This window comes from Anolis sagrei, chromosome 4 (genome assembly GCF_037176765.1).
Source record: "Anolis sagrei isolate rAnoSag1 chromosome 4, rAnoSag1.mat, whole genome shotgun sequence".
Taxonomy (NCBI): Eukaryota; Metazoa; Chordata; class Lepidosauria; order Squamata; family Dactyloidae; genus Anolis; species Anolis sagrei.
The window spans coordinates 54,962,814-55,034,902 of NC_090024.1; the positions used below are offsets into that span (position 1 = coordinate 54,962,814).

Consider the following 72,089-nt stretch of genomic DNA (forward strand, 5'->3'; position numbering starts at 1 on the left):
TTTGAACTGGATTAGATGTGTCTACACACCGTTTCCTATATATGTTTGTTTATTTATTATTTATTTAAAAGTTTTGTATACCGACCTTCTCACCTCTCTTGAGGGACTCAGACCGGTTTCCAACCATAAAATCACATACAGTCAATAAAACATCATAATTCATATTACAATAAAACATTAAAACAGCAATTACATTCAATAACTACAATAGTCAGTCGTCCTACTAAAAGCATTGATCATCATCTTCCATCCATATCTCAGGGTGTTGGCTCACTCATTGAATGCCTGTCTCCATAACCACGTCTTCACCTGTTTCCTGAATGTCAGGATAGAAGGGGCAGTTCTGATCTCCAGTGGGAGAGAGTTCCAGAGTCGCGGGGCCACCACTGCGAAGGCCCTGTCCCTCGTCCCCAGCAGATGCGCTTGTGAGGCCGGTGGGACCAAGAGCAGGGCCTCTCCAGACGATCTTAATAATCTTGATGGTTCATAGGGGAGAATATGTTCGGAGAGGTAAACAGTAAAATATGTGAGCCTATATATGTGAGAAGGGCGGGGTATAAATATGGTAAATAAATAAATAAATAGACTGGCATATAATGGATTCAAGAAACTGGATTACATAGCAGTGTAGATGGGGCCCTAGAGCAGCGTTTCTCAACCTGGGGGGTCAGGACCCCTAGGGGGATTGCAAGGGGGTTTCAGAACCAACCCCCATGGCCAAGAGAAAATACTGTTTTCTGATGGTCTTTGGCCTCCCTCTGCCATCCCTGCCCCCCCCCCCCCCCCCCGCGGAATCTGCCAAAGTTTATGCTTCCAAAGTTTATGCTTCCAAAGTTTATGCTTCCAAACTCATTCTCTTTGTTAGTCTTAAAGGAGCAAGAAGAGTTGCAAAGTGATATTGCAGACAAAGTCTTTAACAAAGGGAGAAGTTTGGCACCATAAATGCCAGCCTCCTCCTTGAGATAACTAGGGAGTGTTCCCCAGCCAGGGAAGGCGCAAGGGTGCCTTAAGGCCAGGAGGCAAGGAATGTGTCCAGGGCAGGGCAGGGCGAGGCTGCAGCCCGAGCGGCAAGGCCAGGCTCCTCCTGGGCGGGAGGGACCCGGCGGGGAAGGCGGTCCGAGGGCGGCAGGCAGGAGGCCGTGGTCCACTTTCGCTTTGGCCCCGATGCCTCGGCCTTCTCTGCCTGCGCGGCGGGGCCAGGTCCCGGGCGGGCCCGGCGAGGCTCCTCCGAAGGCGCTGCGGGCCAAGATCGTGATGGCCGGCGAGTCCTGCGTGGGCAAGACCTCCATCCTCCAGCGCTACACCGAGCGCGGCCCCACCGCCTCCTACATCGCCACCGTCGGTGAGTCCACTTTCACTTCCTTGGCTCAGTCCTATGCAAAGCCTTTGCTGGCCATATACCTAACTCCCAACTCCCAGGATTACTTTACTTACTGCTGTCCAATTGAAGTCCAATTGAAGTCCATCGACAGTCCATCGACAGTCCATCCCAGGATTACAGTTACAGTGGGGCCAAGCTGCATCGCCAAATTACCTAGCAGGGTCATTATCCACAATTACAATGAATGCAGTTTGACCCCACTTTGATCTCCCAAGGCTCAATGCTATGCAACCCTGGGCTTTGGAGTTTTCCACGTTCTTTGCCCTTCTCTGCCAAAGGGTGCTGGTGCCTGACCCAACTACAAATCCCATGATTCCATAGCATTGATGGGGTTGAACTGCATTCATTCTGCAATGTAAAAATTCTCCCCCAAACCATCACTTAGCAATTAATTTGCATCAAAGGGCGACACAAGGCCCTGTTACTTTATTTAATTATGTGAGATGGAGCTCCTGGTGACACAGTGGGATAAACCCCTGTGCCGGTAGGATTGAAGACCAACAGGTCGCAGGTTCGAATCCGGGGAGAGTGCAGATAAGCTCCCTCTATCAGCTCCAGCTCCTCATGTGGGGACATGAGAGAAGCCTACCTCAAGGATGATAAAATATCAAAAATATTCAGGTGTCCCCTGGGCAACATCCTTGCAGATGGCCAATTCTCTCACACCAGAAGCGACTTGCAGTTTCTCAAGTCACTCCTGACATGACAAAAAAAATTATGTGAGATACTGGGATTTGTAGTTTGGGGAAGCCCAAGCACTCTCTTTTGAGAATTTTTGGTGTTGCCATGCCAGTTAAAGATTCCTGCAGACACAGACAGCAGCCAGGAAATCAGAAGATGTTTACTTCTTGGGAGGAGAGCAATGACCAAGCTTGCTAAAATAGTGAAGAGTAGAGACATCACACTGGCAACAAAGATCTGCATAGTTAAAGCAACCTGTAGTAACCAGTGAATGTGTGAGCTGGACCACAAGGAAGGCTGAGCGAAGGAAGATAGACACGTTTGAACTATAGTGCTGGAAGAAACTTCTGAGAGTGCCGTAGACCACAAGAAGATCGAACCAGTCCATCCTCCAGGAATTAAAGCTCAACTGCTCACTGGAAGGAAGGATATTAGAGGCAAAGACAAAGTACTTTGGCCACAGAATGAGAAGACAGGAAAGCTTAGAGAAGAGAATGATGTTGGGGGAAAAGGAAGGAAAAAGGAAGAGTGGCAGACCAAGGGCAAGATGGATGGATGGTATCTTTGAAGTGACTGGCTTGACTTTGAAGGAACTGGGATGGTCACAGCTGGCCGATAGGAAGCTCTGCGTGGGCTGGTCCATGAGGTTACGAAGAGTCAGAAGTGACTGAACAAATAAACAATAGCACAATGGCATTTTAAGTGGAAGAAGAGTGCTATAACAATGTTGTGTGATGGGTCGCTTAGAAGTTGGTGGTTCACAGAGTTGGGTTTTCTTGATGTTTTGGGCTTGAACTCCCAGAAGGCCCAAACAACTTAACAAACAGGAATTCTGGAAATTGTAGTCCAAAACTCCTAGAGTTTGGAAATCACTGTCCTAAGACATACACCCCATCTCTTCCCTTCTTTCATGCTTTTCATGCAAACTAAGGGTGCATTTACACTGTGGAATGAATGCAGTTTGACCACTGAGTCCTAGGTTAAAGCCTTGTGCCAGCAGGACTGCTGACCAAAAGGTCAGTGGTTCAAATCCAGGGAGTGGGGTAAGCTCCCGTCTTCCTATGCAGGGGCATGAGAGAAGCCTCCCACGGGATGGTAAAATATCCAGGTGTCCCCTGGGCAACGTCCTTCAGATGGCCAATTCTCTCACACCAGAAGCAACTTGCCATTTTTCAAGTCACTCCTGACATGAAAAAAAGTTTGACCATATTTTAACTGCCATGGCTCAATGCTATAGATTCTTGAGAGTTATAGTTGTATAAAGTATTTTGCTTTCTCTGCCAAAGAGTGCCAGTGCCGCACTAAACTCCAGCTCCCATGATTCCATAGCATTGAGTCATAGCAGTTAAAGTGATGTTGAACTGCATTAGTCTAGATGTACCCCTGGTTTCTGTACTCTATATGAAACTGAGGCAACAGTACTATAGCACTACTTGGGAGTGAGCTCATTGAATGCAGTGAGCTTTATGCCTGAGCAAATATTCATAGACGTTACCTTGGCAGCCACCTCTCCACAAAAGTCAACATTAATACTGAAATACAACATCGCCTGAGCTCTGCGAATGCAGTATTTTTCTGAATGAAGCACGGAGTGTTTGAGGACCAGGACATCCGTAGGGATACCAAGGTGCTTGTTTATAAAGCTATTGTCCTGCCAACCCTGCTATATGCCTGCGAAACGTGGACTATCTACAGACGTCACATGCAACTCCTGGAACGATTCCATCAGCGTTGCCTCCGAAAAATCCTGCAAATCTCTTGAGAAGACAGGCAGACAAATGTTAGTGTGCTGGAAGAAGCCTAAACGACTCCAGCCCAGTTTACCTGTCCGAACGGATTCTCCCCTATGAACCATCAAGGTTATTAAGATCTTCTGGAGGGGCCCCATCATCTTCGCAATCGCGTTTGGTGGGGACAGGGCCTTCTCGGTGGTAGCCCCTCGGCTCTGGAACTCTCTCCCATTGGAGATTAGAACTGCCCCTTCCCTCCTGACCTTTAGAAAGTTGGTGAAAACCTGGCTTTGGAATATGACATTTGATGAGTGAGGCAATGGCTTTTGACCACACAGACAGATGGGGATGAATAGTGATTTTTATGCTAACGACTTGGCTTTATATAATTATATGATAGTACTTTAATGTGTTTATATTAGTGTATTATTGATGTGATGTTTTTAAACTATTGTGTATGAACCCCCTTGTTGTAAACGGGCCTGAGTCCCTTGTTGGAGGTGAGAAGACCGGTATATAAAAGTTCTAAATAAATAAATAAAGACCACCAGCAGCACTGAAGTGATGGTCCTCCACCATCAACTCTACTGGACTGGCCACATTGTCCAAATGCCCAGCCACCATCTTCCAAAGCAGTAGCTCTACTCTGAACTCAAGAACGGAAAACAGAATGTTGGAGGACAGGAAAAGAGATTTAAAGATGGGCTCAAAGCCAACCTTAAAAACTGTGGCATTGACACCGAGAACTGGGAAGCCCTGGCCCTTGAGCGCTCTAGCTGAAGGTCAGCTGTGACCAGCAATGCTGTAGAATTCAAAGAGGCATGAATTGAGGGCAAAAGAGAGAAATGTGCCAAGAGGAAGGCGCGTCAAGCCAACCCCAACCGGGACCGCCTTCCACCCAGAAACCGATGGCCTCACTGCTGGAGAACATGCAAGTCAAGAATAGGGCTCCACAGCCACCTACGGACCCACCACCAGGACACCACACTTGGAGGCCAATCTTACTCGGACAACGAGGGATTGCCTAAGAAGAAGAATTCGTAGAAGTGTTTTTTAACAGCTGCCATGTACCCTTCCCTATTTATTATGTTACAACACACCCCTACCCCCATCTTCCTGCATTTAAAGTGTTGGCTGTAAATGTTTTTAGTGATCAGCTGAAGATCTTGTCCACATATTTTGTGGAACCAATTAGGGGTCAAAATAGGGCATTCTGTGAAATTGTTTAGAAAGGCTTTCTGAGAATGGATTTCCCAGAACTTAGCTATACAGTCATCCCTCTGTTTCCTTGGATTCTGCATTGGTGGATTTAACATCTACAGCTTGTAAACATTTTTTAGAAGAATAAATAAATATATAAGCAAGCATTGATTTTACCATTTTATATAAAGGAAACCATTTTAATATATTTTAATATATTTCATTGTATATCATGGGTCTTGAGCATCCACAGGTTTTCGTATCCAGTCCTGGAGGCAAAATGCCTGTGGATACAGAGGGCTCACTTTATATCAATCATAGAATCCTCGAATTGGAAGAAACCTCGTGGGCCGCCCAGTCCAACCCCCTGCCAAGAAGCAAGAAAAATGCATTCAAAACACCCCTGACAGATGGCCATCCAGCCTCTGCTTAAAAGCCTCCAAAGAAGGCCTCCAACGTAGAAAGCTCTTTTGTACCTTTCAGTGTGCAAAGTCGTCTCCTTATTTATAAATTAATGATACAGTGTTGTCTTTATTTGTAAAAATAACCAAGTTCTGTGACACCTCTACACAAATTTATTGTAGCATAAGCTTTCAATGACTAGGCTATTTTACTGGAGTACTGTGAGTTTTCCGGAGTGTATGGCCATGTTCCAGAAGCATTATCTCCTGACGTTTCACCCACATCTATGGCAAGTATCCTCAGAGGTTGCGAGGTCTGTTGGAAACTAGGCAAGTGAGGTTTATATATCTGTGGAATGTCCAGGGTGGGAGAAAGAACTCTTGTCTGTTGGAGGTAGGTGTGAATTTTAAAATTGTCCACCTTTTCACAACCTCTGAAGATGCCTGCTATAGATGTGGGCAAAATGTCAGGAGGACATGCTTCTGGAACATGGTCAAACAGCCCGGAAAACTCATAGCAACCCAGTGATTCCAGCCATGAATGCCTTCGACAATACATAAGCTATTGTAGACTGTCCCTTTGTAGCACTCTGGGGCAATGTTACCTGCCATGATTCAATCCAAGGGAATCCTAGGATTTGCGATTTAGGGAGGCCCATTTAGAGAGGTCTAGTGTCTCATCATACTACAGGTACCAGGATTTCACAGGATGCTGTCATGATAGTTGAAGTGGAATCATAACACTATAATTGTGTGATGTGAAAGGTCTCATGTATCTTCATAAAGAGGAAAGATGTGGAGAGAAGGAATCGCTGAGTGTGTCTACACCAGGCATAGGCAAATTTTGACCTTCCAGGTGTCTTGGACTTCTACTCCAACAATTCCTAACAGCCTGGAGGGCTAAAGTTTGCCCATGCCAGGTCTACTCTGTAGAATTAATGTAGTTTGAAACCACTTTCACAGCCGTGGCTCAATGTTATAGAATACTGGGAATTCTAGTTTTACAAAGTCTTTAGTCTTGATTGCCAAAGAAGGCTAATTGCTCACTTAACTACAAACCCTATAATTCTACAGCATTGAGTCAACACACTGTCTCAACCTCAGAAGAAGGTAATGGCAGACTTCTGTTTTCTTTCAGCATCTCTGCTGTTTCTGATGAGTACATTACATTTAACAGAGTTTTTGTAAGCTAAAAAGACTAATCTTCCAAAGAGTTTACAATCTGAATGCTCATAAAGACAACTAAGGAAAGGAATGATAAAGTTAGCTATTGATGGACATGAGGAAATGCAAGTAAATATGTTTATATTTGAGTTAAATTTGGTATACACCGGGCCCTTAGTATCTGCTGAAGTTTGGTTGCAGGATCTTCCTCGATGGTTTCCCCAAATCTGTGGATACTCAAGTCCCATTATTTGCAATGGCATAATAAAGTTATGTCATTATACGCAATGCAATAATAAAGCTCCCAGCTGACAGTCCTAGCTTCTACCTACCTAGCAGTTCAAAATCATGTAATGTGAGTAGATGAATAGGTACCACCTCGGCAGGGAGGTAAAAGGGTGCCCCATGAAGACATGCTGACAATGATCAGAGAAAATCTATGGACAACAGGCTCCTTGGCATAGAAAAAAAATGAAACAAGAGCACCTCCATGTGGCTGGAGTTAAGCATCGCCTCCAAACATCAGAGATGGAAAGGGGAAGGCCTTTACCTCTGTCTATGTATTGTACGTCTTTGTTACTGTGTCAAAAGGCATTTAATATTTGCCATATATATGTAAACTGTCATCCGCTCTGATTCCTTCTGGGGAGACAAAGCGAAAAATAAATAATTGTTATTATTATTATTATTACTAATATTATAGAAAATGGCAAATTCAAGGTTTACTTTTTGGATTTTTTAAGCTATAGATGCAGAATTGGTGGATACAGAGGATAACCTGTAGTTATTTTCAGTTAAATCCATACTTAAAAATACTTTTAATCAACAAAAACATTTAGAATATATTTAAAAGAAGGGATAGAAGGGGTTCGGAAATGGAAAGAGGGTAAAATAAGGGGGAAAAACACACACAAGGATATTGGGGAGTGGGAGTGGAAAGTGATTTCATAAGAAAATGACTTCTATCTATTTCATGAGGATCTTTTTGGTTATTTTCCCATAGTCTTAATTTGTCATCTCTACTTCCCCTTTCCATCCTTATGTCTCTAGGATCAATTGTTTCCTTGTATTCTTTCTTTAGTTATCTCATTATTCTCATCTTTCTTTGCTTCAAATAGCCTATCACGGGTAGCCAATCCATTTGCTTCTTTGGTTTTCCTTGCTGGTATGTTAATAACTGGGTTAGCCTATCCATATTCATAATTTCAGTTACTTTTATTAAATAATACATGATAATATTAATAAAATTAAATCCATACTGTTTATTGTAAGGTAAAGGTTTTCCCCTGATATTAAGTCCAGCCATGTCCAACTCTGTGGGTTGGTGCTCATCTCCATTTCTAAGCTGAAGAGTCAGCATTGTCTGCAGACACCTCCAAGATCATGTGGCCGGCATGACTGCATGGAGTGCTGTTATCTTCCTGCCAGAGTGGTACCTATTGATCTACTCACATTTGCATGTTTTCAAACTGCTAGGCTAGCAGAAGCTGGGGCTAACAGCAGGAGCTCACGCCCCTCCCTAGATTCAAACCTGTGACCTTTCAATAAGTTCAGCAACTGAGCGGTTTAACCATCAGGGGCTTCACTGTTTATTGTAATAGTAAGCTAACGATCATCTGGAACATATGTGATTGTGGCTATTGGTTTCACTTGGCAAAATGTGCTTAATAGTGTGGTGGATTCTGACTGAAACTTTGCTTATTGTTTGTGCTATTGGCCATTAAAAAAAAGATCTTAAGAAAAATTCTGGTTTCTTTAAAAATACATAACACATAATGTGGCATAAATCTAGAAATCTTCGCTAAGACAGCACTGAAAATACCACTTACATACTTAGTATAGCAGTTTTTTTGGACATCCTTAAAGACCTACTGATTTCCATTTGATTCATCAAATTGAATAAAAGCGTCAGAATTTTTATGAGAGGTAGATGAGTTAAGGCTAAGATTCTGTCAATCTAATGCAAATATGCTAACTAAGCTCTGCTCTTTATAGCCAACCCCATCTGGAAGTTTACCGCTTAAAACAACTGCCACAAGACCATTGATTCCAAGAAGGAAAGTGGTCTCTCCCTCGGGGAGCAAGCAAAGGGGGAAGAGACCCATTCTCTGTGAAAAAGGGTAATCGGAAAGAATTGGCAGTCAGTGCTGCAATGGGAGAAAGAGCAGGAGAAATATTGAAAACCAATCAGTGCCTTTGTAAAGATAATAAATAACTTGGTGTAAAAGTTGCAGTAAAGGGAACCAGAAACAGAAGTCATTATAACTAATTGTGAAGAATGAAGTTGATTTGTATGGTTGACTGAGGTTGCTTAATTGTCTACTCAGACATATTTCCATGCTGCCCTTCCAATGTGGGCATTATGTCTCAACTGCATACAAGGTAATGCACAGCTGAATAACACAGCCATTTGGGGCTTGGTCGTCTAGTTATTTTTCTCACTTACTAGGCTGGTAACAGCACTCCATTTAGTCATGCTGGCCACATGACCTTGGAGGCGTCTACATACAATGCCGGCTCTTCAGCTTAGAAATGGAGATGAGCACCAACCCCCAGAGTCAGACATGACTGGACTTAATGTCAGGGGAAAACCTTTACTTTGGCTGGCTTAGGTTACATCTACACTATAGAATTAATACAGTTTGAAACCACCTTAAATTGCACGGTTCAATGCTGTGGAATCATTAGTGTTATAGTCTTTAATTTCCTCTGCCAAAGAGTTCTGGTGCCTCACCAAGCTAAAAATCCCAAGATACCATAGCTTTGAACGATGGCAGTTAAAGTGATCTCAAACTGCATTAAATCTACAGCGTAGATCAGGCATGGGTGAACTTCAGACCTCCAGTTGTTTTGGACTTCAACTCCCACAATTCCTAACAGCCTACTGGAGAGCCAAAAACACCTGGAGAGCCCAAGTTTGCCCATGCCTGGTGTAGATGCATCTTTAAAGTAATTTGTGCCGAACACAGATCACACGTCTACATGCCACTGTTTGTCCAACACAAAACCATAGATGTGTGCAATACAAACTATGCAGAATTCATCTCTTTCTCAGGGCAGGTTACAATTCTGTTATTAGAATAAAACAAACCACCTGGGTTGTTGTAAGTTTTTCAGGCTGTATGGCCATGTTCATGGTCTGACCTCACAACCTCTGAGGATGCCTGCCATAGATGCAGGTGAAACGTCAGGAGAGAATACTTCTAGAACATGGCCAAAAAACCTACAACAACTGAGTGATTCTGGCCATGAAAGCCTTTGACAATACAAACAACCAGGGCTTTACATATAATGTCCATGCATTTTGATTTTACATTTTTCCTTGTTGGTGTCTGTTTGGTCTATATCACTTTCTCACGATTGCAGACGGAGCAACAAGAAACGTTCTGTCACATGACTGACCACCTCAGCAATTTTTTGTTAACATTTTATTATTCATTTACAGAGAAAATGTCAATAATGCAGTTTTGATAAGTTTGAGTTGACAAGTCCCCTGGTTCCATTGCATGGTCAGTGTTCCCCAAATAGAAAAGTTTGATAGGGAACTTTTTTACATAGTGGGAAAATAACAAATCAAAGGGGGTGGACAGAGATTTTTATGCATTGAGAATATTCCAATAGAAAATCAAAAAGTTAACTCCTAGAAATGTTTGCCAAATTTATTCATTTTCTCTTAATTATCCTTCCTGTTGGCTTTGTGACTCGGAAAGTTTTATCCCTCAGCATCTCTGTTGCTCCTCAGTACCTGGCACTTGAGATGACTCCTTCAGCCTACCTGATAGTAGTGTTCTAGTGATGAACCAGTGCAGGGCCTGAGTGCTAAGGCCCAGAGTGGAAAAGGGTTCCAGAGAAAAGGGAGGCTGAGGGGATTGTTTCATCCTAAGAAGCCTCTTCTGGAAGATCTGGAGGATACATGAAGCTGAGACAAGGATGGCTAAGGAGACTGGGACTTGGATGTGATATTTCACACAAAGTCTAGCCTCTAGACCATAGTTTTCCATGTTGGTGACACACATTTTAGATATGCATCATTTAGTGACTTATTTATTTATTTATTTATTTGACTTGTATACCGCCACTCCCAATTTGGCTCAGAGCAGTTTACAGCAGTAGATTAAAACAATACAACCAACTTTAAAATATAATAAAAACAAGAACCGACATAGTCCCGAGTTATTCACCCATCAAAAGCTTGTCGGAAAAGAAAGATTTTACAGGCTTTCCGAAAAGCAAGTAGCTCTCGGATGGTTCGGGTTTCAACTGGCAAGGCATTCCATAAATAAGGGGGCACAGTCAAGAAGGCTCTCTGCCTAGTAGAGGACAGATGATAAGTCCGGATGTTGGGGACTTAGTCATTCAGTTTTATTAGCAAACCAAAGGTTAAACCAAACCAAGAGATAAGGACACATACATAAATTGTAATAATGAAATGTATGAGGACATAGCATATCTCATTTATATTTTTAAATAAATGATTTTTTTTACACTTTATTTATATTCCACTCTTTTCCCCATAGGGACCCAGAGCGGATTACAGTATAAACAGATACCGACAAACATTTGATGCCTTGTTATAATACAATGAGACACACAAACACAAACCAAGGCAAAGGCTTCTCCTTTCGTTTCCAACTTCGGAGGCTATGCTTATCTCTGTCTCTGAGGGAGGTGTTGTTCTCCATTTCCAAGCTGAGGAGCCTGCATTGTCACCTCCTGGTCATGTGACTGGCATGACTGTTTGGAGTGTCTTATGCCTTTCCCACCAAAGCGGTACCTATTTATCTATTCACGTTTGCATGTTTTCAAACTGCTCGGTTGACAGGACCTAGGGCTAACAGCGGGAGCTCATCTCATCCCACAGTTTCAAACTCCTAACCTTCAGGTCAGCAGCACAAGAGTTTAACCCATTACGCCAATGTGGCCCCAATGATTTCTAATAATAATATACATTTCCAATACTTGTATCACTTATGACTAACAATATATTACTAATACTTACTGACCCATCGCCAAGACTCTACTTCTGGAAAACATTCATACTCGACAACGAGGGATCACCCTTGATGATATGATGAATACTAATATTAATAATGCTGTTAATAATAATCAGCACTTTGTTGCAGAACAATGCATGCAAATTGGTATTGCTTATTTCACATAGACTCAGAGATTTCTTGTTATGTTTGCATGACACACCTGCACATTGCAGCTGGCACATTACTACATCACAACACACAGTTTGGAAAGCTCTTCTCTAGGCAGAACTGTGTGTATATATGCAAATAATGGTACTATGAATCACATGAGGAATAGGAACAAAGAGTGTGGTGGAAACACGGAATGGCTTATATGGGTTCAGTATATAGATAGCCCTCCATATTTGCTGGAGTCAGGGGAACATAACCCCCATGAAAGTGAAAAACTGAGAATTTAAAAAAAATCTCTTTTTTTTTTTACCTGAGAGAACACCTCTGTATGAGTGTTAGGTCCAGGACAACTCTATGGTCAACTTCAGGTGGAAGCGCACTATAGAATCCCACTGGAGGACCTAGAGATTTCCAGAGATAATATTTTCATCATATCTATGATCTAGCAAATCTTCAGTAGTCAAACCCACAAATGGAGGGCTAACTGTATTTGACAAATCTTCAGTTCCAGATTAACAGTGGGACTGAATTGTAATCTATCAAATATGCTAAGATATGGAGTGTATTCATATCTTAAACACTGGACAAAAGTGAATACTTCTGCTTAAAGATCTAATTAAAATTGTGGTAAGGGATTATGCCTAAATCCTTATATGAATCTCCCTAGGAGATGCAGATTGTTTTCTAGAAGTTGCTTTACTGAGTATCTTTGAGCCAATTTACACATTACTTGTATCTATTTATATGAGCAGCGTAGCATGTGAGTAGGACACGGATCTCAGCCACAGCGACTCCCATGATCTCATGGGGAAATGTTGCAGCTTCAAAGAGCATGAAAGTTCCTGTGGCTGAAATCCATGAATTCCTGGCACTCACGTTACACTGCTCACACAGGTAGACCACGCGAGGAGGCAAAGCAGGAAACAGAATAATATAAACAGACTTTTATTCTGCTGCTATTTCAAATCAACCTTTTTAAAATTGGTATACTTTGATCATCACAAACCGTGGTTCAGGTGCTAAAACATTTTTAAAAGCTTATGTCTATAACATAATGAGTCAGCCTGGTAGAAACAAATACTCTCAGTGTCTAAACTGAATGTCATGTGAACATCAAAGTTATTGCAAACAACATAATTTAACTCCATACAGATACTGCATGAGTGGGTGAGAAAATGTTCAGAGCACAGAAGGAAGTCTCTAAATCACAATTTGCCACATCCCTTAAGTTAATATGTATCAGCAGCCAACTGACCACATATAGCTAGCTGTTCCTTTTGCAACTCAAACAGAAAAGGAAGAGGAAGCCAGCACAAAGTTTGCCAAGCCTTGGGTATTGTGTTTGCCTTGGGCAAAGACCTCCCTCTGCCCAAAATGAATGGCCTAAGTTGCTGTTGCTAAAGCCTCTTGTGATAAGCATGTGCCATAAAGCAATGTTGCAGTCAAGGCTGAGCTCTTATTCTATGGTGAAATAAAGAAGAACCTCTCCATTTGTACAAAGTCCAAGGAAGATTAGTCCCACCTGGACCATTCACAATGGAGAAGAAGCTGTCCTTCTTTTAGCACACCTGCAATCTTAGTGGAAAAAACTGCAGAGGTGCTGGCAGTATTGAGGGTCTTTCACACTATGCAGTTATAACACCATGAATCCACCTTAATTTCTCCAGGAATACACAGGATGGGACCAGTTGAAGTGGAATCAGCTGGATATTTATGAAGAGTAAAGAAAGACCCTGAAGAATTTGACTTTTCATAGAATCAGAATTGGAAGAGACCACAAGGACCATCCACTCCAACCCAACTCTGCCATGCAGGAACACACAATCAAAGTACCCCTAGAGATGACCACCCAGCCACTGCTTAAAATCCTGCAGAGAAGGAGAATCCATGACACTCCAAGGCAGCATCTCACCATCACTAAGTCCCTCTTAATGTTTTCAGTCAGTAATATAGTTAGATGTTGGCTTAATAGTCTTACCATTGCCATTTGTAGTATTTCTTTTGATACTGGCCTGGGACCACATTTAGTTGTGTGCAGCTGGATTTACAAAAGCAAATTTTCCTGCCTTCTTCGAGAAATTCCTTCACTGCCCTGAAAATATACAGAGAGTTTAGGATGCTGATTAATAGGGTGAGCTGTGTAGTTGGAAGGGAAGATTGTTGCTTCACTCTAAAATGACAGAGGAGCCATTCTACTAATCAAAGGTAAATCCTGAATCCTGCATGATATATATTACAGTCATTCCTGTGCATTCACTGGGATTAGATATGCAGAATCCCCATGAAAGTGGCAAAACCACATATTTAAAAACTTTTTTTTACCTGTGAGGACACCTTTTGGTTTCTCAATGACCTCCAGCATGACTATGGTCCACTTTTGCAGACAATTCTGGAGAACCTTGAGATTCCTATAGAGCAGTGGTTCCCAACCTTTTTTGGAACAGGGACCACTCTCCAACATTAGTGCCAAAAGAGTTACAAATCAGTTTTTGGTCAACTTTTGATTTGGTATAGTTATTTGAGGTGCTGATTCATAAAAAATGGCATTAGATAGACCACATCAGCTCCAGTTTCTGATACAGAACATATGCCATCTAGTAGTCACCATCTCCTTGCCCACAGAAAACCATATTTAATAATCTAGTAGTTATCTTTTTTGGGAAGTCAGCCTCTTCCCTCCTAACATCCCCATTTCCTCAGCATTATAAGAGGGTTTTGTGAGGCCAGTCACTCTTGTTGCCATGTGGTTTTGAGGCAACTGTGTAGTATTGGTGAGGCCGTAGACCATGTTTTCATTTTTGGGGACCACTGGTGGTCCACAGACCACAGGTTGGGAACCACTACTATAGAGAATATTGTAATCAAATCTGTGAATAATCAAATCTGCAAAATCCAAACACGCAAATGTGAAAGACTAGATGTATTTCAAAAGGTGGTAAACCTGCCCTGCTGCTTATGTTTGGGGTCTTCTCTGCCTATTTTGCTAACTGGGTTTTTGCCCCAAAGTCATGCCTTAGTGGTGCCACTGATTCCACTTACCATTCCTTTTCTCTCATTTGCATAGCCCCTAACTTTTCTTTTAGTTATGCTGGAGCATGACCATACTCTTTTTTGTGAGATATGTAATATATAAAGTATAATAAAAAGGAGTTCATTTAGATTTGAAGGGAGGGGATGCAAACAAGCAACATTTTCATTAAATGCAGCTGGAATGTTTATAACTGAGCAAGCATTTCAATGTCAAAATAGATAAACATCAGACTGTTTCATACTCTAAAGTAATCATATTGGCAATATCATCCAAAGCTAATTCTTTAAGGTTTTAGACACAGCAGCTTTGTGCATGCTTTGGACTGAGCTAGGCTTTTCAGCTAGGCTTCATGTTTAAAAGCTCTATTATGTGACTAGCTTTAAAATCCTCTTTTGCAAATTGTTTTCCAGCTAAGGCATAGCTAAGACTGGGTGTGCGCGGGTGAAAATCTGCAGATTGGTTGTGCATTGCCGTGCAGCCACTGTGAAAGTAATCTGCATCAGGTACATCTGTTGTATGTCAGCTACAGAGTCGTGCACAACCAAGTTGCAGGATCTACACTATGGACTGGAACCGTTGCTGGTGTGATTGCTGTGCTCACATCAGCATGCTGTCAGGATCAGTGCCCGTGTTATGTTGTCCTGTGTAATGCTGTCTTTGATTTTAAAAGTATAATGTACTTGGTGCTTCCTTCATTCTTCTTTTTGTCATAAGGGAGAGAGCAATGGGAGAGTCTGTTACAACTCGTGGTAGTAGCAGCCCAAGCTTAGATTCCTTTGTTAAGGGGGACGTAGGGTGCATCTACACTGTAGAATTAATTCAGGTTGACACCACTTTAACTTCCATGGCTGAATGCTATGGAATTGTGGAAGGTGTAGTTTTACAAGGTTTTTTATATTCATTCCTTAAGCCAAACACATTGATATGTTCATACAAAACGTTCATGTGAATTCCTTTTTACATGAAAATAACCACACCATTCAATGTTTATGCCCATTTCATACAGCACTTGAAAGGGGTATGATATATGGTAGGATACAGGCGCTTTCACAACACGGAGCTGGAAAAGCTTAAGAAATAATAGCTCAGTTGGGGATTTCCAGTCCTGTAGGAAAACATTTTATATTTGACATAAATTTTAATAACAAATTGACATAAGCATTTTTATTTATTTTTTTAAAAACAAGAAAGAGTGCTGAATCAGGCAAAATTTTAATCTAAATTAAAATAAGGCATATTGACTTCTTAAATCAACTTTACATTTATTGACCTAAAAGGTCAATGACTGTTAGTGAAAAACAGAAGTCAATAAGAACTGCATGCATGAGTTGTTCATAGCTTTATATAAAATTTCAAATTTTGCAAGTTGACAAGGCAAAGGAGGGAAAGACTAAAAAGAGACGAAGGCCTAAAAGCCTTGCACTGTTTTGTGATCCGAATAAGAAGGCAACATTGATTAGTAGCAAGATCAATGTATCAAATTGTGTTTGCAGATTAACCTGGTTTCTTTATACAGTATAATTAATAATAAGAATGTTACAGAATAATCCAAACTCAATTGTAAGAAACATTTTCAGACTTCAGCAAACCTTTCATGTTTCTTTTGTTATGAACACATAGTGCTGTGATTGGTTCCAACCCAAGCTGTGTAATTTATTAAATAAAGTATAAACCCTATATCCATGGAGACTATATTTCTGAATACTGTAGAAACAGGAAACAATGGATAATAGCTCATCCTATTGAAATAAATGACCACCGCCAGAAGCTGCCATAGAATCATCCAGGAGGACCTATAAAATTTCTAGCATTGAAGTGATGGTCCTCCGCCATCAACTCTGCTGGACCAGCCATGTTTTCCGAATGCCTGATCACCATCTCCCAAAGCAGTTACTCTACTCTGAACTCATGAACGGAAAATGGAATGTTGGAGGACAGGAAAAGAGATTAAAAGATGGGCTCAAAGCCAACCTTAAAAACTGTGGCATTGAGACTGAGAACTGGGAAGCCCTGGCCCTTGAGCACTCTAGCTGAAGGTCAGCTGTGACCAGCAGTGCTGTAGAATTTGAAGAGGCATGAAGGGAGGGCGAAAGAGAAATGTGCCAAGAGGAAGGCACATCAAGCCAACCCTGATTGGGACCACCTTCCACCTGGAAACCGATGCTCTCACTGCAAGAGAAAATACAGGTCAAGAATAGGGCTCCACAGTCACCTTCATACCCACCACCAGTACACTGAACTTGGAGGCCAATCTTACTTGGACAACAAGGGATCACCTAAGTAAGTTAGTAAACAGAGGTATTTTCAATCTTATTGGAACAGGAATTCATTTTTATGCTCCTAGACTAATTAGGATCATGCGACAAAATGTATTTTTTCGGGGCTTGTATGTTTGTATGTTATAGTATGGTCTCTTTAGAATCTAAAGTTTAGATGCTGCTCAAAACACCAGAATAATAGTTGCATTTCACTGGTTTGCTAGAGCTACTGGGAGGGTTACAGCTGTAGATGGTAGTAGCATTTAGTTGTTCAAGATTTTCTTTTCTTAAAAAAATAAAAAATGCATTCACAGTAAATTTTCATTGAAAGCACTTTATTCAGCATTTAAGCTCTCAGGGATGGTTGCCCTTCTTCCTCTTCAATTATGCAGTTTTTGTGAATTATAAGCAGCTATAGTTTTCTAATTAAACTTATACGGATCATAAGGCAGACTCATCACATTGAGAATAGCAGACTATAAAGAATAACTGTTTTTGTTTAAACAATGGCACCTCATTGAACACCAGGGGAAAAGTTTATTGGGGGAAAAGATTTGCATGTCCAAGTGAACATGGAGATGCTTCACCAAAAAAAATTCTGAAATAGTTCCATGACATATTTTCTTGAATTCCACAGAAATGCTATGGTTATTGCAAACAAAACATGCACAGTGATCTCAGAACTCCTCAGAAGCAAAGTGTCACATTTTGTTTGGTAAGAAATGGCCCATAGGAGAATTCCTTATCCCTCGGTATCCCTTAAGTTATGCATAACTTCCTCTGTGTTCCTAGCCACTTCCCAATGAAGACCTACCAAACTGCATTATGAAATATGATAAACATTTCAAGGAAACATTTCAAGATCTAGAAATGCAGTTTTGAGCATAGTGTGTAACATCCTATTGGAACTACTATATAGAAATATTACTTGCTGGTTAGGAAAAGGTAGCAATTAGTATGAACTGAAACATTCTTCTTTACTATTGTGTGTGCAATTACACCATATATTTAATGCAGTTTGACACCACTTTAATTTGCATGGTTCAATGCTATGGGATTCTAGGATATGTATCTTAGTGAAGTACCAGTGCTTCTTGGCAGAGAAGGCGAAAAACCTAGTGTTTCCTTTCCTTTTCATTTTTGTTATTGAGTAAGAATTAACAGGAACAGATCACTTTTCAAAAAAGCAGTGGTAATGCTGATATGTGAATTTTATCAATAATGTTTCCTTGGTCTGATATATATGTATGTTATGTCTGAAGCATAGAAGAGTTATGGATCCAGGAGAGTTCTAGATCCTTGTCCAACCATGATATGCCTCCTACTATCCCTTTTTGTGTCTATTGACTATATTTCATTTTTAAGATGTCATCAGTTATAAGATGCACGCTCACTTCAGTACCACCAATGGGGTGGGGGGGGGGGGGAGGGAGGAAGCTATATATGCACCTTCAATTTTAAGCAACACCACATTTTAAGAAATATTTATATCAGATGAAATATGCATCTTAGAATTGAAGAAATACTGTATTTACTTTATTTCTATTCCACTTTCTCCTGATTTAGGGACTCTAACATGGAGTGGGGAAAAGTAAGCAGTGCTGCCTCTCTCTCCCACTTCTTTCTCTGCCACAAGAGAAAGGGAGTTCAGCTTATCCTAGGGCTCTTCCAGTTTCCTCTCAGAAACAATATTAAAGTCTAAGTTTTGCAATGCCTCCTGAGTTTTAAATTATCATTTTTAAATGCTATATGCTTTACTTTGTTGCATTGCATTGCATTGTGTGTTTATTTATGCTCTGTTTTAGGCACTTTGTGCCATATATAAGCTGCCCCAAGTCCCTTTGGGGAGATGGGGGTGGGGCACAAGAATAAAATTGTTATTATTACTCCTTCAAAAAGCTTGAAAGTCATTGAACACTTTCATGGCTGGAATCACTGGGTTGCTGTGGGTTTTCCGGTCTGCCTAGTTACCAACTAGCCTAGTTACTAACATACAACCTCTAAAGATGCCTACTATAGATATAGGTGAAACATCAGGAGAGAACATGGCCATACAGCCCGGAAAATGCACAGCAAACCAGCTTGAAAGCCTCTTGGAGAGGAGAAAGACTGTGAGTAATTAACATAATGGAGAAATACAGTTAGTTGGGATTCCCCTTGAATGAAAATTACCCATTTACTGAAGACTCTGGGGGCATCAAGAATGCTGGATTGATGCAGTTTGGTACCATTTTAACTGTTGTGGCTCAGTGCTATGTGATTGTGGGCCTTGTAATTTGATGAGGCCCCAGCACTCTTTGGCAGAGAAATCTATGATCCCATAGTATTGAGGCATTGCTGTTAAAGTCATGTTAAAGTGTAGATGCACCCTTTTCTTCAAACTCCAAATACAGGTTGCGTATCCATTATCCAAAATGCTTGGGACCACAAGTGTGGGATTTCAGGTTGTTTGGGCTTTTAGAGTACCTGTGTTTGCATAGATGTAAGATAATGCACTGTCTTGGAAATGGGACCCAAATCGAAACACAACATTCATCTATTTTTCATATACACCTTATACACATAGCCTAAAGATACTTTTATGTATAATATTTTAATAAGGTTGTGTGTGAAACAAGGTTCATGTACATTGAACTATCTGAAAGCAGATGTATCACTATCTCAGCGCCCCATGTGTACAATTATGGATTTTGGAGTATTTCGGAATTTCACATAAGGGATGATCAATCTGTAGTCCTATAATTTTTCAGTTTTTGCAATTGTTTTAACATTTATTTTGTTTTTATTGCTAATATATGGGCACACTGAGAGTATTCTTTTATGTTTAGGCATTGATTTCAAAGTGAAAACTATTTCATTGAATGATACAACTATTCAACTTCAAATATGGTAAGCTGCTCTCTTCACCTTTTGTCCTTTTAACTTGATTTACCTCTTCTTGGTTTTATTTTCTTTGGGTGGTTAAATTAAATATAGCAAAACAAATATTAAGTCACCATAGCTAAGGGTACTGCTGAATAGGGGCAATAAGAAATGTATGGAGATGCCATTGCTTAGGGATATAGGTAAATGTTATTTCACAGTATTTAAAAGCTCAAAATTAAAAACTGGATTAATTTGTTTGCTTTCGATATCCAAAGGGATGCTGTTTGCATGCCTTCCAGTTGTCTCAGACTCATAGTAACCCAGGAGCAAATCTTTCACGGTGTCCTTTATGGCAGAAGTTGTTCAGAGGAAGGTTGGCCTGGCCTTCCTCTGAGGCTGAAAGAGTGTGACCTGCCTAGGTTTTCTTTTCTATTTCATCATTCTTAGGGTCATGCTGGTAATCTATGGCAAGTGTTCTATTCATGGAACTCAAAGAGAATAATCAATCACTAAATGTTGTGCCTGTTGTCCTTTACAGACAACTGGGAGCAGATAAACTATTAAGGCAGACATGCTGGGATATACTTCTTGTTAACTAAGCTTCCCACTAGTTTTCACTGTTCTTTTACAATTCATGGAAAATGTTTTTTGGGGATATTTATCCCAGAAATTGCCATGTCAGAAGCCCCAAGTGACTCCTTACCATTTATTTTAGGGACACTGCTGGTCAGGAACGATTCCATACTTTTACTACTAGTTTTTTCCGTGGAGCTCATGGATTTGTTCTTGTCTATGATGTCACTAGTACAGAGAGTTTTCAAGGAATTGCACATTGGATGAAAGATATATATGAGGTAAGTTTATCCCATCCCATCTCTGTATTATATATGTAATACTCTTAATATATTCATAGAATGTTATTGTAAACCAGTGGATCACTGCTTTTGTCATTCAGATGAGCTCAGAGCAAAATTACATTTTATTTGGATGAGAACTCTGCTCTTTCTATGATCTGTCACTCTTCCTATTTTTTGTTTTTTGGTGCAAAGCGTTATACTTTATTAAAGACTGAAAAACATTGGCATGAATTGTCTGAACAAGGGCCCTTTGTGTCTCTGTTTTTTTATCATTCCTGAAGTAAGTGGTTAGCATATATTTCTTTCTCTTCCAGTTTCATCTCTGGGTGCTTCTCAGTAACACCTGTGACTTTACCATGTACATTACACTGTTGCTAAATTATGGTAGCTGGAAATCTCTGTGCCTCATCCTGGCTTGATGCTTTTTCAAGTTCTAACTCAGGGCCCTTCTACACAGCCCTATATCCCAGAATATCAAGGCAGAAAATCCCACAATATCTACTTTGAACTGGGTTATCTGAGTCCACACTTGGATAATGTGGGATTTTCTGCCTTGATATTCTGGGATATAGGGCTGTGTAGAAGGGTCCTCTGAAGGCCTGGACTGAAGCTTGTTATTCTCAGGACAGTATATCGCAGCCCTTTCCCCCTTTAGCTTTTGTAGTATCATAGAGTTAGAAGAGGCTGCAAAGACCTAATCCAACCTCTCGCAATGCAGGAATACATAAAAGCATTCCTTTAAAATAACCATCAACCTCAATTTGAAGACCTCCAAAGTACAAAAATCCGTCACCTTTTGAGGCAATCTATTTCAATGTCAAACAACTCTTCCAGTCAATACATTCTTTCTAATGTGTAGGTAATAATGTGAAATAATGTAAAACCAAGTTTGAATTCAGATTTCTGAGACTGTGAATTGCTCCCTGAGTCCATCAGCGGGTTGGATGAGGCTATAGGATTCTTTGTTGATAGGAGTGGTAGGAGATGTCAAGTGTGAGTCCTACATATCACCAGGATGCTGCTTGGCAGTTCTGACCTATCAAGCAGTATAGGTGGGGTATTGTAATTATATGTATTGAAACAAAGGGGGATGGATCAAAAGCCTGGCAAATTCAGACAGGATTTCTTCCGTTTGATTCAGATATGTCAGAATAGGTGAGGAAGTCCTTCACATAAAATTGTAGTGTAAAACACCCTGGGCATGCTCTTGCATAGTCTTATACTTTTGGATGAAGCTGTGGGGAGAGGAATGTCCCACAATATATGTGCTCTCTGCTGCTCTGAGTGGTTAGCATAGCCTTGCCAAAGCAGGCTTCATTTAGATGTTTTCAGGTTCTCCCACCATCTGAGAAAGCTGTTTGGGGGCTGTAAATCTGTACAGCTACTTTTGGATTTCGAAAGTGAGTCAGCTACATAGGAAATATATCTTCCTTTATCCAGGGTCTATTATTATTATTATTGTTGTTGTTGTTGTTGTTGTTGTTGTTGTTGTTGTTATTGAAACACAACAAGATTAGTAGACAGCAAACAAGATCACTATGCTGGCTGTTGTATTGGATTACACGTCGGATACTTCTCAAGTGTCTAGGACTCTGTGATGTATCGGTGAATAATGTGTGCAGAGCCGAGTAGGGTAGCCTTTTGCAGCTCATAGATGGTAATTTTGTCAGCACCTATTGTGTTTAAGTGCAGGCCAAGATCTTTAGGCACTGCACCCAGTGTGCCAATCACCACTGGGACCACCTTGACTGGCTTGTGCCAGGGTTCTTGCAGTTCGACCTTTAAATCCTCATATAGTGTCAGCTTTTCCAGTTGTTTCTCTTCAATCCTGCTGTTGTTGGATTTCAACATCGATTATTATTATTATTATTATTATTATTATTATTATTATTATTATTATTATTATTACTATGTTTGTTTATACCCTACTTTTTCTCTCCATGAAGGAGGCTTAAAGCAGCTTAACTGTTATGCACTGCAGGGACAACACAGGAGGGGCAACCTCCCAGTGCACCAGATTCATGTAATGTGGTTTTAAAGTGCTCATTGAGGTAGAGCATAGTGGAAGAAGCAGCTCACTTAGGGAAATAGAGTCAAAACTTATATGGTGATAACTTGGCCTTGTTGCTATTCTTACCTGTCCGTGAGAGAAAAATACCTCCCATTTTCCCACTTCAGTGTTTTTCAGTGTTATGTGTGGAATGACTTATTCCATATACAAATTCATTTTCCTTGGCATACATACATACAATGGCACACTCGTTCTCTTTGCTCATATATAGAAGGTAGTTTTGCAAATACATATGCATTGATTTCTACCGCCAGGAAGTTTTGGGCTAAAACTTCCATCATGCACACCCAGAGTGGTTCTTCCATAACCATCAGATGCAGCTGGTTTTCTCCAGATCATGTTTATGATTTACATAATTCAATCATGTATTTCCTCTTATCAGTCCCAAATTTACAGTTGATTGTTTTTACAAAGTGACCTCGAGTTCTAGCATAGATGGTTTACCATTCCAGTTCTAAGAATGCATTCTACCAGTTTGCCTGGACTTTACTCCCTGCTACAGGACTGCATCTGTTACTTGCCCAATTACATGCTAACCTAACTGAGACAAATAATTATATACTCATGGAATTATAATCCACATGTGGCAACAGATGGTGTAGGAAGTACTTTATTCATTCTGGGGAGTCCTCTTAAGGGCATTTTAAATGTTACATTTTGGTATGCAATGATTAATCTCCATGCCAAGCAACTGGCTGAAGTTTGTTGGTAAAAATCCTATCATGTAAACATGAAGAAATGTAGAGTGAGCGAAAGACCAATCCCTGCTCAGCCATGTAAATTCACTTTGTGACCTTGAGTAAGTCATACTCTCTCAGAGGAAGCCAAAGGCAAACTTCTTGTGAACAATCTTGCCAAGAAAACCTCATGGTAGGATTGCCTCAGGGTCATTCTTCACAGGCCCTAAAATGCAGAAGTTACCAGATTAAAAGGGGGGTGGCTAAATGATATTAGCGGTAAATCCACACTGATTCACTGCAACAGATGAAAAACATTTATTTATTTATTTATTTATTTCACAGTTTTGTATACCGAGCTTCTCAACCTCGTCGAGGGATTCAGCCCGGTTTACAGCCATAAAAACATATACATTCATTAAAATATCATATATCACAAATTACAAAACAACTTTAAAAACACTAAATATAAAACTACAGTGGTCAGTCGTCCTAATAAGATGGATCTATATCCACTTCCATCCAGAGTCCTATGGTGTTGTCTCATTCCTCAAAGGCCTGACTCCACTTGTTAAAAAGGTCCACTTATATCTTGATTCTGGTTGGAAATTTTGCATATTCGCATTGGAATTGCTATGGTGTTGGATCATGTGATTTTAATATTTAAACTAGGATGATTTTAATGCTTTCAGTGAATGTTAAAAAAATGTTATGTCTTATGTTGAATGGTTTTAATTATTTTAAACCATAGTTATATGTAGTAATTATTTATTATGATTTCTTTGTTTTACTGTATGTTGGCATTGGATTTTTTCCATTAATATGTTGTAAACAGCCTTGAGTCCCCTCCAGGGGTGAGAAATATGGTATATAAATACTGTAAATGAATAAATAATCAATGTATATCCCTGCACTCATGAAAAATGTGTGATTTCCTTCCCTCTCCCCTGTATAGACTGCTTCAGTGCACGTGCATTTTTAAAAAGCCTGAAACAGCTGATCAGGCTGTGAAATGGTCACACAGTTAGTTTAAAGGAAGCACAAATGGAGAGTAATTAGAACTCTCTGAAACTATTTTAAACTGTATAATATTAAACAGAGCTTGAATAAACAATTGGGAGAAGAGAGAAATATGGTGGAAGTTTTCTTTAAAAATTAACTCTTTTTTAAAAAAAAACCCTTCTGCTGGATGTCCCCCATTTGCCCTTCGTCTTGTTCCAATACAGAGGAAGTCTGTGAGGACAGCGGGGGACCCAATCCCAGGACTAACAGGTCTATGTGGGGACCAGCAGTCACATCCCAAGATTTTTACACCCCACCCCACCCCCCACCCCCAATTTAAAACACAGATTTTGGTTCTGTCTGGATGTGCCCTTAGAATCACCATAAGTCATAAGCAACTTGAAGGGTACATAACAAAGCAGAAGTGACCTATGGATAGTAAAGGATTACATGGATTGAAATGTGCTTTGTGTCCTGTTCTTGTAGTATGTGTATCTTTGTGCATTACATGAGCATTGTCTTGTTATCCATTCTAAAAGCATTGTTCTTAAACTTACAACTCTTGCTGCAATGGCTATTTCGTAGGATTACTTCCAAAGTAAAACAAAAAGCTTCTGCCATTGGTGGGCATTTGTGTCTGTTTTCAGACTGCAACTCCCATGATCCACTGAACACTCATGGATTCCTGCCATTTCACCAATCCCCAGCCCTTTTCTAATCTCATCTCTCTCTCTAGTCTCGCAAATATAGCATGTACTATGTTACTTGTCTTTTGTAGGTTGACTCCACAGATCTGAATCCCAATCTCATTATGCATATGCAAATGTTACCAAATCCTAAAAAATCCAAAATCCGAAACACTTCTGGTCCCAAACATTTTGGATGGGAGATGCTTGACCTGAATTTGTTTTCTTGGCATTGTTTCCAGGTTGTGCATGTTCCCCAGGTACTAATATTCACAGGCATATAGCCTTTGGTACTAGATGTAATTTATAGCTACCGGTATATTGACTAGTAGCCACTAATAGGTTTTATCTTCCATAATTTCTTTTTAAAAAATCTTTTAATGCTGTGGAAATTGGCAGTCCTTACTGGCTAGCCTATTAGCTGTCCATGCCTCTGAGGCCGATGGCTTCACATAATAAATCTTCGCTAGACTATCTTCAGTCACAATTAGCCAGCAAGTACAATATTTTATAATAATGTAAACATTATTGTGTTTGTATGTCAATTATGCTAATAATGTGCTTGGTTTGCAAATTCTTTTGGAGGGAAAACATTACTTCTCAAAACAGGTCGAGGACTTTATAGCTGAAATAATTCTTCCCCTTCAAACAAAGGACAGTTTAATATTCTGCTCGTAATGCTGAACACAGCAAGTTTCAAGATAAACAGTATGTTTACTATATGAAAAAAATGAAAATAAAAGTTTATTTTATGGATTGTTTACACCAGAAAGCATATTTTTATTTACTGATTTAAAACTTTTGTATACCAGTCTTCGTGAAAAACAAATATATCATAAAATATTGAAATGCTGGGTGAAAACAATACATTAGTGGGAAATGAGGCTATCACTTGTGTCTAAAATATTTTTCTATTTAAAATGTTTTATCCAATACTGAAAAAATGGAAGTACCAGACACATCTCCTTAAAGATAGCATTCCACAACTCCTTAAAGACAAGCATCACCTTTTAATATTTCAGAGATGAAAACTAGGACATTGGAACCTAGTTAAGAATGTGAGAGTTATTATTGAGGAAGAACACAGAAGCTAGGACAATCTGCAGCAGTTTGCTTTTGTCTGAGTATACAGAAGAGCAAGATTCTGCCTTCACCTCTTCTCTTTGTCCTCATGAGTTAATAGAGTACAAACTGCTTTTGTATTTTGAACTCAATTTTATGTAACCCTAAGAGAAAAGGAGCAAAGGAGGAATTATAGGTTATGGAATGGAAACAGCTTTGGACACTTTGATGGATGTCCTACACAGGGAACTGAATCAACTTTCAGCATTATTCTGAGCAGCCCCTTTGGAAGATATTCAGAGGCACTTTTCTGCAGTGTTTCTGATCCTTCCTGGAGGAATGAACTCAGAAAGTTGTGTCAGGGGTCTTCTGAAGCACAGATTGGGAAACAGGGACTCTGTATGGATAGGGGTGCATGCCCCCTAAAATCTCAGTCTCACATTTTGGATGTTTTCCTAGACGAAAGGTGTCAGACAGGTGGTCCTCCAGATATTTGGGCCTCCAACTCCCAAAAGCCCTATCCAGCTTGTGCAATGGTAAGAAATTCTGGAAACTGACATCCAAAAAACTTGGAGGGCCACATGATTGACACCACTATTCTATGGCCCTTCTACACAGGCCCTAAGTTGCAGAAGGAACCGGAATAAAAAGGGGAGTGAGGGTTGTAAACAAATGAAGCCACAGACAGGTGGCTAAATGGAAGCACAATTGGAAAGCAATTCACATGAGAACTGTCTGCAACCATTCATTTGTTCTGATGTTTATGAAATTAAACAGAGCTTGAATTTATACAGTGTGCATCAGCATGGAAAGCAAGTAACTCTAAAGGGGAATGGGGTCCACGAGGGAAAAAGTAAAGACAGCAGGAGAAATGTAGAATGATAATGACAAGAAATCTGCTTGTATGGACATTCAGATATTCACATCAGTGTTTATGAGGTCCAGCACATCTTGGAGAGTGAATAAAAATAAATAAAAGTTAACTTCCACCAGCTACATCCAGTGTGGACTACTGCAATGCACTCTTCATTGGAAATGGTTCAGAAACATTTTGTAGGTCCAAAATGCTGCAGCCAAAATACTGACTATGACCAATTACAGGAAGCATATAACTCCCTTATAAAACTTCACCGCCTTCTGGTTTGTTTCTGTGTGCAGACCTGTGGCCACATCCTGGGATTTTTAAACCTACTTTTAAAATGCAGATTTTGGTGCTCTCTGGAAGTACCCCTACACTGCCATATAAAATGGATTATCTGCTTTAGTAATCTGGATTATATGACTGTAGAAGGAGCCTGAAAATTTTGGTATCATAATGCATGCCTCCCTCATGCAAACAGCACTTTCCTATCCCTTCATAACAGGGATTTTCCTTTGACCAGAAAAGAGGACGAAGGGGTTAAACTTCCCTTGACTGTTTGCCTTACTTCTGATTAATTTTTATTTTTGAATAATTTATGCATTAAATGCAGAAGTGCATAAAACATCATGCACAGTTTAGGTCTTAGTATCAGTTTTTGGGCTGGCCTTGTCAGTGCAAGACTTCTCTTGCATTGAGCCTCTGTACATAATCAATTATTTCGGTATACTGATGTTCGTGTTATTGTGCTGCGCCTCCCAGTGGCCAAAGATTGCAAGGATCCAAATTATGAGCTGATTGTAGTCAATTATTCTTCAGGGTTGTAAAATCAATCTCAGTTTCTCCTGTCATGAAGGAAATACTTCTCTTTGAGGGTTACGGTTAGGGTTAGGGTTAGTGACCATAGGGAGATTATAAATATCTGGCCTGGGATTTCTCACATTACTGTAGTGCAATAATAACTCACTGAGTGTTGCAGATAACACATGACAGATAATCAGACCACTGATTAAAGACTTCAGTTGAAATGATAAATATATTCATTTTTATGGGGTTGGGCCTGGTTCATTAATTGTGGTCTTTCATTCTTATTTCCCCACCACCACCCCCCCACCCCCCACCCCACCCCAAGAAGAACAGATTTTAGCACAAGTTGAGTATCCCTTATCCAAAATGCTTGGGTCCAGAAGTGTTTTGGATTTTGGAATACTTGCGTATACAGGCAGTCCCCAAATAATGAACAAAGTAAGTTTTTTAGGTCTGTTGTTAAGTTGAATTTGTATGTAAGTCAGAACAGGTACATCTTTAAAGTGTAACTCCAGCCAAATATATATATTACCTTTGGGTAGCATAGGGAAGGATTAACTTCCTTGTGATTTTTGTTTTGCTGTCTGTTCCCTTGTTCAAAGGATTTCACTTCACTTTCTGTCCCCATGATAAGTGAATTTTGAGAAAATTGGCTTGTGGAAACAAGGATTGGTAATAAAGCTTGCAGTGGAGACACCTTTCCCCCATGATAACTATTTCAGGAGAGAATTTCCCTTCCAAGGGGTAGATTTCTCTCACTTCCTGTCATCTCACCCCATTTGGAACTTTAAGTCATTTGTAAGTCGGATGTTTGTAACTCTGGGACTGCCTGTACATAATGAGATAGCTTGGAAATGGAACTGAAGTCTAAACATGACATTCACCTGAAGGTAATTTTATACACAGTATTTGTAAATTTTGTGCATGAAACAAAGTGTGTGTATATTGAACTATCAACAAGCAAAGGTTTCAGCCATTGATGGGGACAGTTTTGGATTTTGGGAATTCTGGATCAGGGATGTTCAACATGTATTTATAATAGAGAGGAATCACTAAGTTTTCAAGCATGCAATCCACTTTTTTAGCTTATTTAGTAAGCATATACGTAGGTAGTGTTTTCTAATTAAACAAACATGATTAAGTGATATGCTTGTCGATTTACTACACTGTTTCAGGAACTTGTGAATATAATTTTATGTAGGAGAACCACTGACCTTAATGAGTAAAGCTCCAGTGCCTACTGAAACAACCAACATTTTGGTCTATTAATCCAGGTTAGATTGATTCATTATTTCAGGCCTGTACTTTGTACTCTTATAATGAGCTTACTTCATTTTAGAGACTGCATTATCCTGAACATCAACTGCAGTTATGAAATGAGATTAGTTGAGTGGATTAAAAAGATGAAACAGCAGCCTTTAATAATAAATCTTGCCTGCTGCTAAAGTGGAGCTTTGCTGAGATTGGACATGCAGAGGAATAGCAATAACAAAGGCGAGTAGAAATTTAGTGAATAAACATACTGTTCCTTTGTTTCTTCCCAAAGGGTGCATAGTTGTTTTTGAGATCTTTGTCAAGTTCCTTGCTTAGATCACAACATCCAGAATCTTATGTGCAGTATAGCCAAGCTCTGCCTTATTCTTTGTCAAAATGCATAGGGATAAAGAAGACTCAGGTATTTAGGATAAGTTAATTTTATAGTTGACTGGATGGACAACAAACTTTCCTAACTTAGTTTGCACAAGTTTTGGGGTGGGGTGGGGAATTCCAGTTTTCTGCTAAGACATATGAGTAGTTTTGATGTTAAATCTGTGAGCATTTGTTGTCTTGGAATTGGATATGGTTATTAATTCAATTTGAGATGTGGATTTGCTCCAAAGGTACTTTTTACAAGAGGAAGGTGCTTACACAAACAGTTTGTGCAGAGTGAGTGTTTCATTTCTGTCCACTGCTTGCTTCAATCATAGCACACTGTGCTGTAACCCCATATTTGGAAGGTCACCTTTGCCTTGTCTGTGTTTGGATGTCTCATTGTATATGACTGTTAAGGCATTGAATCTTTGCCTATGTCTGCTATAAATTCTGTAATCCACTCTGAGAAGGGTGAAATATAAACAATGTGTATTCTTATTAGGGTGTTGTAGGTTTTTCGAGCTACATGGCCATGTTCTAGAAGCATTCTCTCCTGACATTTTGCTTGCATCTATGGCAAGCATCAGGAGAGAATGCTTCTACAACATGGTGTCATGAATGACTTTTCAATGACTTTGGAGCATAAGTTCTTTTTATTGCATTTTCCAGTGGGAGAAGGTATATTAGATTACAGAAAACATTTAGACAAAGAATGACATTGGACATACAGACATACAGATTCTATGCAACTATATTGGATTCACAATTACATTGGTTAACAAACAAACAAAGGGGAATTACATTTTCACTCAACATTCACACCACATGTACACACATTCATCCTCAGGCATTCAAGTATTACCATATCCTTTTCTCCCTCCTTGGAGAAGCACCTGTTAGGCCAGACCCTGCTTTCCTGCAGCCTGCCAGTGCATAGTTCCATAACGCCAAAACTTCAGAACTTCAAAATGCCAAAACTTCTTTCCCTAAGGACAATGCCAAGGACCAGATCTCTGTTTTCCATACAGCAGAACCTGACTCCCTGCACAAAATCCAAGACTCCAAAAGCGCACTTCTTCCTCTTCCCTTGAGAAAGAATGCCAAAGTGACCAGACTGTTCCCGTGCAAATCTGCCACTCTCCAAATACATCATCTCTCTCCTTCCCATGGAGGAGAGCATGACAGGTGAAACAGACTCCTCGGTCTGCCACAATTTGATCATTATTACACTCTTTTATAGGAATATTCTGTTGATGTAGTCCCAAAGTTTTAAATTAATGATAAACGTCTTCCATCCTGACTTCATCCCAGTTTCCTGGCCAGATATTAATCTTCTTGATTGGTGTTGATCTTATGTTGACTTCCTTCTTAACACAAGTAATGCTGCAAACATTTCTGTTATCACTGTCCCAGTTCTTATCAGGGTTTCTCATTAGCAAGTCCAGCAAGCAGGTAGTTAGTCATTGCAGGCCTTGATATTACACTGGTGTTTCCAAAATTATTAGCTCCATCCATACATCCTTCCATTCTTCCATTCATTCACACACATCATATTAAATTCACATTTATCAAATTTGCACATCGAATTTCTTATTACAGTGGCCGTATAGCCCGAAAAACCTACAACAACCTAGCGTTCCAGCCATGAAAGCCTTCAACAATGTATTATTATTACTACTACTACTACTACTACTACTACTATTAAAATCAATTTGAAGGCCAGGAAAACCTCATTGCTTAGGTATAAAGATTAATTCTCTGAATCCTGTCCAGCAAGTGTCACAAATTTACATTATAGGCATGCTTACAATTACTGTGATTCATCTTAGAACATACCTTTTACATCAGTTGACTCAACATAAGAAAGATATCTACTATATGTCCCATTTTGTATTTTATTGTTTGGGATTATATTCTTGTCACTTCTTGTGTGACATCACAGAACTGCTGCATTGAAAGTTTCAGGGAAAAACCTGTCTCAAGTAGAAATCTAATGTACTGAGATTCTTGGTCAATAGAAAGTAACCATACAATATAATATCCCTTCTTTTGCAAGGCAAATTAACTGAAGGAATTAATCTTACAAGGTTGGTTGGATTCTTTTTAATAGTTACAGTGGCCTAGAAGCACAGATTGTATGGTTACTTTCGGAAGCCATAACCTTACCAGTATATATTTTGTTGTGGGCATTACAGATATGTTCCAGGATTTCCTCTTTTTTTTTCTTTTTGGACATTTACCAAGAAGAAAAAATGTTCTATTGCTTAAACAAAAAGAAATGAGATTGGGAAAGTTTGGTGGACATAAGACAAGATCTCGATGTATGCTTTGAGTAGATCCATTGAAATCAGTGGGACTTACATTAGTCATAATTAACTTATGTTGTTCATGTTAGAGGCCAATTCAAAGTATGAACTATGAAAATAGTATTAAATGTCTAGAGTTGGTATGAATATGTTTAGGAAAGTGTTTTGTGCAGCTCTTTGAATATACTGGCCTAAGTATTGCTTGTGCAATGCCTTAATACATGGGATTAGGTTAATAGTTTATTCTTTCAAGGAACCTCATACCACAATTGAGAAAAATAATCTTTGTGTGGCGTTGTGTGATGTTCCATTTTAAAAGGATTCGGAGAACTTGGTAACCCCCATCACACGCGATCACACGCTCCAATTTCTAGATTAATCATCTATTTTATTTCCCACCACTGGGGAGGGGGGAGTATAGTCTCCTCACAGTTCTTCCCTCTTACATTTTGTTATTTAATGGAAAACTTAATAATTGCGGAAAATTTATCTCGTGATTTCAGAGAACAAGATTTCAAAAATTTGGGAGGCTGTGGAAGACATTAAAACTTAGAATAATATCTTGTATTCCATTTTTTAAAATATTTAATAATGTTACTTTTTCCCATTAGAAAACCGATGAAACTGTAGATATAATACTGTTGGGTAACAAGTGTGATAAGGAGATGGAACGTGTAATCCCCAAAAACAGAGGGGAGAAGGTAAGCACTGCTCACAAGTACTCTGTAGATATTTAAGAATACACGATAAGAAGAGATACTATGGATTTCCATTTTTATAATTATAGAAAATTAGTTTGATACAGAATGGTTACATATGTTTATAACATTAGCGTTATGCTTGGCTAATAGTAACAGCAAACACTTATGGAACACATTCTGCCTTACAACATATATTTTCTTCATTTTGATGCTTTAAAAATCTTGAATCTTCATTTTTTTCAGAAAAACAGATTTTAGTAAACAGATTGAATATTCCTTATACACATTGCTTGGGATTATTATTATTATTATTATCAAAGTGCTACAATACAATTTAAAATATGTAAATATTAAAATAGTATTAAAATCATTAGTATTAAAAACAAATCCGTTAAATCCATAAAAAGATTTTAAAAAGCAGCAGCCCCTGACCTGATCTTTAAAATCTTCCTTTTAAAGTCTTCCTGAATGGAAAGGTTTTGACCTGCCACCGGAGGGGACCATTCTGGCTTCATGGGCAGGAAGTTCCAGAGTTGAGGGGCTCTCTCATTCCCACCAACCAAGTTTGAGATGAAGGGGGGACTGAGAGAAGGGCCTCTCCTGAAGATCTCAGGGCAAGTCCACACAAGAAGATGTGGCCACCCAAATAGCCTAGACCTAAGCTGTATAGGGCTTTAAAAGTCATAACCAACACTTTTATTTGTGCCCAGAAACAAACTGGCAGCCAGTGGAGTTGCTGCAATGGGGGGGGGGGGTGTCCGTTCCCTGTAGCAAGCAACTGTAACGACCTGGATGCAACTCTTTGGACCAGCTGAAGTTTTCGAGCACTCTTTAAAGGCAGACCCACATAAAGTGTGTTACAGTAATCCAGATGGGATGTGACTAAGGCATGTACCATCGTGACCAGATTTGGCTTCTCAAGGAATGGGTGCAGTTGGCGCACAACTTTTAATTGTGCAAAGGTCCTCCCAGCCACCACAGATACCTGGGCCTCCAGAATCATCCCTGAATCTGGGAGGATCCCCAAACTATGAATCTGTGTCTTCAGGGGGAATGTAACCCCATCCAGCACAGGCTGGATCCCTATTCCCTGATCTGCCTTCCAGCTGACCAGAAGCACCTGTATCTTGTCTGGATTAAATTTCAGTTTGTTTGCCCTCATCCAGTCCATTATTGGATGACAGACACATGTTTAGGGTCAGGACAGCTTCCTTGGCTTTAGGTGGGAAGAAGTAGTAGAGTTTGGTGTCATCTGCATATAATAATAGGTACTACTACTGCTACTTTATTTGTAGCTTGCCCTATCTCTCCGAGGGGAGTCAGGGCAGCTTCCAATATAATAAAGGCAAACATTCATTGCCTGTATGTAACATGTTAACAACAACAATGAATTATAGGTAGTACTACACTCCAAAACTCCAGATGACCTCTCCTGCTCTCCCAAATGACCTCTCCCTTTCATGTATATGTTAAATAGAATGAGGGGAAAAACATAACCCTGAGGAACCCCACAGGCCAATGGCCAGGGGTTTGAACAGGAGTACCCCAGGACCACCTTCTGGGTATGGCCCTCCAGGAAAGACCAGGGCCACTGTAAGAAAGTGCCTCCCAGCCCCATCCCAGCAAGATGACCCAAAAGAATACTGTGGTCTATGGTATTGAAAGCTGCTGAGAGTTCCAGGAGATTCAACAGGGACACATTTGTCCTCTCTGTGTAGGTCAACCAGCAAAGCGACCAAAGCTGTGTCTGTTCCATAGCCAGGCCTGAAACCAGATTGGAATGAGTCTCCATTTCATCCAGAAATCCCTGGAGTTGGGAGGCCACCACACGTTCCAAAACTTTGCTCAGAAAGGGAAGATTGGACACTGATTGACAGTTTTAAATTATAGAGGGGTTCAGGGATGGCTTTTTAAATATGGGTCTCACAAATGCCTCCTTTAGACAAGTTGGAATTTGCCTTGTTCCAAGGAGGCATTGATCACCACCTTCACCCACTCTGCCAGTCCCCCTCTGGCCTGTTTGATCGCCATAAAGATCTGGAATACATGTGATAGCTCTCACCTCTCCAAGAATCCTGTCCACATCCTCAGACTGCACAAATTGAAAGGTATCCATCACTACTGGACAAGCAGGAGCCAGAGTTACATCCGTTGGAACCATATCAATAAGCATCCAAATCAGAACAGATCTGATCGACTTTATCTGCAACGTGCCATGCAACTTCTTCACAGTGGGCTGTTGAATGGTCAGAATTTTCTCCTTGAGGACCAGTATGTAATAGTCCTCTGACCACTTGAAACAACTCAACTGGATGGTTCAGGATAAGAAGTATTTCTGATTTTGGAAAGTTTGCATATACATAATGACATATCATGAAGATGGGACACAATTCTAAACACATTTGATGATTTTACTGGCTTTATTTTATTTATTTATCCAATTGGCACATACATTCATAATGTAAAAAGAAGGGGGTACAAAAAAAACCTCCATTGTATTCATTCTTCATATAACAGCATGCCCCCTTTCCCTTTTACTATACAGAGAGCAATTTTTTTCAAGGGCATTATACATGATGTAATAATGTAATCTCTTTTCCCTGTGCGGGGTTTTGTGACTGACCTTAAGAATAAGTCACAAGTAATTGTGAATTGTAAAAATATGCTTGTTATAAGGTACTGAGTGTGTTAAGATATACTGCACATGAAATCATTGAAGAGCATCATTTTTAAAAAAATCTCCCTTTTGTAGAATAAAAGATTTTCTTTGTATATTTTGTGTCCACCCCTATACACCTGGAATACAGCAAAATGAACTTTTATTTGTTTATTTGATAATACAGGCTTTCTGGAAAAGTCAGAGAAACTGCATTTCTTGAACAATAGTTTGTGATTAATAGAGAACTACAAGCTATCATGATGAATATTCACAAGGGGGCAGTGTTGAGTGTCACACTACCTGGCTTCTGAATATTTCAGTTCTTTTTTCAATTATACAGTTAACAGAGTAATGTTTGATTAATAGAATAAATCAATAGCTGCCTCCTCATTGCTCAGCCTTCTTTCTGTTTCCTTGGTTTCCAAATTGGTCATCTATTCTTTTGCCACAGTATGAGAAATTCTGATATCTGGCTATTGGTAAAATTTTAGAAAGTAAAACAATTTGATACTATCCACTTGCTCAAATATTACTAAAAATAAGCTTGTATATCAGTCATACTAATGAATAACATGTTGCTCACAGTGCATTATAAAGTGCTAATAGTAAGTAAAAGCCCTGTATCCTGGGAATGAACTATGTAATTTGAATTCTGAGGAATCCTCATTCTTTCATTGGACTGTTGAAGGTAAAAAATAATTTATAGTACTACCTGAGTTTGGATGCCATTAGAGAAATATGAGGCTGGTTTGCTCTTGCTTTGTGACAGCTGCCACCAACACAAAACTACTTATAGATGGAGTGGGCAAGATGAACTAATTCAGAATAAACTGAAGAAAACTTTTTATGCGCACAATAGAACAACTGTCCTGTCCAAACTAGTACAATTTTAGTCATGTTTACAATCATTTAACAATACAGGCAATGTCATGGCACAGACCTGATCATAATTGAATGATATGTCACTGAGGGCCCATCCACACAGGGCCCAAAATGCGGGCCTTCTCAGACTTTTACCGGAGGCATCCAAATGATGTCTCAGGCAAAAGTGAATTAATTTGGGATAAAGCCTACTTTGTCTTAAATTAATTAGGTACTGGATTAGTCCCAGATCTTCCTGAAAGACCTGGGTCTAATCCCGTATGGGCCCTGTGGGGACTGCCCCCTCAGAAACTCTGGGACTTCTGAGGGGGCAGTCCACACAGCCCTCTCTTGCATTTTCTGGCCTGAATCCGTCCAGAAAACCGAGAGGGCTGCAACACCCCCCAACACCCCCCTTTAAAACCCCTTAAAATTAAAAATAACTTACCCAGCCATCATTACCCTGGTGGTGGAGCTCTCCTGGCATGTAGAAATGACATGTCAGAGGAAGTGGGATGAGGAGGAAAATCGTTCCCTCTCCCTTCTCCTGGCGCATTATTTCTGTTCACCCACAGAGCTCCGGCACCAGGATAATAGGCGGCTGGATATGTTATTTTTTGTTTTTAAGGCTTTTTGGGGGGGGGGGAGTTCTTTGGTGTCTGGGTGCCCTGCTGGAAGGTCTGGCAGGGCATCTAGACCCCCCCCCCCACCCAGAAAAGCATGGGTTTTGTGAGGAGGTGTATGGACTTCAAACCACGCCCAACAGGGGTTTTCTGATTGGGCGTGGGTTAAAGTCCTGTCTGGAACTGGCCAGAATGTTACTCACTTGCTCCCCACTAAGTACCTAAACAAACCACTGACCTTTACTGTGTTTTTGGCTCATCTTGTCATCTGGTAATGGGCAGCATCTCTTTTCCTGACCAACCAGAGAAAGAGGGAAAACCCCAGGATTTTTATCTTTAGTTGTTTGGAAAAGAAACCAAACAGAAAATGTAAGCTGGCCACACAAACACATAGTAAACTATCTGTGGAGTAAAGCTCCATGGTTTGTTTAGCCATTGTGAACTGCTGAGCATGATTCACCAGCACAATAATCCATACCACAAATATCTTAACACACAAGGTGCTCTCTGCTTGCTTGATTATCTACACCAGTGGTTCTCATCCTGTGGGTCCCCAGGTGTTTTGGTCTACAACTCCTAGGAATCCCAGCCAGTTTGCCAGCTGTTCGGATTTCTGGAAGTTGAAGGCCAAAACATCTGCGGACCCACAAGTTGAGAACCACTTACCTACAGAGTACTCCTGTAGATCTCCACTACACACACACACACACACACAAATACACGCATACCTCCTGTGCTTTCATAAATACATATGCATGCTTCTCCCCTTTCTTTAATTTGCATCTCCTTATCATCTTCCATCATTTTCAAAAGTCATGTACTGCTTCACATAGAAATACATGTAAATACCTCCATATGTTTCTAGGGCATTGGATCTTTCCCAAGCAGCTGCGGAGTCTACTGAGACAAGGCAATAAGGAGGATGATAACCCTTTGGAAGAGGGAAAATTCAGTAGCATTGGATTCCATGGGAGATTTCTTCACCCTCCCAATTCATGACATGGTCCTGACTTGTTGTGTCATGCAGACATACTTGTTCTGCAAGTCTTGGTGAGAATTAGATATTGTTGTTATATAAATAAGTGTAGTCTAAAGATAATTCCTCCACAGACATAGTCACTGTGGTCTTCTCCATTTGAACGTTCTAATGGATATATATAGAGGCTGCTGTTCAATTGAAGTCATAGCTTCCTCAAACATAATTTATTTTCTCTGTTTTCAGATGGTACATCTCCTAACCTGCTGATAGAGGTGGCTAAACAATAAGATTCATTTAAATATTATGGAAAACCACATGGTGTCAAGAATGAGCCAAAGAATAGTGTGTTCTCTCTCCTTTCTCTTCCTTTTATAGTCTCACAAAGAAGGGGCACTTTCACTTGTAACCACAACAGTTACTATAGGTCTGTTTAATATCTATACTTCAAGGACTTTGTTGTGAACTGCTGTCAAGCCAACTTCAATTTATGGCAAGCCTATGATGAAAAGCCTCCACATTACCGTGTCATCAACAGCTCCACTCAGGTGTTGCATACTTGGGTCTGAGGTCTCTTTGTCCAATGTGACCTTCTCTTACTACTGCCTGTTAGCTTGCCAAACATTATTGTCTTTCCTAGTGAGTCATATCTTTTCATGATTTGTCCAAACTACACATCTCAGTTTAGGAATCTTTGCTTCCATGGAGAGTTTAGGACTGATGTGATGTACGGTCCATTTATTTGTCCTTTTGGCAGTCCAAGTTACCTTCAAAACTCTTCTCCACACACACATCTCAAATGAGTTCATTCTCTTCCCATCAGCCATCTCTGCTTTCCTACTTTCACAACTATCATTTGAAATTGGAAATCACATAAGCAACTTTTGTATTTGATTATATATCTTTACACTTGAGGGGCCTGTTTACTTCCTTCATATCTGACTTTGCAACTCCTTCTCATTTCTTGATTGCAGTCCTCATTTTGATTAATGACAGAGCCAGGGTACAGGGAATCTTTTATTGTTTCAGTATCTTCATCACCTGTTTTAAAGTTATGTAAATAATTTGAGGTCAATAGTTTTTGTTTTCCAGTGCTCAATTCTAAACATGCGTTTGTTCACTAGCTATTTCAAGTTTTTACTATGTTTATGTCTATAGTAAATATCACACTGGCAACAAAGATCCACATAATTAAAGTTATTCCCTGTAGTAACCTATGGATGTGAGAGCTGGACCATAAGGAAGGCTAAGTGAAGGAAGATAGACACCTTTGAACTACAGTGCTGGAGGAGAATTCTGAGAGTGCCTTGGAACACAAGAAGATCCAACCAATCCATACGACAGGAAATAAAGCCTGACTCCTCACTAGAGGGAAGGATATTAGAGGCAAAGATGAAGTACTTTGGCCACATAATGAGAAGGCAGGAAAGTTTGGAGAAGACAATGATGCTGGGGAAAATGGAAGAAAAAAGGAAGAAGGGCCGACCAAGGGCAAGATGGATGGATGGCATCCTTGAAGTGACTAGCTTGACCTTGAAGGAGCTGAGGGTGGCAATGGCCGACAAGGAGCTCTGGCGTGGGCTGGTCCATCAGGTCATGAAGAGTCAGAAGTGAATGAACTATGAAACAACAACAAAATATGGTGTAATCTGCATTTCTTAAATCAGTGGTGTTCCTTCTTACAGTTTTCAGATTCTTCTTTTCCTTCTACAACTTTGGATTTATCTCTTGAATATGTAAACCAGTCGAAGCTTGCAACACATTTATTTTGATCAATCAATATGAAAAGTCAAAATCTAAGCTTTAAAATTGTTTTCCCCATTCACTGAAAAATCTACTCAGACAGGTCATTTTAGTTTCCATGATTCATACTTTGTTGTACAGATTTTTTTAAAATGAAAAATGCAACTAGATCCAACATTATCTCACCAGATTTAATAGGTTTTGCTATTGGAGTATGAGCCAATGCCTTGTAATGGCAGAAGACTATCCAGTGTCTTTTTAAATAGTAGTGCAGAAAACTCCTTAAGAATGCCCAGATTAAAAAAAACTTCCCGCAATAATAAAATTAAACTAGAATCAGCCTATTGTTTACCAGAATAGCTGGGTATTATAGTGTGAGAGTGAAAATGTGTAATCGCTTGCTTAGCAGTTGAGGCAACATGGGTGTCCATGGTTCCCTGGGAAGAGTCAGATTTCACTAGAGAATAAAATCCATGGCTGTGTGTAATTTCCATATTTATTTTTCTGTATCCTGAATGGAGTGTGTGAAAATGATAAAAGAGATTTCACATTGCTGTTGTTTCATTGTGGTGTAGAAATATAATGGGAGAAGACAATTTCAATTGATAATAGGAGGGATCAAGTAAAGTAGCAACTTGATGCACCTGGATAGAATCATCATCATCATCTTTATTTATACCCCATCACCATCTTCCCAAAGGGACTCAGGGTGGCTAACACGAGGCCAAGCCCAAATTTCAATACAGCAAAGTAAAATACAAACAAACAAATAATAACCTCAAAATAAAAATACAAAAAATAACAGAATATACAATAAACAAATACAAAATAACATGGTGGAGGAATAAAAAGAATAATGGGCAGGCCAAATGCACAGGATAAAATTGGTAAAATCCTGAGTAAGATAAGTAAACGGAGTAGTATGTGTCTGAGGGGAGAACTCAGAAGGGGCAAACAATGGGGTTGACCTTCACTAAAGGACGAGAGAAAGTGTGTCATGAGCACAGATCTTTGGGATGGACAAAATATGGGAGTAGCTGTTTTTGCATTCTTGACGGGAAGTACATTGAAAAGAAATGTACTTCAGAAGACTGAATTCTGGGGGGATCACTGCAAATCTGATGGCAGGCAATTTTCAGGTGCTAGTTTTCACAGCTTTTATGTTGCATAGAAACTATGTTCAAAATGCTTACAGATACACCAAACACTGTCATGAAATAAGGTTTTAAAAGGTAGCATAATATGGACATGCTATGGCTCTAATTTCAGTATTTGCCTTCATTGCCAATATAGCCATATTTCTTCATCCCCCTACCCCAACTCTGCTGCTGCCATAGTCTGCCCTCTTCATGCTGGTTTCCCAGAGATGTTGAAGAGTAATCTTTCCATTGGTCTATGCTGTCTAATATCATACATATCAGATGTCATTTTCCTCCATCTGTGATTTACTTTTTTAGAGTGTACAGTTATGCGCGAACCAATTGTACAGGTGTGGATGATTATGGAGGGAATTAATCTCAGGCCTCAATTGTGTATAAGAATATATTATAGAGAAGGCCAATTATTACTTGTAAATTAAGGTAACTGTCACCAACGTGAGGTATTTGAGGTACCACCAGTTGAGATCTGGCTTTACAGACGCAGATTAATTGAGATGAGACGGTCTTCAACAAAAGATAACAAGTTTATTGTGTACAAAGCATATGGTTGCAGGCTGTTAAATAACTTATAGAACTTTGAATATCACTTGGTTTGTAATAAAGTCCACTCTTCCAAATAACACAGCTCATGGATAACTTTTACTGTTCTTTAGTGAACAATGTTTCCTACTATGAATAGCCTTCCAATTTGATCTTTCCTTGATCAAATCTCTGATCTCTAGTCCTTCCTTGACTAGGGATCTTAACAAGCTTCCTTTAGTCTTCCTTGACTAAAGAAACAGGCCAGGTTTTTCTCTCTTCAGCCCTTCTAGACTGAAAAAACCTCCAGCTGCTCACACACACCTCTCTCCCAGGCTTTTCAAGCCTCCACACTCACTCACACACTCCCCTTTTTCCAAAGACACACATAACTTTTCCTGCTTGGCTCCGCCCACTTCTCACTCTCCTGAGCTAGCCTGCCTCGTCTCCTTGGCAACGCTCACTGTGGATTCAAACCAGATAACTCTCGTTTTAGCTACTGTTACAAACACAAATATATACTCTAACAGTTACACATACATAGTATCAATGACTTCTGCACATAGAGGTTCAAGGATAATGTGTACATCATGTACCTTTAAGTGGCCTGTTAATTATGGGAACCCCCTGAATATCATAGGGTTTTATTACGCAAGGAATAGTAATTTTGCTGGTTCCTTCCTCTCAAATATAGCCGACAGGACCTAATATTCCTTGGTGGTCTTCCGTCCAAGTACTATGATCTGATAATTTCAGTGTTTTTGTTGTATGCCTTTAAATCATGTCCAACTTACAGAAGTGGACTTGTCATGGGATTTCCATGAAAATATTTGTTCCAGGGAGTGTCTTTGCCTTTCTCTGAGACCGAGAGCGTAGAACATGCCCAAGGCCACTCAGTGAGCTTCCATGACTGAGTAGAGATTGCAACCCTGTAGTCCAATACTCAAACCACTACAGAAGGCTGGCACACCTTCAGTGTTTTAAGTCTTTTTGAGAAGAAAAGGTGTAACTTGCCTTTTAGCAGTTTAGTCAGAAAAATGCTGTGTTGGAGGCACCAGAACCAGAATCATTTGAAACAAGATTTAAAATTGTGATTGCTTTTGATGTCTTTCTCATTTGTTAGTAACTATCGTATTTCACCGCATAATAGTTGCCACTGCACAATATTCACACATCTTTTTTGGCCCTCCAATTGGTATTTTTGTTTTAATCATGAAATAGCTGCACCCCACATTAGCTGGTTCACTTGCGCACCTGCCCCCTTCAAGCTATGGGGCTTCACTCGACTGAGTAAAGTGCTGGCTGAGTGAAGCCCTGTCGCTGGAAGTTTTTTTTTCACTGTGTAATAGTCGCACTCCCTTTTTTTCAACCAAAAAGGAGATAAAAAGTGTGATTCTTATGCAATGAAATACAGTGTTCATTGTGTGGAAAGAAAGGTCTTGCAATCAGAAATGGAGCTGAGTGCTAATCTTGGGTTATTTCCTGCAACCCATGCAAGTGGAATCAGAGGGGGGCACTGCAGCAGCCATTTTAGAAGATGATTTTTTTTTTATGTTAGGAGCAACATGAGAAATTGCAAGTCACTTCTGGTGTGAAGAATTGGCTGTTCAAGAACGTTGCCTGGATGTGTGATGTTTTACCATCCTTGTGGGAGGCTTCGTCCATGACCCCACATGGGGAGCTGGAGCTGTCAGAGGGAGCTCAACCCACTTTCCCCAGATTTGAACCACTGACCTATCAGTCAGCGGTCCTGCCAATACAAGGGTTTAACCCATTGCACCACCTGGGTTTACTTAGAAGATGATAATTATGGAATTATGGGCCGATTATAGTGTTGAGTGTGGACGTTTACTAGCCTTAGACATTCTTTACTAATTTCATTTCTTTTCAGCCTATATATTTTTAGGATCTGGACTGCAAGAAATAGTTTGAGGAGAAGCACTTTGTTTCCTTTATTCTCTTTGTCAGATGTATTTTTGAGACACAGTAAATGTATTTAGGGTTGTGAGGTTTTTTGCTACAAAAAAGGGAGGGCAGACTGCTACTCAACATATTTACCACATGGGAACAAATGTTTTCTGACTGTGTGTGTTTAGATATTGTAGAATGCTCTTTATTCTGTATCCAAAAACACATCCAGAGAAATGCAGCATTTTTGTACCCCGAAAGACCTCTGAAATCTTTTTGGGTCATAAAATACTCCAGAAATCCCTCCTTTAAGAGTTTCTTTCCAAATTATTCTGGATGTCGCTTAATTAAAATTACAAAATGTTCTGACATATGATGTGTGGGTGGTAGAAATATAAAAGACTAGACAAAAATGTTATTTTTCTGCCAGAACACCAAGGCAACATTTTCTAGATTTAAAAATATTGTAGTTACTCATTTCCTTTCCTTATGTAATGACTTCTCACCATACATGCCTCATATGTTTTCTCTTTGTATTGTTTTAATATTTGTTCTTCATTACGCCTTTATTAATCTTTACGTGGTGTTATAGGTTTGACAATCTTTATTTCAACTTGTTTGTTCTTTGGGGTTCAGTAATTGTTTTTATTTATTTCAGGGACTTGTCTTTTGAAGGTAGCTCATATAAAAATAACATTAAAAACACAATCTATAAAACACTAAAAATATTAGAACAGAAAAACAGTCTGGTTTTTAAAACAGATCAGAAAACCAACAGCAATGAAATGTAGAACAGTTAAAATCTCAAGCTCACTTGGGAACAAAATAATCTTCAGTGCCTGTTTTAAAACATCATTGCAGAGTATAACTGCCCTGAAGTTTCCATATACATGGGATCACCACTTAAAGGGTCCTGTCCGCTATTATTCCTGCTCTTCAGACCATTCCCAGACTATGTAAAATGTTTTTGATGTAATATTTTAGTAAAATAAAACCAATTATAATTTTGATAAAATGGCGGTAGGGAAAACTGCAGAAGAGCCAAATGAGTGTTTTATCACTATATAATTCTGTCTCTGGCCCCAGGTGGCACAGCAGTCTAAACTGCTGAGCTGTTGAACTTGCTGACCAAAAGGCCAGTAGTTCAAATTTGGGGAGCAGAGTGAGTTCCCGCTGTTAGCCCCAGATTCTGCCAATCTAGTAGTTCGAAAACATGCAAACATGAGTAGATCATTAGGTACCACATCTGTAAGAAGGTAACAGTGCTCCATGCAGTCATGCTGTCCACATGACCTTGGAGGTGTCTACGGACAACACCGGTTCTTTGGCTTAGAAATGGAGGTGAGCACCACCTCCAGAATCGGATACGACTGGACTTAATGTCGGGGAAAACCTTTACCTTTAATAATTCTGTCTTTAGCTTATATTAAAATCTAGTAATATTTCATTCAGGGTGCTCCATTCTTGAGATGCCTTCAATCTACATTAAGAGGCCAGTGTAGATGTGCTTCGGGTTTCTCTCTTAAATTTTTCTGAAGCCATGCTTTAAAAGGTGATGCTTCATTGTTCAGATACCAGTTCTTCTCTTCAATAGCTTCCTCCACTGACTCTTGATTCCTCCAGATATAGATCACTCTCATCCACTATAAAGCAGGAGTTAACAGCTAAAAGTCTCTGTTTGTTTGGGATTCTAGAAATATGCCTAATGTGAGTCATTACAAATTTCTTTCTCCTTGATTTATTCCTATTGGCCTGAAGCATTCAGTCCTTTTCATTTGTTCCATGTAATCAACTAGAGAAAACCAATAATTACAGGTGCTGAAAATAACTATAAATTCTATGCCGTATCCTTGCACTAACGTGGAGGAAACATGTATTAGGGAACCATGCTGAATTCAGTGGGAATGCTGAAAATTGCTGTTCAAAAGGCCATACATTTTTTTTGTTCTTTTCAGTTTTCTTTTGTCCTTCTTCCTTTTCCTTTTCATTTGAATGCATGCCTAAGAAATCTTATTTCAGGCTCAGTACCACCCCCAAGTGTTTTCAAAGCTTTGTGTAGTTCATAATTTGGTGATAGTTTACCTATTACATAATCATTCACTGTGTTAATTGCAAGCTGTGACTCCATTGAAACTCTGGTGCTTGCACTCAGTTTTAAATGTCTGCCATTTCTGAATGAAAAGAAAAATGGGAAGACTGAAGTTTTCTGAAAATTGCCATAGTATGTGGGCAGATGAGATATCAACTCTAGCGAGGGACCCTGTTAAAAGGAATGGATTCTAACATACACCCCATTATGCTGATTATTAATAACCTATTATTATTATTATTATTATTATTATTATTATTATTAAGACAGTTTTGGGAGTGACAATCTGTATGTAGTGTTGGCTAAACATGAACAAGGTAATTGGAAAAACATTTATTAGCTGTTAAAGAAATTCATTGCCCCGGTGGCGCAATGGGTTAAACCCTCATGCCCGCAGGACTGAAAACTGACAGATCAGAGGTTCAAATCTGGGGAGAGCGTGGATGAGCTCCCTCTGCCAACTTCAGCTCCCTATGCGGGGATATGAGAGAAGCCTCCCACAAGGATGGTAAAACATCAAAACATCCAGGTATCTCCTGGGCAATCATCTACAGATATAATTTCATCTATTGGTTAGATAATAATAATAATAATAATAATAATAATAATAATAATAATAATAATAACTAAAGTAATAATAAAGTGCAAAGGATAATATAAACATTTATTCTTGTATCCCACCACCATCTCCCCGAAGGGCAGTTTACCGATGGCACAAAGTGGCCAAAAACAAAACATAAAATAAAGCACAATATAAAATACAATAAAATAATACACATGCTCATATAAAATCATCAGCTCAGACTCAATAAAACCGAGGTCAACTAATGGCAGTAAGCTGCTGTAAAGATGGCCAATCTGTAAACTATAGGAATGGGATAGGTACAAGTTGCAACAACGGAGAGAAGGCATGGGATAAAATGCAAGAATGTTTTCATCCATAAATGTAAGAGGGGAATACAAAGATATTTATAATTTAGAAATGTTTGAAGGAATAGGAGTCATCATAGCTCTTAAATGATGTATTTTGGTCCATACATGTCACTGAATTTGTCTATAACAGGGGTCCTCAAACTTTTTAAACAGAGGGCCAGGTCACAGTCCCTCAAACTGTTGGAGGGCCGGATAATAATTTGAAAAAAAACATGAATGAATTCCTATGCACACTGCACCTATCTTATTTGTAGTGCAAAAACCGCTTAAAAACAATACAATAATTAAAATGAAGAACAATGTTAACAAATATATTATTATTAGTATTTCAATGGGAAGTGTGGGCCTGCTTTTGGCTGATGAGATAGGATTGTTGTTGTTGTTGTTGTTGTTGTTGTTGTTGTGGTTGTTGTGTGCTTTTAAGTCATTACAGACTTAGGTTGACTCTGAGCGAGGGCCGGGTAAATGACCTTGGAGGGCTGCATCCGGCCCCCGGGCCTTAGTTTGAGGACCCCTGGTCTATAACAATGCATGTGTAAGACTTCTTTAAAATGTTGGGACAAAATTCTCTTCATTATTAATACAAGTAGTGTCAGAATATGTAGTTTTATATTTCCCTTTTTTTTAATTTCCAGCTTGCTTGGGAGTATGGGATACCCTTTTTTGAGACCAGTGCAAAGGATAATATAAACATTGACAATGCCTTTTTGGTACTAGCCGAAGAAATACTGAACAAGGTAAGCCCATTTGAAAAAGACCACATTTCTCTTTATATTGAATCGAATAATGTGAATTGAGAAAGATGATCCAGAAATCTCAGTGGCACAGGTCGGTAATGCCCTATTTTTTAGATGTTTGAGATTTAAGCTTCCAGAAGCCATTGGCTAGCATGGCTGAGTAGAGAATATGGGGGTTATAGTTGTAGATGCTATAAATAATTTGTTTACCAATCTTATCTAAAAAGTGGCAGAAATTCTGAATCCCAGTGTTAGCACTGTCCTTGCAGAGGTTGCCTGGAATTATGATCTATGCCCTGGTAATCTGAAATAGGATTCTTGCAGCACGCCCAGTATCGGGCTTCGACTGGGATGGGTCTGGAATCATCACTGATGCAGAACTTCATACAGAACCTGTTGGTCAGGTTGTGAGTGGTATTGCCTACCACAATCATATTACATCATTGTTCATTAAATGAAAAATGTCCTGGCTTTTGTTTGTGTAATGTTGATGTATAAAGCCATTTGCCACCAGATTGACCAAGGAGGTGCCTTCTCCCATATTACCTTAATCTCAACAACCAGTCAGGCAATAAAACTCAGGTGCTGTAAAACAATAGCAAATATTCAGAAGCTTTTGAAAATAAACAAGCATTTGCCTGATGTTGAAATAAATTGGGGCAAACTTCTTTTTGACCTAAATACCCTAAGGCAGTGGTTCTCAACCTGTGAATGCCCAGGTGTTTTGGCCTACAACTCCCAGAAATCCCAGCCAGTTTACCAGCTATTAGGATTTCTGGGAGCTGAAGGCCAAAACATCTAGGGACCCACAGGTTGAGAACCACTGCCCTCAGGCATAAGATCCTGTCTTATCTTAGAAATTAAGCAGGCTCAGCAATGGTTTGTACTTAAACGGAAAATGAAATTTGCACTTAAACCGGAAATGAATACCAGATGCTATAGCCTGTATTTCAAAGGAAGGAAATATCATATACCTGTGAATGTTCCTAGCCTAACAAAACCCTATGAAATGTATGGGCCTGCCATAAGTCTAGTGGTGATTTGAAGGCACATACATGTATACAAATCCTAAGACACAAGAAGATATGTATGGGAATTTGTTTTCCTTTAGATATTCTTGTCTTAAGCCACAGATGGTTTAAACGATCTGATCTGTGTCTGCAAACAATATAGAAGCCAGGACCAGCACAAGCAGGATGAGACAGTAGCACATATTCCAATTTTAAATAGAAACACAACTTCCATTAAGAGTAGGTTACAGTAGTTGAAGCTGGAATGTATCAGATCATGAATAACAGAGTCAGTATTATTGTCCTATCCATCGTTGTCCAAGAAAGCCTACCAGCCTAAGATGACACGAGGCACTTACAGTGGCATGATGGCTGAGGAAATCCAGTGATGCTTGTTCAGAAATAACTTTCAAGCTCTAGTTAATAATACATAAATAAATAAATGTATTTCCTGTCTCTCCCTCATTAAAACAAGAGATAAAACACGATTAAAAGACATACAGCAAATTACTCAGAGTTAAAATTCATTGAAAAGGGGAGATTGAAATTCACAACTTAAAATTGACTGCTTTGTTTAAAACTAATTGGAGTTTCTGAGCTTGGTACAGAGGTAGCCCAATATAAAGTGCATTGCAGAACTCCAGGCTTGAGATTACCAGCACATGCACTGCTGTCTTAAGGTCTTTGGATTCTAGGAAGAGGTGCAGCTGGTGTACCAGCTAAAGCTGGTAGTAAGTACTCCTGACCATTGCATCTACCTGAACTGACATTTGGAGAGATGGATCCAGGAGCACTCCCAAGCTATGAGCAGAGTCTTTCAGGAGGAGTATATCCCATCCAGACTGGTTGACACACCTCCAGCCCTAGGTTAGAACCTTTAATGGCATGCACCTCTGTTTTGTCTAGATTCAGTTTCAAGGCATTCATTCAGAGGAGACATGCTATCTTTAGCTAGAGCTTTTGGGGGAGACATGGAGAAATATATTTGGGTGTCATCAGCATACTGATAACACCCCGGCCCATGCCTCTAGATGATCCCTCACAGCAGTTTCATGTAAATGTTGAAAAGCACTGGGGATTGAATGGCACCTTGTGGGATGCCATATAACAGTTCCTTTTTTGATGATCTGCTATCCCCAAGCACTGTCACCTAGAACCAGCCTGACAGGTATGACTGGATCCACTGCAACACAGTACCTCCAATTCCCAAACCCCGCAGGCATTCCAGAAGGATACCATTGTCAATGGTATTGAATGCTGCTGAGAGATCTAAAAGCACCAACGAGGACACCCTCTCCCTGTCATTGTTAAGACTGAGCGCATCCACTAAGATGACCATAACAGTCTTAACTCCATATCCTGTTCTGAAGCCAGTTTGAAATGGGGCAAAGCCCCTTCTACACTGCCATATAATCCAGATTATCTAATCGGATAATCCATATTATCTGCTTTGGAGTGGATTGTATGAGTCTGCACTACCATATAATCCAGTTGAAAACAGATAATCTGAATTTTATATGGCAGTGTAGGTGGGGTCCAAGACTTCCTGGAGTTGAAAGGCAATGGCCATCTCAATCACCTTGCCCAAAAAGGAAAGGTTAGAGACTGGTCTGTAATTATTAAGGTCCAGGGGAGGCTTTTGCAGCAGTGGTCTAACTACTGCTTCTTTTTGACAAGGTGGAAAATTCCCCTCCCTAAGAGATGCATTGATAATTTGTTGTATTTGAGATCAAATTGCATCTGCTTCCTGAATGACCAACCAAGAGGGACAGAGATTAAGAAAGCAGATTGTCCCCACATCTTGTCCACATCAACAGTCCTTACTTGTCCCCACAGCTTGTCCGCATCAACAGTACTTAGTAATTGAAACTGATCCCACTCACAGAGTTGTTGGACAACTCGCTGTTGACTTCTGCTCTAATAACAGCATCTAAGTCAGCTCCCATGCAAGAGATTTTATTTGCAAAGTGGTTACCACTCAGAACAGCTCAGTTGGATGTGACTCCTCAGAATCCTTTTAGTGGCAGAATTAAGAAGAACCTCCAGAAAGTGGACCAGTGCTTGTTGAGGGAAACAATAACCTTGACCAGGTGCATTCCCATATAGGCGTTGCCTCCATCTTGCTGAGAGTTCTGACTTTTAAACTGCCCTGATTCTATGGATGCTCTTCCCTTAAATGTAGGATCTTATAATTCTTCTGAGATTTAATAATATTGTAAAAGTGCTTATGTTTAATTAGATCTAAATACTTTGATTTGTACTCATGGTAGTCTTGACTCAGGCAGGAAATGAAAGAAGGTATGTGTCTGTCCCTGGAGTTGTAATAGTGACAAAATGAACTTACATTCACATTTGCATAAACTTGCATACATGTATTGTCTGCACTCCAAAATGATGAGTAGTAATTTCTTGGTCTGCCAAATGTTATTAAACAGAAAGAGATTGCATGATTTAGTCAGTTTGTTTATATTTTGCTTTCCAATGTGTATGATGTCTATTTTATTTTCTTAGAACATATTTCAGACATATGAATTAACTTCAGGAATCTGTTAGCCCACAAATAATTGTAGAATAATATCTATTTAAAGCCTTTCTTTACTGCTCTTTATCACCTGAAATTGTCAAATGGTAATAGTAATAGTAATAATAATAATAATAATAATAATAATAATAATAATAATTCTTTATTTATATCCCACTTTCCTGAATGGGACCCAAAGTGGCTCATAACATTTTAAAAACAGTACAAACAATAAGCACGTATAACAATAAGACCATCTAGAAGAATGACATAAATAAACATTCTAAATCATTTAACAATTACTATTATCGTGGGGACTCATCAATTAAAATAACACACACTTTTCACAACTAACACACTACAAGTTAGCATTCTTGTCATTTCAGATTAGATTTCTTCATTAAATGCTTGCTTGAACAGGAAGGTCTTCAGCTGTTTTTCAAAAGATGTCAGGGAAGGGGCTGTTTTAATCTCCTTGGGGAACAAGTTCCAGAGGGTAAGGACATCCACCTAAAAGCCCTCTTTCTCATTGCTGGCAACTGCATCTGCGATGATGGCAGCAGCAAGAGAAGGACCTCTCCAGAATACCTTAATAAATATAATTATTCATAAAATATAAATTATTTATTTTAAAACCTTGTAGTATATAATTTAATACTAGCAGCCATGGTAGTAGACAATACAGTGTGGACTTTGCCGGACTTTGTCTGGCTATACAAAACCATGCAAAATAGCAAAAATGTTGAAATGAAGGACTTCTAGCTCAGGAATACTATAGAGCTGCAATGGGGGGAATTTTTTGTCAGATTTGGATAAATGAAACCATGGATACCAGTGCCACAGAAGCTGGGGCCATACTGTCATTTTATAAAAGAATCGGTTTAATTAAAAAGACAAATCATATACATTTTGAAATATTTTCTTCAAATATTTTGCTTCCTGGTTATCTTATTTCACACGTGCGCACACACACACTGGATGGTTAATAAGGAGAAGCTTATCTTTGTTTTGCTTCAGTTATATTTGTGATGTTTGAAAAATTGTCCTTCTAACTTAGAAGTGATAGCTGAGATCCTGTATCGAGTGCATAGCCGTAATGTCATTGCTATGCTTTAACTTCCCATCCAACCTATGAAACTCACTATACAAACCTTATTTTTATGGATGATTTTTCACTTGAGAAAAATGGCAGCTTTGAGGGATTCATTGGGAAATTGAAAACAGCAGGAAAGTGTTTGTAGGAGGGTTACACATTCCCCATCCATAGTGTTGCATAAAACTGTTACAATTTGCAATATGTGACTTCTAATATTTAGGTATAACTTAACTCTGCTTTTATGTGCCTTTTATTTCAGGAACACTTCTTCATTAGCTAGGCTTTAGTAACAATTTGTGTCAATAAACACATTAAGCTCATTTTCTTGCTTAATATGTGTTTTGACAAGATCCAGAATGCTGAATTAATGCCAGCATTTGGGAGAGACAGTGAGCTGTCTGACTCATCTAACGTGTTTTCACATTGTTCTGAAACTGATTTGCATTTACTTTGTGTTGTCATTCAGTTATACTCCATAACTATAGTGTAATGGATTTTTACTGTGTTCCAAAATAATAGTGGTGAAAAATCTACAAACACCAATTTGTACTATATTATATCGAAAATTTACTTCCCAAAGCCCACTGCTTATTGAACTTGGTGTCTCAAGGTTTGATAGCAGTAATTAATTTACCAGAGGATGTTGACTGATCCAGAAAGGATAGGCCTTGTTATATGAAATACTTCATATTTTAGAGAAAGTAAGTCACTATGAGAGAAGAAGAACAGTAGAAAATTGCCTTCATATCCTGGCTGTAGGATTCCCAGAGACATCTTGTTGGGCAGATTGGGAAACAGGATGATGAATCAGATTGGACCTTTAAAAATCATGAAATAGATTCCTTCTTATGTTCATAATCCATAGTTCATAATTTGAAAGAGGCAAGCTTAATTCATGCTTGATCAAGGCTTTATTTAATCATTTTGAGCAGGACTTTCACATTGGTTTGAAGACAAAACACAAGTTCAGTTACTGGCAGGTAAGGAGCAGGAAGCCAATTATGTTTACAAATGATCAGGAACAGCTGATCAGGCAAACAGAGCTCAAAGAGCCTGATCCAAATTTCAGAACATTATGTAAGATATCAATCAAGAAGGTGGTAAAACAGGACAGCAGGCACACACAAATCTAAGTTGCTTGGACTGATAGACTTGGCTGCAAGAGCCATATGGGCCCTGGTCTGTCCTGACTGGCTTGGAGAATCACCTGACAATATTCAAATAAGAAGGTCAATTTACCTTCAGACTGGAACTGCATACTGAATCATTTCTGTTTCTTTGTAATCTAATCTTCTTCATTTCATAAAGATCTAGAAAGGAAACACTCATTCAAGACTTTCTTCGGCACCTTAGACTTTCATACTCCGTTAAATGAGGAACCATTGTTCCTGGACTGCTATATGAATATACTGATGTTGTTTTACTGTTGTACTTCTGTATTGTCAGGCAGAATCATTGTGATGAACAGCAGGTATATGTGGAACACAAGTTATTCCACAGCCCTTCATGATGAGGGGCACTAACAGAACAACTAGTCCTTTACAGTTGGTGTAGGTACTGTGAGTCCCTCCAGATGTACTTGTATTTCAAGTTCCTTAGCCAGTAAAGCCAATGAGGGAGAATTCTGGGAATTACTGTTGTAACATTTGGGGAGATGCCTACTCTGCTTCTTATTTAAGAGGATTTGATACTATACTTTGTTTTCTTTTCAGAATTCCTGTGTACTACTTGACTTAGACGTGATGGACCTACATGAAAAAGCAAGGAAGAAAGCTTGCTGCAGACTTTGACTGGCAACTGTATTTGTGTTATTTGTTTTGCCCTTAACAAGTCTGAACTATAAAGAAAGGGGGGGGAGAGAGGGGGGAGAGGTATATAAGGGATGGGCAAAGTGTAGTCCTCCAGTAGCCCTACCATTGGCTGTAACTCACAGCATTCACTTGACATTGGCTATGCTTCCTAGGCCTCTGAGGTATTGCAATCCAACAACATCTGGAGAGGTACACTTTGCCTACCTATGGCCTAAATCCAGTTGTTAGTCATAACTAGGCTCATTGGAGCCCATGTAAGTATTAACAAGTCCCTGTTGATTTCTCTAGATATACTCTAGTTGGAACCAGCAATAGGATTTAGGTCAGCATATCTATTAAGCAAGTGGCATTTTATCTAATTGTCTTGTGTAAAATACATAAACTTATGATTTGCCCTTCAGGTTGTGACTAAAGTCAATTCAGTTGCAAGCAAAAGAAATACATCCAGTCTCTGTGAAACTGTTAGCTTCCAGTGGGCCATTTATACCGTAAGCTCTTGTGAGGGAAATATGAACTTAGTGGTGCTACATGCATCTGAAAATAGTTCATGTAATAGTATACTGGGCAATTTATGACATTACAAGCAGCAAATGTAGCCTTTGCCAAAATAGCTCACAATCCAAGAACAATGTAGATAGATATGGATAGAAGAGAAGAATGGGAAACTGCCCATTCAAGTCTCAACAGCTATTACAGAGAACATTTTTTGAAATGGAATCTTTTAATAATTTAATCAAAAGCCGTTTTAAAGGTTGTATATAACTTATTTTGGTCTCAAGGCAGGAGTCAGCTATACATGGAGCAGTCTTTCTTAGAGTGTACTATTTCCAAATGCAAGCGAGCAATATTGTTTTATACCTTCTTGTTTAGGAATCAGCAGAACAGGGAGACATCTAGGACAGGGAGAGCCCCTTCATTTGGTGTGTTAGACTTAACTCCATTTTCCAAGTAGAGTACATACTATAGCCATCTTTGACTATCTGAAGAGTTGTCGTGGGAAAAAATGAAGCAAGCATGCTTCTGCTATTTCAGAGAATAGGTCCTGAACCAATAAATACACTGAAATAATAAGAACTTGTGGTAAGCACTGTGTTATAGTTGTGGGGAAGTAGTGGACTTTATTTTCTTGCAATTTTAAAAAGAAAAATAATTAGGGGTTTGATGGTTCTTTTTCACTAGTACTTTAGCTGTGGCTTCCTGCATTCTTATTGGATTGGACTATTTGGCCCTTGAGGCTGAGTTACCAAATTCCCATAGATTCATTGGACCTACTTTAAATGAAAATAATTTGAATTTAGATTTTTTTAAAATTCCCACATGCAGGGAGCTTTTAAAGTACAATCTAAAGTGATTCAACTTAGGATAGGTCATATAGTTTTGATGAGTACATAGCTAACTTACAAGTTAATATTTCTGTGGAAAATAAAGTTCTCAGAAATTGAGGTGGGGGAAAATGCAATATTACTACAGGACAATTCCTGTATCAACAGAACCAATATATATGGTTTCACTTATTCACACTTAGGACCTCCTGTAGCTTTATCTTCTTCACAATCAGCATTTGTCAACCCCCAGGTTGACAAATGTTGATTATGAAGAAGATAAAGCTACAGGACCCCTGGTGGAGTCACAAGGGGTTTCAGATGGGTCACCAAAGGCCATTAGAAGACACATATTTCTCATGGTCTTAGGAACTCCTTTGGCAGAGAAGGCCAAAGATCTCTCCGCCTGTCCTTCTCTTCCTTTTTGGAAACAGTCAATGAATCCTCCCTCCAAAAGCCTGCCTCCTGCTGTGATTGTAAGAAAACTATAAATCCCAACAACTACAACTCCCAAATGTCAAGGTCTGTTTTCCCCAAATTCCACCAGTGTTCACATTTGGGTTTATTGAGTATTCGTGCCAAGTTTGGTCCAGATCCATCACTGTTTGTGTCCACAGTGCTCTCTGGATATAGGTGAACTACAACTCCCATACTCAAGGTCAATGCCCACCAAACCTTTCCAGTATTTTCTGTTGGTCATGGGAGTTCTGTGTGCCAAGATTGGTTCCATTCCGTCGTTGGTGGAGTTCAGAATGCTCTTTGATTGTAGGTGAACTATAAATCCCAGCAACTACAACTCTCAAATGACAAAATCAATCCCGCTCCAACGCCAATTTGGGTGTATCAATTATTTGTGTCAAATTTGGTCCAATGAATGAAACTACATCCTGCATATCAGATTTTTACATTACGATTCATAACAGTAGCAAAATTAGAGTTATGAAGTAAGCAACAAAAATAATTTTATGGTTGGGGGTCATGACAACATTAGGAACTGTATTAAGGGGTTGCGGCATTAGGAAGGTTGAGAACCACTGTTCTAAATACTGCCATTATTCATCCTTTTGATGAATAATGCTATTTCCACGGTTTCATGTATCCATGCAAAATTCTGGAATATGTTGCCTATGGATATGGGGGCCATACTCTACTTATTTAAGAGGTTCCTAACTCTTCTTCTCCTTCTTTCCATCTTCTTTGAGAAGACAACTGGGGCATGCTGCAGACAACCATGGGTGGGCAAAGAACTTCCTAAAGCTCCCTGGTCACTATTATCTTTTCTTCATTCACCTCTCTCAGTTCCTTCTGCAATGTCTGTTAATGCCCTTCTGCTCTCCCTGCTAGGCATGATAATCCCAACGAGCTGCCACCATTACCATTTTCCTGCCCAGGCATTCAAAAAGGCCCAAAGCAGCACCATGGTGCACAGAGGTGCCACATTGACCTGTGTATTAGTTGAACCAGTTTTTTTGCATACATTTTTTTCTTATACAGAAGTATATATGCTACAGATGCTCATTCATTCAAAATGAAAGCTGTTCCAATTTTAGCTTCAGCTTTTCATTCAGATGGCCTCTTCCATCAATGGAACAATGAACACTATCTTCCTGAGCATCTAAGGAAATGAATAGACTCAGTGAAAGGCATTTCAGTATAATAACAGTCCATAGAATATCCTCTTCTACTGTGTGATCTTTTTGAAGATTGTAGAATTTTGCTGAACAAAAATCCCAGAACTGGAAGCAAAATAGAATTTGCCGCAGGATAGCTGCTTCATCAAAACTGTGATACCATCTTTTCGATTGTGGAATTTTAATTAGAACAGTGCGCTAAACTTGTTGCAAGTTTCGGTTACAACTTGTTTTTAAAGAGCCCAAGTGCCCTTTAAGATGTTAGGTGTTTCACAAAAGTACTAGGCTGCTATGGAGATTTTCTAAATTAAGATTCTTATTATAAGTTATGGTTGAAACTCGGGTTTTCTAACTTTCTATCTTGGTCAGTGCTGAAATAAAAAATATGAGTCTGTCTGCTTCAGTAAAAGTAAACCCTCCAATCACAATTAGCCAATCCAGTCTAGTAGACATTAGTAAACAGTCACTTGATCAACAAGCTAATTTAAAGAGCCCCAGAAGGGGGAAAAGATAGCTCTGTAGGTCAGAGGTATAAACTTCGGAACACTGGCTATACCTACACTACGGAATTATAGCAGTTTGACACCACTTTAACTGCCATGGCTCAAAGTGATGGAATTTTGAGATCTGTAGTTTTGCAAGATATTTAGCCTTCTCTGTCAGAGAGCTCTGTTGCTACAATGAACTTCAAATCCTGGGGTTCCATTGAATGGAGCCTGGGCAGGTAAAGTGGCATCAAATTGCTATAATTCTTCAGTGTGGATGGTCTTCAAGATATTTTGGGCACTTCTATGTATTTAAGTCCCTCTAGTCTGCTTAATCTTTCCAAAAAGTTAAAGCATGAAAAAATAAATCGAAGAGCATGAAACATGCTTCTTTTCACTTTTACCAAGGTAGCAAAAAGGCTCCAGGCTCTTGCATGAGTCACTTGCTAAGCTCAGGTGCTAAAGCGCATTGATGACGCAAGTCACTTTCTTCCAACTCCATTTTGCTTGAGGGATAATCATGCAACTTCCCTGGATGATGAAGAAAATTGTTGTCATCGGCATAAAATGCTTTTTTGAAACCAAGAAGATGGCTTTGGTGATACAGAAATAGATATTATGAAACATTTATTCTATTTACAGACATAGAGTGACACATGTTAGTAGAAAAGTTGATCTGAATCAAGCAGTACTTACCATCACTCCTATTCCATCATTTTTCACTATTAGAGCCAAGTCCATTTTAACATTATCCTTACAGAGAAAATGACACTGATAAATATTATGAAAACCAATGTGGTTCTTTTTAAGGAAAGAAGTATGAACACGAGCAGGAAGAAATATAAGATTCAACATTGGGAAAAATAACTGAAGTTGTGATTCTTTACTAAATTATCTCTTTAGCGTAATCTGTGAATCATCGTGACACAAAATACGCCTTTCCACATTGAGACATTAGCAAGCATTTTGAAGAAACAAATTGTACTATGTGTACATTTAAAAATGCAAATAGCTAAAATGTATATGACTGAAAAATATGTGTACTCTTTAATCAATGGGAAAGGGTATACATTAAAAATTAATGGAGTCATTTTAATTGGAAAGGAAAAGGCATAACTCCTCAAGACAAGGAAAAATGTTCAACTTGATGGTCTGAGAATGTAAATAGAATCTGGATAAATTTCAAAAAATCGAGGAAGATCTGTATATACATGTATGTATACAAATATTTTCTTACTATTTTTTTAAAGAGAGGCAGAGGTTTTGGTGTCTCAAACAGTTGCTGTTTTATGGCACAAAAAGTTATAAATAGTTTAAAATACTCAGGCATTTTGTGAAAAATTCTCAATGAATTCAGGGATACTTAGGGTGCTTCTACACTGAAGAATTAATGCAATTTGATGTCACTTTTATTGCCACGGCACAATGTGAGACCACAGTGTTCTTTGCCAGAGAAGCCACTCCTATGATTCCATAGCATTGATTCATGGCAGTTAAACTGGTATCAAACTGCATTAATTTTAGACTGTAGATGCATTCTTTCTCCCAAATGAGCCTGATTAAAGAATACAGCCTAAAAATTAATCAGGTAAGCCAAATAGGAAAAGTGCCTTATCACATATTCTGCTCCAAGTCTGCAAGTCCCGACATCCGCCGGGAAGTAGCAACTGATAATGAAAGGACCAAGGCAGTGATATCTCCGGCCCATCCCCCAGCATGCCAACACCTTAAGTCAAGAAACAGTTTTCTAAAATCTACAGAGATACTTGCAGAAACACCTCGGCAAGCAAGAGTCCAAAAGTAGCAGGCTAAAACCTGGAACCTCAATCCATGCTGATACTGAATGAGAGACTCCCTCCTGGCTGCACCGAAGATTGAGCGACTTGGAAAGTGTTGAACAGGCTGCACTCTGGCACCACAAGATGCAGAGCCAACCTTAAGAAATGGGGCCATAAAGTGGAATCCACAGCATATGAGTGCGGAGAAGAACAAATCACAGACCACCTATTACAATGCAGTCTGAGCCCTACCACATGCACAATGGAGGACCACCTTATAGCAACATCAGAGGCACTCCAAGTGGCTAGCTACTGGTCAAAGGACATTTAGTACAATGCCAGGTTTTTATCTTTGTTTGTGTTTTTAAATACATTACACTGTATCCTTGATTCGCTTCTGACACAATAAAAAATAAAACCACATATTCTCTAAAATTTATATTACAGTCATTATTGTTAGAAAGATCTCATTTGCCTCAAGACCATCTCACTCTTGACACAAGGCTAGACTTTTTCCATCTTGTTTAATTGAAGGAAAGTAGTTGAACAATAGAGCACATCCATCACATACAGCAGTTCCCAGATTTGATGCCTGATTTGTCAGGATAAAACTAGAAAACTTCCTTCCAACCCTAAGGAACTGCTGCCAATAAATGTATAGGGCATTAGGTAGGGCTGGATTATCAAAGGTGGAACTGAAGCAATTGCTCTTGGACCTTCATAATCTGGGGGACACAAATTCCAAGGAAAAAGGAGTCATTTGCTTCATCTTCTCAAGACACTTCCTGAATTTCCAGATGCATCTGACATCTCCCATATTTTATATATTACTTGAGTAACTGAGTAAGACTATAATAGGATCATACTGTTAATCTCACTGAATTTGCAAAACAGAAAATGAGTTCAAGCATGACAATGTTAACACTGCCATTGATTATGCTCTTCAATTAATTAATATGCTGCCAGATCAAACACATGCAAATAAGGTGTTCCTATATTTGGGACTGCTCCAGGGTCCCAGCCACTTTCAACTGGCCTTGGTAGTAGATGAACTGGAACAATGATCTGAGCCAGCAGAAGGCAGTTCCCCATGTTTGAATATACAGTCCTATTTCTGGGCTATTATATAAGAGAGGGACAATAGCTTAATAGCAGTGCATTGGCTTTGCACACAGAAGACTATGTTTTATTCCTGGCATCTTTGGGCAGACCATAAGAAATCCTTTCCCCTGAAACCCAGTAAGATCCTAGGCTGATAGTCTGATTAAATATAAAGCCACTTCTTAAGAGCCAGTAGTGGCAACCTGTTACTGGGTTTTAGAGATGAATACATTCATTGTATCATGAACTTTGGTGATTGTATTCTCATTCATCAGATGCATTAAGTGGTATTCAAATCGGCATCTGTTGGATCGGGATATAGTTGTCAAAGTACAGTAGATATGGAGGCGACCCCATTGACACAATGGGTTAACCCTTGTGCTGGCAGGACTGCTGACTGATAGGTCATCGGTTCGAATCCGAGAAGAGCAGGTTGAGCTCCCTCTGTCAGCTCCAGTACCCAATGTGGGGACATGAGAAAAGCCTCCCACAAGGATGGTAAAACAACAAAAACATCAGGGCATCACCTGGACAATGTCCTTACAGATGGCCAATTCCCTGACACCAGAAGCAACTTACAGTTTCTCAAGTTGCTCTTGAGATGAAAAAAAAAAGATATGGAGAACACATGATTTATGCTGTGGCTGTGAAGTAAATATTAAAAAGTATTGCCAGTTACAGTTATATTGTCAATGCTGGCCAGTCACAATAAACATATTGGCCCTAGGTAAGGTAATTCACACTCAGGGTGCATCTACATTGTAGAATGAATGCAGTTCGACACCATTTGAACTGCCATGGTGCAATGCTGTGAATTATTAGGCTTTGCAGTTTGGTGAGGCTAAAGGTTTTGTACAACTACATCTCAATAGAACTGAATGACTGCAATAAAAGTGATGTCAAGCTACATTCATTCTATAATGCAGATGCATCCTAAGAGGTGTCTTCCGAGACAGAAGGGGGGTAAGCATTTTACACTGCCACCACTTGAACTGCGATGACTCAATATTATGGAAACCTGGAATTTCCAGTTTGGTGAGGCTCCAGCAATCTTTGGCAGAGAGGGCTAAAAAGCTGTGGCAGTTCAAGAAGTATCAAAGTGCATTAATTCTACAGTGTAGATGTACTCACAATCTCCACGGTGCTTCAATGGCTGAATGGTACAGAATCATGGGAGCTGTAGTTTTACAAGATCTTCCCTCCCAAAATGTACTCAGCTCTCACTGAAGTACAAGCTCCAGAGTTCCATAGCACTGGGCCATGACACTTCAAATGGTGCCAAACTGCATTAACTCTACAGTATAGGTGCACCCTGTGTGTGAATTAGCTTACCTAGTGCCAAGATTGGATAATTTATTATGATCAACACATCAGACTTGTGCCAAGACATTTCTTGTGACTGGCCAGCATTATTTTCACTGTCAATCATTCTTACATTTACTTCACAGCTCCATCATAAATAATAAGTAACCCACATTTATTGGAGGACTATAACCTTTGAGGACTATATCCTGATTCAACAGATGCTATTTCGAGTAACGGTTACTGTGGAATCAGGATATATTCCCAAGACTTCATGATACAATAAATGTGTTAGGACCTCACCACACTTACACTTTAAGAAGTAATAGGTATAGAGCAGGCATGGGCAAACTTCGACCCCCCAGGGGTTTTGGACTTCAACTCCCACAACTCCTAACAGCAGGTAAGCTTTTAGGAGTTGTGGTAGTTGTAGTCCAGAACACCAGGAGGGCCGAAGTTTGCACATACCTGCTCTAACCCAACCCCCATGACCTCCGACACTCCTCAATGTGGATTACATAACTAACCAGCAACTACCCCATGTCTTATTTCACTAAATCCCCTTTGTGGCAGTCATCAAATATACCTTTGTCTTCTTTTCCAGATACCCAAGTGCAAATTCTCCATTTGTTTGCAAATTCTGCATTATTTTCTCCTCTGGGCTGCTGTGGCATCTCTACACAAATTTATTGTAGCATAAGTTTTCCTTGACTAGGCTATTTTACAGGAGTGCTGTGAGTTTTCCGGGCAGTATGGCCATGCCCTGAAAGCATTCTCTCCTGATGTTTCGGCTACATCTGTGGCAGGCATCCCCAGAGGTTGAGGGGTCTGTTGGAAACTAGTCAAATGAGGTTTATTATATATCTGTGGAATGTTCAGCGTGACAGTTGTCTACTGGCGACAACTGTCAGTGTTGCAAATGGCCACCTTGATTAGCATTTAATGGCCTTGCAGCTTCAAAGCCTGACTGATTGCTGCCTGGGGGACTCCTTTGTTGGTGTTAGGTGGCCCTGGTGGAGTCTTGTCTGGAATTCCTCTGCTTTTTGAGTGTTACTCTTTATTTGCTGTCCTGATTTTAGAGTGTGTTTTTTTTTAAAAAAAATAGTGGTAGTCAGATTTTGTTCATTTCCATTTCCTTCCATGCTTCTCTTCCTTCCATCCTTCCTCTTTCCCATCCTTCCCTTCCTTCCATCACTGGGCAACCAGTCCTACTAGCAAGGAGTGCTAGTTACAAAGTTTGCCCGTGCCTGCTCTATGCCTATTCTTTCAAAGTGAGAATGATTGGAAGGCGCACGCCCGGGGGAAATAGAGGCTGCAGTGCGCCTGGGCGGCCTGCAGGGGGAGCGAGAGGGACAGCTTTGGCGGGATGCTCTTGCGAGGAGGCATGGAGCGTCTCCCCTTTTTGCCTCCCTCCCCCTCCCCTTGAAAAGAAGGAGGGAGCGCCCAGGCGGGGCGGGGAGGAGAGGAGAGGAGGGGCGGCGACTGCGCAGGCGCCGATGGCACCGTGTTGACCAGTCCCTCCGCGCTGGGATGGCGTTGGCTGGGTCAGCTGGGAGCAGCCTTGGGGCTGGAAGAGGCGACGCGGCAGCGGCAGCAGCAGCAGCAGCAGGAGCAGCAGCCTTCCAGGGCTCCCCTTCCCTTTAAGCATGGCTGGGGAAGGAGGTGGCGGAGGAGGAGGAGGAGGAGGAAGAAGAAGAGGAGGAGGAGGAGGGAGGAGGAGCGGCTGAGCCAGGCGGGGGTCTGCCGCACTGACAAGGACTCCCTCTCCCCTTGCTTCCCTCCCTCGGGATCCTGCGAAGATGGATGGGGGCCCTTGCCCGGGCTTCTCCAGCCTGAAGGAGGTCCAGTGGAGCGCCCTCTCCGTGCCTTTGGACCTGCTGGTCAGCACCTACCGCCTGCCTCAGGTGGTCAAGCCCGACGGCGGTGAGTCAGGCGCCAGGCAGAGGACTACTTGGGACGGGAAGGCAGCCCGGAGCCGCTGTCAATGCCTCAAGGCTGGCGGGCCCCGGGAGTTGCCTTGGGGCAAAGAGCCACCCAACTACAACTCCCAGGGCTCCACGGCATTGAGCCACCGCCGCTAAAAGGGGGGCAGAGTGCGCTGGTTCCCCTTGGCGAGTGAAGCGGGGCCCCCAGCTGCCTCCCCTTGGCTTCTCCCCTCTTTGAATGCTGGCCAAACTCCAGCCCTGCCTTGCCTCTGGCCGGCGCTGCTGGGGAGGGGAAGGGGGGGGGGAGAGAGATGAGAAGCCAGCCCATTGGCCGGAAGGGCCCACGTGACCGAAATATGAATGGGCCAGAAAAGAGGCCAATGCCAAGGTTTTGACCGAGGAAAGGAGTAATAGGCTGGGAGCCAGAGAAGCAGCATTAGCTCAAAATATGCCCCCTCCTAATTGCCAAGCATGAAGGAAAATAAGTTTAAATGGGGAGGGGGCACAGAAAGTCTCCATTCCTGATTTGCCCTGGATCCTAAAGTGCAAGTCTATATAAATAAAAATGTAATGTTTGTGGGATTAACATAACTCAAAAACATAACTCAAAACCGGGACGAATTGGCATGAAATTTGGACACAATATACATATCAGGCCAATGAGTGACCATCACTCATAAAAACACTGAAAAACACAGCGGAAGGGACTTCACAAGCAAAAAAAGCAAAAAGACACTACAGCACATGTGTAAAATGACTCCCTCTGGCAAACAAAACACCCAATAGCATATCCACACTCTCTTCAGGACTAGAGCTCCCAACATCCCCTAGAGCAGCATTTCTCAACCTGGGGGTCGGGACCCCTGAGGGGGGTCGTGAGCGGGTGTCAGAGGGGTCACTAAAGGCCATCAGAAAACACAGTGTTTCTGTTAGTCATGGGGGTTCTGTGTGGGAAGTTTTGACCAATTCTGTCATCGGTGGGGTTCAGAATGCTCTTTGATTGTAAGCAAACTATAAATCCCAGCAACTACAACTCCCAAATGTCAAGGTCTATTTCCCCCAAACTCCACCAGTGTTTTGGGTATATTGAGTGTTTGTGCCAAGTTTGGTTCAGATCTATCATTGTTTGAGTCCACAGTGCTCTCTGGATGTAGGTGAACTACAACTCCAAAACTCAATGTCAATGCCCACCAAACCCTTCCAGTATTTTCTGTTGGTGGTGGGAGTTCTGCGTGCCAAGTTTGGTTCAATTCCACCTTTGGTGGAGTTCAGATTGCTCTTTGATTGTAGGTGAACTATAAATCCCCACAACTACAACTCCGAAATGACAAAATTAATCCCCCCCCCCAACCAGTATTCAAATTTAAGCGTATTGGGTATTTGTGCCAAATTTGGCCCAGTGAATGAAAATACACCCTGCAGATCAGATATTTACATTACAGTTCATAACAGTAGCAAAATTACACTTACGAAGTAGCGGCAAAAGTAATTTTATGGTTGGGGGTCACCACAACATGAGGAACTGTATCAAGGGGTCACGGCCTTAGGAAGGTTGAGAAACACTGCCCTAGACCCTTTAGTAGAGGAGGATGATCCAAATGCACTGCTTCCAAGATGCAAGCTTTCTTCTCCTTGGATTTCTTTGAGAGCATCCCAATCCTTGCATATTTCATGTTTCCTATTCCTGGACTGCAACTCCCAGCAATCCTCCAGATACATTAGATAGATTAGATAGAGATAGATTGGTAGGTAGGTAGATTGATCAGGAGGACTGCTGGGAGTTGCAGTCCATGAATAGGTAGAGAAGGAAGAAAGGGGGGAAAGAAAGCAGGTAGGGTAGAGGAAGAGAAGGAAGGAAAGAGAGAATGAAAGAAAAAAAAGGGAAGGGAGGAAGGAAGGAGAGAAAGAAAGGGGGGAGGGAAGGTTGGCCACAGCAACATTTGGCGGGTACAGCTAGTCATAGAATAAATAGAGTTGGAAGAGACCACATGGGCCATCTAGTCCAACACCCTGCCATGCAGGAAAAGCACAATCGAAATATCCTTAACAGATGGCCATCCTGCCTCTGTTTAAAAGTTTCCAAGGGAGCTGAGACAGGTGGTATATTAATACAGTAAATACGGTAAATAAGTGAGGAGGGGTTAACTCTCTGCCCCAGAGTGTGGCAGAGGCTCCTTCTTTGGAGGCTTTTAAGCAGAGGCTGGATGGCCATCTGCCGGGGGGTGCTTTGAATGTGATTTTCCTGCTTCTTGGCAGGAGGGTTGGACTGGAAGTCCCAAGAGTCTTTTCTAACTCTATGATTCTATTTTCCATATAAACATAGTAAATACAGTAAATATGGGAGGAGGGAGCTGAACCAAGTACCAAGTGTTTTTTTTTGGGGGGGGGGGGTTGTCGTGTCAGGAACGACTTGAGAAACTGCAAATTGCGTCTGGTATGCCCCCGGTGGCACAATGGGTTAATCACCCGGGGCCGGCAGAACTGAAGACCGACAGGTCGCAGGTTCGAATCTGAGGAGAGTGCTGATGAGCTCCCTCTGTAAGCTCCAGCTCCTCATGTGGGGACGTGAGAGAAACCTCCCACAAGGATGGTAAAACATCAAAAATATACGGGCGACCCCTGGGCAACATCCTTGCAGACGGCCAATTCTCTCATACCAGAAGCAAGTACCAGGGGTGAGAAAGGTGGTATATAAATACAGTAAATAAGAGAGGAGGGAGCTGAACCAGGTTCCAGGGGTGAGAAAGCCGGCACATAAATACAGTAAATATAGTAAATAAGGAAGGAGCTGAACCAGGTTCCAGGGGTGAGGAAGGTGGTATATAACCATAGTAAATACAGTAAATAAGGGAGGAGGGAGCAGAACCAAGTACCAGGAGTGAGAAAGACGGTGCATAAATATAGTAAATAAGGGAGGAGGGAGCTGGACCAGGTTCCAGGGGTGAGAAAGATGGCATGTCAATACAGTAAATAAGAGAGGAGGGAGCTGAACCAGGTTCCAGAAAAAGGGCCTCCCAAAGTAAGAGGCCTTTGCCATTAGGAAAAGTCGGAAGAAACTTTTCAAATATAAATAAAGCGGACGCACACAAACATAAACATGGGGGTTGCCAAGAGGCAGCCGGCATGTGATCTTGTTGTCTAGAGCCGGCTTGCACAAACTTTGGCCTCCATATAATAATAATAATAACTTTATTCTTATACCCTGCCACCATCTCCCCAAGGGAACTTGGAGCAGCTTACAAAGGGACAAGCCCAAAGATTACAAATTAAACAAACACATTAAAATAAAATCAACAGCAGCAATCAAACAAAAACATATCTCAAACTCAAAGCAACATCATAAAAACAGTATCATGGCAGAGAGAAAATCGAGGCTGGGTTTGGGCTCAAAGTAAGCGCACAGGTTCCTAAATAAAAGCTGAGGGAAAGTGCAAAAATTCAAAAGAGCCAGGCTAGAAAGGTAATACCCTTAGCTCTAAACTGTCGAGCTTACCAGAAAGAAGGCAAACTCCTTATCTAAGCATGAGCTTAGATAAGGTCGGGCCAACATTCTGGTGAACTTCCTAATCAAAGGCACAGAGGAACATCCAAGTTTTTAAGTCCTTGCGGAAAATGGACAAAGTGGATGCCTGTTTGTCTCCCTAGGGAGAGAGTTCCAGAGCTGGGGGGCCACCACCCAAAAGGCCTTCCCCTTCATCCCCACCAACCGCGCTTGAGATGTGTTTTGGACTGGAGGACCAAAGCTTGCCCATACCTGCTCTAGGGGGACACTTTGAGTTAGCTGTGCACCTAGGTGGGATGTATAAAATTTGTCGCCAAAGTGGAATGTATTCAATTTAAGTACAAACACATCAAATATAGGAATGGCTGATTCATGAAAATGACATAGAACAGTCCATCTGATTCTTCTATTTTTAAAAAAATGAGCACCATAGTTTTGCACAATTACACACTTGATACATATCTCTTATAAATTATCCTGATTTTATCTCTCTATATATTGCCTTTCCCCCCATCCTGGGACTGAAGATGACTATTGTTGCTGCTGTTGTTGCTGTTTTCCTTTAAGTCATTCCTAACTTGTGGCAAACCTTATAGTGGGCTTTCTTGACCAGATTTGTTAATAGGGTAATTGTGTTTGCTTTCCTTTGAGGCTGAGAGAGTGTGTGACTTGTCCAAGTTTTCCATGACTGGGTGGGGATTTGAACCCTGGTGCCCAGAATCACTGTCCAGTGCTCTAACTGCTATACTTATCAATTTCCCCGAATCCTATGATTCCAAGCTAGTCAGAAATAAGTTCCATTTAAATCTTTTTGGCTGTCTGGTGAAATGTATTCAGGCTGCAATCCTATAGTAGTCACAGTCCACTGCTGTGTGTGTGAATATTTTTAAAGCCAATTGAAATACATTGGCCTCATTTATTGGGATGTTTCACTTAAAAAAAAACTGGAAAGGTGTGTTTCTTGTTTTGAGTTTATATTTTCATCAATAATAATAATTGGAAAGTGCCCGATGTGTGATCAAATACAAAAGCCAGCATAGTGATCTTGTTTGCTGTGTACTAATCTTGTTATATATCAAATAATAATGATGGATTTATTACCTGTCTCTCCCTGCAGCTCCAAGTAAGGCAACTGAATGGCAATCTGAGGATTCACGTTATTTTAAAAATCCTTTTGGGCCTTTAAAATCATGAACTGCTTTGTGTTAAAATGGCAAGAGACTGATTGTTTTCTATTTGCTTGTTTATGCTTGCAGTGCTTGCAGTAGTGTAGTGTTTATGGCTCTTTAAATAGTAAATGGGTGATGCCACCAGCTCTACATCAGGTATTTACCCTAAGTATAAAACAAAGCAAAACAAAAATCAAGTATTGTGCCCTTTGTATGAGTATTATGTCAATATTTTTCTATCGTATTCTGTTAGTTACAGTTTGACACATACAAATAACAAAGTATCAGTGCATGGATTTTTGGGGCCATAAATAGTCACAAACGTTGATAGGAGAATCACTGACTGCTGCATTTCTGTCATGGGGCTATCAACTTGAATTTTCATCCACCATTTTCACGTATAGCACTGGAAAAAAACAAAGCAAAGATGGAACTGTTCAGTTTCTCAACCTTACACTTGCCCCAGCTTCTTTTTGTATCAGCACGAATATTTTTAAAGCCTCCATGATATTTCAAGAAGGTTTTTATACACAGCTTTCCATAATATACAGTGTTTGTAAACATTTCTTTTTGATAATGGACCCTTTGTATCCAATTTTCCCTAAGGCTCTCTAAAGTGGAAAGCAGTAGGAAAAGAAGACGACCCCATTATAGGTGGATAGACTCTGTCAAGGAAACGATAGCCCTAGTTTGCAAAATCTGAACAGGGCAGTTGATGACTGAGGCACTTGGAGATCTCCCATCAATAGAGTCTATATAAAATCAATGTTGACTTGATAGCTATTTTTTTCTGAATTCTATTTTTTTCCTGAATTCAATATCCATCCACCCCAGTCTACCCCCACCCCACCCAAGTGCTCATTTTGTACACATTTTCATTAGCTTGATAGAACAATGAGCAGAAAATCAAACACGAGTGATAGTTTCATTATAATGTGTGCAATAGTTAGGAAGAGTGCATTATCTTCATTTGAGTGACAACTGAACCAAATACATTTTGCTTCCCATCTCTCAGTATGAAATATTGTGTGAGCTACTAACAGCTGTAATGATCGGACATTTGTGGTGGAGTAATAGTCTACTACAATTCTTGCCACTTATGATTTACTTTGTAATTTTTTTCCAGGGCATTTTCCATCAACCTTTGAACATATTTATAACCTTTGATTCATGTGTTTCACATTACTATAGTGCAGCTCTTAAACTTCTATTTGCATATTTTCTGGTCTGTTGACATTCATACATTTCTGTTTTGTTGAGTATTTGCTGCTAACAGCAGAATTCTGAAAATCTCTACTAAAAAGGAAGGCTTAATGACATATAGAAGAACATGCAGCGTTTATCCTAAGTAATGGATTGAAGGGTGTGGCCTCTTTTACCCAAGGATGAGGCACTTTCCTTCAAAGGATCAATTGAAAAAGATCTTTACTAGCATTGTCCAATTTCACTGATGAGAAAAGCAAGACACCCAAGGCACTAAAAACATGACTAAAGACTGGGGAAGAAGTATCATTTGTTAACGGCTATGGAATAGCTAATGGTTTGGAATTTCATCACTACTGCCTTGGGTGTTTGTTTTTTGATACATGATTAAAATTTGTCCTTTGCAGTCTGAATATGTGAAGTTTGTTATACCTAGCAGCATGGGGCTTTTTGGGAAATTCATAACCAAATAAATTCTGGGTGTCCTACATTGATTATGATCTGCAATCACTTATAAAGGTAAAGGTTTCCCCTTACATTAAGTCTAGTTGTGTCCAACTCTCAGAGGTGGTCTCATCTCCATTTCTAAGCCAAAGAGTTGGCATTGTCCGTAGACACCTCCAAGGTCATGTGGCCAACATGACTGCATAGAGTGCCATTACTAACTATTGATCTACTCACATTTGCATGTTTTCGAGCTGCATGTTTTCGAACTGCTAGGTTGGCAGAACCTGGGGCTAACAGAAGCCCACCCCCAGACTCAACTTCAGTCAGCAAGTTCAGCAGATTAGTGGTTTAACGCGCTGCACCACCAGGAACTCCCCTTGTAAAGCTGTTCAGTGTTAATTTTATGAACTGTTCAGATATCTTCGATAGTTCCCCATTATTTGCCAAAAAGAGTTTTATTGAAATGCCTGAAGAAGAAGAAATCAAACACCCTTATTGTATAATTGTGTGCATGCTTACTCCGTAGTAAATCCCTCTGTGGTCAGTGGTCCTTACCCCTGGTAACAGTGCATAGCAGGGTGGGCAACTAGGTTGCATAGATATTTTTAGACCTCATTATTCCTATTCATTTCTTATGTTGGATAAGAATTATGGAAAGACCCAAAACCAGGGGTTAATTAGAGGGATTATGTAGATAAACAGCTCTACAAGTTACTGTTCTACTTCTGGGCGAATACAAAGTACTGTCTTTGACCTTTTAAAACCCTACATGCTTGAGTCTAGATTATCCGAAAGACCATATCTCCTTAAATAAACCAGTATGAGCTTTTTGATTAGAAGGCAGGGCTTGTCTCTCAGTCTCTCTACCTTTCTTGGTACATATGGTGAGGAGTTGGCTTTCTCCATAGCTATTGCTATGCTTTTGAACTCCCTCCAGTTTAATATTTTAAAAATTATTATCTCCCACCCCACTTTTTATTCCCATTTGTGGAGAAAGGTGGGATATAAAATCAATCAATAAAAATTATATCTCTGGAGAATCACTTTTGCTCGTCCCAGTGAGTAGAATGCAATTGAAAATTTCTATTGCATCCATTTAAAACTATATTTGCATGATATGATGACTCATGTACATCCACACAAGAAACTACAATAACCCTCATTGTAATTTTTAGATTTTATAGTGGTTTTCTTAAGTCTTGAGTTCCTTCACTTTTGTTATCTTTATAGCACGCTAGCTAGCTAGACCATACTGTTATGTCACTTTATAAGCAGGGGTTAAAATGGATAGTTGTGAGTTTTCCAGACTGTATGGCCATGTTCCAGAAGCATTCTGTCTATCTATGGCAGGCATCTGTGATGTTTTGCCTGCATCTATGGCAGACAGGCATCTATGGTAGGCATCCTTAGAGGCTGTGAGGGGTTAAGATATAAACAAACTGGTTTCTCATCCTATAAGAACATGATTAAGCAAAGATTTGAATCAGGATCCTCCCTCCTCACTTGTATTACCACTCTGCTGTGACAACTATATCCTAATCTACTGACTTCGGGCTGTTCTTCACATTTCTGACTTTTATGAACACCACTTTTGCAGGATCAACTGTGTAGTTGAATCTCAGCTCCCCTCATTCACTCATCACTGACAGATTCTGTGGAACATGGAAACTGCAGTTTTGACAACATCTGAAGAACCACGAAATCCCAGCCATAGTATACGTTAATTTTATGATGCTATGAATAGTCTTAGACTCCGAGACTTATGGAGAAATATTCTGTTAATATTTTACATCCCATTTCCCCATAGATATCCATAAACATGCATGAGTGAATGTGAAAACTGCTATAAGTTGGTGTGTGAATGTTAATAATTAGACTCAGGAATTTGTAAGGACATTATAGAAGTGAAGGCTTCTACCAGAATGCAGTCTGAAAATAGTTTGTATGTATATTTGTGGACCAGTTTCATCTCTCCTCCTTTGTGCCACAGGATTATTTCCCACTTCTGTGTCTTGCATTTTATTAACTACTGGTGTGATAATTTTATGTGTGGTTACTTCCTGTAGGAGCGCACAGCATTTATTGTGAATGGATGACTCTGGAAATTCAGGAAGTTCATGATTAAAATTCATGAGGGCATTTTAATAACATACAAGAGTCATTGCTGGGAGGGAATGTTGTAGACATGGCAGCTAAAATGAACTGTCAACAAGCAAATTATAGTTAGTTGATTTGAAAGAATAGCAAGTGTATAAAGTTGAAGAGCTGTGGGTGGAAAATGTTGGGTGAATTTCTTGTAGTTGTGTATAGAGGTAGCTGAGTACACAGAGATCTTTCACAGTGCAGTCATAGTATATGATCACTATGCAGCAGTGGCTATCACTACTGTCCGGTGCTCACATGCACAGCAAGGCAGAGGAATGAGAAATTGTTGCAAGCATGTTTTGATGCTGGCACAATTTACAGATTCCTCCAGACACACATGTGGAAGTCCTGTGAAGAAATACTGACGATATTTGTGTGATTATACTTTTCCTTAAAAATCCAGGACATGTACTTGTGTCTAATCTGGTGAAGTCCTTTATAAGAAATCATCATAATTGGTGCTATATCTTCTTACTTTCGTTCAGAATAGACCTGTTTACCCAGATGTCTATGAATATGCTGATGACTTGTATAAAAATAGAAAAAATGCTAGTATAGTTGTCCCTCTGTATCCATGGGTTCTGCATCCATGGATTCAGCTAGTCACAACTCAAAAATATTTGGAAAATATATATAAAAGAACAAACCTTGATTTGTTATATATTTTTAGCCAGTCTTTTCAAACTAGTACTCTCAAGATGTTTCTGGCATGAACAGCAATTGTTCCCAGCTAGTATCACCATTAGTCATAAATGCTGAAAGTAGTAGTTCAAAACATCTGGAGGATGTAATGTAAGGAACTAAACGACATATTAGTAAAGATTTGGCAAGATAATTATAGATGTTTGGTGGGTCTGGATAGCAGGCTTTCTTCTGATATCATGAAAGAAGGCAAAACCTAGATATCTGGAGATA

The 72,089-nt window shown here is 40.0% G+C and overlaps 2 protein-coding genes across 3 annotated transcripts in view; both read left to right on the forward strand.

Annotated features, from left to right (window-relative positions):
- The first annotated feature begins 1,106 nt into the window (after positions 1 to 1,106).
- LOC132774797 (ras-related protein Rab-10-like) lies at positions 1,107 to 54,238 on the forward strand. 2 transcript variants are annotated; one of them, XM_060775232.2, is made up of 6 exons: positions 1,107 to 1,342; positions 19,822 to 19,882; positions 20,574 to 20,712; positions 32,429 to 32,518; positions 46,625 to 46,726; positions 53,066 to 54,238. In XM_060775232.2, exons 1-6 carry the CDS (start codon positions 1,165 to 1,167, stop codon positions 53,141 to 53,143), a joined length of 648 nt encoding a protein of 215 aa, XP_060631215.2. In that variant the 5' UTR covers positions 1,107 to 1,164; the 3' UTR covers positions 53,144 to 54,238. The 2 variants fall into 2 exon arrangements, with proteins under 2 accessions (XP_060631215.2, XP_060631216.2); XM_060775233.2 differs by lacking the exon at positions 32,429 to 32,518.
- Positions 54,239 to 62,265: 8,027 nt separating this feature from the next.
- Positions 62,266 to 72,089, forward strand: part of GAREM1 (GRB2 associated regulator of MAPK1 subtype 1) — a 114,285-nt gene continuing 104,461 nt past the window's right edge. Inside the window, exon 1 of the mRNA XM_060775231.2 lies at positions 62,266 to 62,706. Coding sequence (XP_060631214.2) covers positions 62,583 to 62,706 — 124 coding nt within the window. The 5' untranslated portion in view covers positions 62,266 to 62,582. The remainder of the gene's footprint in view (positions 62,707 to 72,089) is intronic.

What these genes read in the sequence shown, in the direction of transcription:
- LOC132774797 (XM_060775232.2), top strand. Translation starts at nt 1,165, where the DNA reads ATGCCTCGGCCTTCTCTGCCTGCGCGGCGGGGCCAGGTCCCGGGCGGG. An exon ending in ACTATTCAACTTCAAATATG is followed by an intron (nt 19,883 to 20,573) that starts GTAAGCTGCTCT and finishes CATTTATTTTAG; the next exon opens with GGACACTGCTGGTCAGGAAC. An exon ending in GGATGAAAGATATATATGAG is followed by an intron (nt 20,713 to 32,428) that starts GTAAGTTTATCC and finishes TTTTCCCATTAG; the next exon opens with AAAACCGATGAAACTGTAGA.